The 72,089-nt window shown below is 28.7% G+C and overlaps 3 protein-coding genes across 6 annotated transcripts; all 3 read left to right on the plus strand.

Annotated features, from left to right (window-relative positions):
- The first annotated feature begins 22,429 nt into the window (after positions 1–22,429).
- Positions 22,430–23,503, plus strand: LOC119690093. The gene is made up of 3 exons (XM_038105085.1): positions 22,430–22,758; positions 22,848–22,914; positions 23,003–23,503. Exons 1-3 carry the CDS (start codon positions 22,540–22,542, stop codon positions 23,035–23,037), a joined length of 321 nt encoding a protein of 106 aa, XP_037961013.1. The 5' UTR covers positions 22,430–22,539; the 3' UTR covers positions 23,038–23,503.
- A 6,139-nt stretch (positions 23,504–29,642) lies between these two features.
- LOC119690024 lies at positions 29,643–59,074 on the plus strand. Of its 4 annotated transcripts, none has more exons than XM_038105002.1 (4): positions 29,643–29,847; positions 29,907–30,050; positions 30,105–30,167; positions 58,915–59,074. In XM_038105002.1, the coding sequence occupies exons 1-4, from the start codon at positions 29,734–29,736 to the stop codon at positions 58,927–58,929; spliced, it is 336 nt and encodes a 111-aa protein (XP_037960930.1). In that variant the 5' UTR covers positions 29,643–29,733; the 3' UTR covers positions 58,930–59,074. The 4 variants fall into 4 exon arrangements, with proteins under 4 accessions (XP_037960930.1, XP_037960929.1, XP_037960931.1 ...); XM_038105001.1 differs by lacking the exon at positions 58,915–59,074 and adding an exon at positions 30,968–31,175; XM_038105003.1 differs by lacking the exon at positions 58,915–59,074 and adding an exon at positions 30,244–30,620.
- A 6,426-nt stretch (positions 59,075–65,500) lies between these two features.
- On the plus strand, positions 65,501–66,030 carry LOC119687520. Its single transcript, XM_038101863.1, has 3 exons — positions 65,501–65,597; positions 65,658–65,811; positions 65,866–66,030. Exons 1-3 carry the CDS (start codon positions 65,527–65,529, stop codon positions 66,028–66,030), a joined length of 390 nt encoding a protein of 129 aa, XP_037957791.1. The 5' UTR covers positions 65,501–65,526.
- The last annotated feature ends 6,059 nt before the right edge of the window (positions 66,031–72,089 follow it).

Below are 72,089 nucleotides of genomic sequence, written 5' to 3' on the forward strand. Positions count from 1 at the left end.
CTTATATGCTGATAAAATAGAATAATATAATATATGTATATATATACTATTTATCTTTAATAATAAGAATTAATAAGAATAAATTGCCGTAAATTCTTTTGTTGCTGTTGTTTACGGCGGTGACTAAATAGATCAAATCCTTGACAGTTTTAAAAGAGAAGTCACCAGCAATAAGTTTTGCGTTTGCGTGATGTAGTTATATGCCAATAGCCGATATATATGATAATTAAATTATAAAAACGAATGATTGACAATACATTGATTTAGCTTAGAACAGTATTTTGTCCAAACGATGTGTCATTCTGTATTCATTAGTAAATAACAAAGATGTATTTATCATTCCCTTATATTGGATGTTTTATATGAATATATATTTATTTATAACATATATTCATACATTTATGTATGTATATAATACTGATAAAAAATATTGAATATAATAATATCAAATCCGCTTTCAAAATTTCAATTCATAGAATTCTTATTTCATTGCTTTATGTAATAAGCGAAGTGCGAGAACGAATAAAAATAATCTCCTCTTATTATTTATATTTTTATTATTTAAGTTAAGAATAACGAGTGAATTTTCTCAAAGTAAAAGTAATAATTTAACTTAGCAAATCCAATTCAACCTTGCTCAAGGACTTAAGCGTGATTTTCCGCCATCACACGTTTTATTGTTATTATTCCCACGCTTACGTGAAAGCTGAAGCAGCTGCTGTATCGCTACTGAAGCTGAATAATTTCACGCTAAATTCATTTCAAGACTGCTCATCCCCTATTAAAATCTCCCCCAATGCATCCAACGCCTTGCCGCCGCGATAGGTCTTTGCCGTTTGCCAGTTTGTCAAAATGTATTTTCCAAAATTTAACGTCGAATTGAAAAATCAAATTAAGAATCGAAAACATAATCCAATGTGATTTTATTTTTTGCATAATAATAAGATCAAAAATTTCACTTCTACTGCTCTGCCAGTTGCCAGTTGCTAGTTGCCAGTTGCCAGTCAGCAGTTAGCAGTTGCCATTTGCTATTTCACCCATTTGGGGGCTTCATTTGCCAGTTGTACTCGTACATACGTAAGTAAAAGTACAGAAAGCGAGTTCGGGGTTAATTTAGCCCAAGATTTTTGGCAGTTTTCCATACTCTGTATGACTTTTAACTGTTTCGATGCTGTAAGCAGACGAAAAGTCTACTTAAAATTTGCATTGTCTATGCGAATTAAAAAAATGTGTTTATATGTACGTGTGGTTAAGTTTCCTAGCGAGACTGTCATGAAAAAGCTACAACAATGTAAGGAACCATTGCAGTCTTAAGCTACTTTTCAATTGTTTAATTTTACACAAAATTGTTTTCCATATTCAATTTCTTAAAATTTCCTTCGTGGGATACTTTGAACTCTTGGTTGCTGTGGCAGTGACGCGGCACAACTAACCCCCCTCCTTTTGAGAATTTTAATATAAATGCAAATCATTTTGCACCACAGGTCATTTTCATTTGCTCATATCAACTTAGATATGCCCGCATCCTTTTGAATTGGATTTTATTTGCATCCCGTTAGCTGTGAGAGAACACTCATTAGACTTACCTTACACAAGCATAAAAATGAATTCTGAAAAATACACAAAATGAAATTGCTGAACTTATTAGAGTCAATTTGTGTAATAAAAACCAAAAATAATAGATGGGACGAGCATAATCATAAAAATAGAATTTTTGACAATGATCACTTATTTTCTCACTCTGCCTAACATCATTAAATGACATCTATTTGTCAATAGAGGAACTTCCGCTTCAACGCAATTTAAATGTTGGGGAGTACTACAATATTGACAATAGAATTAAGAGGAAGACGTAGATATACATAGTTTTGAACGTCATCAAATGACATCTGAGGTTGAGGTGCACTACATTATAGACAATAGAATAAGGTGGAAGATGTAGGTATACATAGTTTTATTAATATTAATTTCTCTTAAGGAGAGGACTCTTAAGGAGAGTCATCATACTTTGTAAAACCGTATACGAACAATACTTTTATCGATACAACAAATCGGTATACCAAATAATATATTTCTAGCTCATTTGCTCCATGAACATCTGAGAATTGACCTATTCATTACTGACAGTGCAACCTATACATGAAAAAATGATTCAACTGAATGAATGAAATACAGATTGTTTAGTTTCCAAACAATATTATGTTACCTCGAGATATATGTGCTAAATATAATTTAAATGCAGTTCAAAGTGGTTTAAAACATTTCACTCTAATTTTACTCTAATTACCTACAACTCAAAGTACGAGTAAGATTCATTTAAGTTTAGAACCTTAAACCTGAATGTGCACAAATCTCTCCTGATTATATAACAGAGACAGCTGTCGGATGACTAGGTTCTAAAAGTCGCTTCCTTCCTATTTTTTTTTCAAATTTACATATCATAAATTAACTATAGAATAAAATAAATAATAAAATATTATTTTCAAAAAAATATATTTTTAACTTTAATAATTTATGTGTCAGAAATTTAATTAAGTTTTAGAATTGGATCTAAGAGCATAAAAAAATTAAAAAGTTGAACTGAATAATATTTAATACTATTTTTGTAAACTATTTAGATAACAGTATTAATAGTTTTTAGACAGCATGGGTAATATTTGGTTCAAAGCTTCGGATCCTTCACAAAATATAACTGGATCCACGACAAAAACAGGAAAGAATCAGACTAAACCCGGCTCCAAATCTGTAAGTAAGAATATTGATAGTTCATAAAGTTTGCTGCAGTTCAGTATTTTTAAGACCATGTTGAAGGAAAAGTCTCCATTTGTTCAAGAGAAACCTGGAAAGGTAGAACCTGATGTAAGTATACCGTTTTTATATGGAATTAACATAATGTAATCATTTTCCATTTAGGCAAAAGCTAAGGAGAATCTACAGGTTGTTAAAGAGAGGGAGACTTTTGATGATGATGTCTACAGAGTAAGTTATGCGAAAAATGTGTGATATTTATTTCTTGTTATGTTATCATGAACTCCAATGAAATCATGTGCTTGTGATATATATATATACGTATTATAATTAGTCACATACAATATTATTTAATAACAATAGTTTTATATTGCTCAGTTTTATTAAAAAGTACCTACAATTAGATAATTACCATAGGGAAGGTATAGCATTAATTATAGTAACTGAAGTAGAAAACAAGTGAAGAATAATAAGGTCTGTAGATAATATGTAGTTAATTCTATTTGAGATTTTTTATATTAATGTTGAAAATGATATGAAAGGTACACAGAGAAAGAAGATAAAGTAGAGTGAAATGAAGTAATAAGTAGAAAAGCGATACATTTAATACTGGCTATACATTAAATAATATGGACAAACAGTATGAAGTTCTATGCCACATTGCACTTGTAAAAATTTACAAGACTGCAAAAAATTAAGACGAACATTAGCTATAAGATTTCATGATCACCAATCCGATTACTATGTTAGTCTTATTTCGACTTTTATTTTAATTTCAACCCTAGTATAAGCTAGTGGTTCCTTCTTCAATATATAACTTCTTCAATACATAAAAGTTGAGATACATCACCTTTGGTCTTTCTCCATTATCTAATACCTAAACATTATCTAATACCTTTATAGAAAATTCTCTGGGACTAGTTTTTACGGAGCTAATGGAACTAAAATTTGTAATTCCCGTATTTACATCCAAGAAATCGTTGTTTCTAATCTGCAACAGTTTGGTTTTGAAACTTTTGCTGTCTCAATAATATTAATTTAGTATAGAAATATTAATTTAAAGATTTTTAGATTTTTGTATGTATATTTTGTTTGCTGACTATATTATATCACTAACCTTTCGCCAGAATCTTATTTTTAATTACAATTAATCTTTTTTTCCTAGCACCTACAAATGCTTAGTGTCTCCTTTTGAAGCATCTCATCAAAACGGACACCTCAGCACTCTCACATAGTCCAAAATTTCAACATCTCGCACATCGGACCGTGGACGGTGGACAATGGTACGATGGCGGACAGATAGAAGAGAAGTGCTTTCAAATAAATTATACCAACCTTATTTTCAGTGACGATCAGGCGACCCTTTTTCAAAAGAAAAACATTCATCTTTAAAATTGAAAACAAAAAATTAATAAAAATGTATTAGTTGTAATAATAACTAATTATTATTTTGTTGTAAATATTAATTGTCGCATTTGTAACAAAAATTATAACAAAGAAATGTGAATATCGAGCGTTCTTAATGTATTGCAATAATAGCTATAGAAGCACTGCTGTAGAAGTACACTCGTAAATATTTTATAAATTCGATCATTGAAGAATTGAATAATATATCAAAAAATTCTGTATTAATTATTAACAAGGTTTTTGTGTAATAGAGACTTGAGACAGGAAAGTCATAGTTAGGATGTCTTTAGATGAATTTAGATTTGCCCAAAATAACAGTTGTTAAGATATATGTATTACTAATAAAAAGTTTGACAAAATTCTAGATTTTATAAAGAGGGGTTTTGAAAATACTTCGAGTTAGTAAAGAGTAAAAGTGCTCAAGTGCACTGGCTCAAATAGCTTCAACATAATAAATATTCCATGTTTAGTTGTCTATGTTGTTATTTTGTTTAAATGAATTTGGAATCGATAATTATTCAAAGTAAATTTATTTTGTTTTAAGTCAATACCTTAATTTGTGAAAGAGTTTTTATATTTCATGCACTATTTTGCTCTTATACGGCAAATATATACTTAAATATATACTTATACCCGTATATAGGGTAAATAGGGTGTTTTACGCATTTTTCACTTTTACATTAAATTCGTTGACTTTTAATTTTTATTTATTTATTAATTTATATATTAATTTGCTGATTTTTTCAATTAACATGCGCAAATTATTCACTTTTACAAGCCAATTAGTGCACAAACTTATTTAAGCTAATCTAATATGACAGTATAAAGCCGACTAAATAGATAATATGGCAGAGAGGTTAAAGTAAATGAGTGCATAAATAAATAAATGTACATTTTAATCGAAATTATTTTTAAGCCTAATTATTGATGCAAATTGTTTAACAAACCGTTAATTAACGCTCCACAAATTTTATATAAAATTTCCTTTTATTTATTTATTTATTTAATTTTTTTTTGGTTTTTATAACAATATTTATTTAGCTTTCAAAAAAACTTGAACAGAAAAATGTGTATAAAATAATGTTTTTAGCGCAGACACAATTTATGGTAATTTATGCTCAAACACGAATGATTTTTAAACAGCACATGCATAATTTTTGGTTTAAATGCTTTACAAATTAATTAAATTAAGTATTAAAATATTTAGGATGATTTGTATACTTCACGTTAATAACCTTTTTTTCTACTGGTAAAATTAAACAGGAATAAATGGAATGTTGTAATCTTTCAACATCACTTGTAATATGGCAACCACACTTGCCGACCTCTTACCTAGCACTAAATAACAATTAGTAATTAAAATTGATTTTTTGGTTTAATTATTTATATAATTCCAGTACTAAAAAATATAAGGAATTAATAATTAATTTCATTGCAATTTCCCGATCATAAACGCATAATCAACAACACCGCACATACAATTTAATTTTATAAAAAAGCTGAAAAATATAAAAGGAATTTCTAACCCTCCACCTCGGATTAATGAAATTTACAATAAGAACTGTAAATATTGCCACACTAGTGACCAGCATCCGGGTCAGCACTGTGACTTAGCGCTCTTCACAAAATATACCATATATTATATATTAATTCGTTTTTAATCCACTACCTTCTTTATGCATGTCTGTCAGTTGTGGTTAGAGCTTCCCAAACGGAATTGCCTTAAATATATTGGTGAAGCCGTTTTTTCTAGATGACGGTATGGATGATGGATCGAAATAATTGTTTTTTATTATCAATACCAGTTCAAGAATAACCAGTCATCAGACCGAACCAAAGAAGATAATTACAGTGGATGATTGATAACAATGATGTCTTTTTTTTTACAAAAACTTTACCAAAATTAAGTACCTGGTATTCTATATACCAGTCGCGCAACAGAAACTACTGCCTGATATTTGATATTTTAATCGAAGTCAATAAATTGTAGTTTTCGGATTAAAGAAAATGATCAGAATTGTCTTCAAAAAGTATAATGCTTTGTTTTTTGAGTCTCCTGCTGACAATGTTGTTTGTGGCGAAACTCATACTAGGAAGACTACGTTTCAACAGCAATTATATTTGACGTATTTCACAGATTCGTTGGAAACGTTTTTAACATGTCTTTGCAATCTTGAACTCCACAGTTTTCTTGATCGTCCGTTACAGTATATGACACGCAACTTTCATATATCACCTATATACTCAAATCATTTTAAATTCTCCGATAAATCTCGACGACACTGAAGAGTCGTTTCGTAGAATTTTTTATGTTTCTCAATTTTTCATTGATTGCGAGTGGTTTATGGCGGCGTGACTCGGTCATTGTCTTCAAGATTCTCACAATCGTTATGAAATTGGTTAAATAAATTTAATACTTTTTCTGTTCGTTTCTGCACACCCTTTTTGAATTTCCTACGTTTGTAAACCAAGTTTTCTTAATTTCAAACAGAATTTTATATCTTCGGTTTTTTTATTGAGGGACAAACTGAAGTGACAGTAGATATTGCGTTCAGAAACAACGAAATATCAACGGAATTTGTTTAAATTTTAATAGCGCTGTAGAAACTACTCACTTAACATTATTTTCTTGTTAAGGAAGCGTCGTCAAGATTTTTAATGAACCCATCCGTGGATCTGAGACTCTATATATATTCAAATATTTATACTAACATAAAAGTTACATTTGAAAACATTACTTCAAATGCCTAAGAATAGCTAAGATTGACAAAATGTTAAATATATTGGCTTTTGCTAATGTTAGGTTACTATATTGTATCTTATTCAGTCCCAATGCTCTGAGAAATATGAAAATATAAGCTGAAACTCTTATTGCTAATTTATTGTATTATTTTATGTGTTATACTAAGCACTATGTATAAGTGAACTGTGATCTGAGTTAGTTTGTCAAAAAATCAGCAGTTGAGATTTTATACTATATCTATACTGCTCCATTTGTCCCTTAAGTCTTTAGCGGTTCGTCAATAATCTGGTTTGCATTTTCAATATATTTTTGAATAACTTAAGACAGATTTTAAGTCTTAAACTCCGAGTGCAAAGCTTTCTATTTAAATTAATTAATTTGTCAAAAATTAAAATGTGCATTTTTTTTGTTTTTCTTATAATAAAGTTTAGTTTCTTTCAACAAATAATATTATTATTCTTTTTAATCGTAGTCAATTTTCATTTCTGACTTTCACAGTTTATTTAATGAATTTTCGAAGTGCATGTCTTAGTTTCCTTTGTCGATTTACTCTAAATACTGATATTAATTGATGGGAAATTTATAGTTGCACATCTAAGGATATTGCACTTCATTCATTTCATACAAAATTATTGAGTTTTTCCACTATTCACATACTGTAATGTAGATTTTAATTTAACATTTAGAAAAGCTGCTTTTAAATAGTAGCGATTTTTCAAGCTGATAAAACAAATTACACCGATTTACATTTTCATATTAAGTTTTTTTTTTTGCACAATTTTACAAGTCCTTCCACACACATTTTCCCTCATTTATCTACTTACGTTTTGAGATGTACAGATATATATGTATGCATATATATCTACTAGTACACGTATATATAAATGATAAAGTCTAGTTTGTATATATACATATTTCAACAGCTATTCATTGAAATATATATGCATGTATATGCTTGTATGCAAATATATGTATGTATGTACATAAGAAAGAACAGGAAGTCGAAGTAAAAGAAGAAAAAAACAACATGGAGAACAGGAAAATGCAATTTTTCTTTTGCACCCACATTTCCATTTTGAAATGTGCAATTTAGCAGTGCATTTGGGGTAACTGGACTTTAAATAACTTGGTCAATTTAAGTTAATTGACAGAATAATCAGTGAAGTTGATTCGTATCAAATTGTAGATAATTAAGATATATTAATTGACCAAGATTACTTTATGTCAACATTTGACATACCAAATGACGCTGGAGATATTTAAAGGTTATTCTTTTTCGTAAGTTGAAAAAAAAATTAAGTAGAGCAGATATTTCCATACCTTCAGTTAGCCTCACGCAATAAATTTCGCCACAAATCAATTATTTAATATGCAGTGAATATATAATGTAAAGTATTTGGAACTATTAAAAAAAACTGATGAAATCTTCAATCAATTAAACTTTTTGTCACAGACTTTTTTTCAACAATTTTTAATTTCATTTAATATTATGAATTCCGGATATTTTTTACATGAAATTTATTCTTATTAAAGTTTTCATTAATGTATATAAATTCATTCTTTTGACACTAAGTACAGTATAAATCGACAAAATGTCGACTCTACGTAGAAGCAGATAATCTTGCACTTAATCACTTTCAATTTGATTGTTTCAGTTTGATTGTAATCTGTGTTAAGAGAAAAATGCTAGCCTCGGACATTTAATTCCTATTTGATATTCAGAACCGACCATAATTGACCAGTAGACTCTCAGCTCTTTGAATGAAAGCCCAAAAAGTTTCCCATTACGGATGTAGATGAAATTATGGACTTTATTTAAAGACCTGAAGGTCTTCTGTTCAATTGTGGTTAATTAACAGCACAATAAATTTTCTCAAGTGTTTAATATTAAACCTACCGATTACCGAGTCTTATTTCTTCATCCGATTTGAGATGACCACCTAAGCTCTTTTTTCAGTTATGCATCAGTTCTGTGCTCTTCATGATTTCTTTATGAATTCAGTGTGATTTTTGCAATATTTTTGCAAATGCAATATTGAACCTATATTACCGAGTCTTATTTTTTTATCTGATATTTAGTACCCAACTAGGTACAAATTTCTAGCACGTATTTTAGTGTCTCGTTCGCTTTTTTATAGAGCCACAAGTTCTATTAGAATAAGTTCTCAGGTGGTACTATAACCTAGAATACTCTGTCAAAATATCTGCCTGAGTAGCAGTGACATGCTGTATAGTCTGTTGTACTAATAGCCAATAGCTTGTGTGCTTTTATGCGATATATAAAAACGTAACCATTTTTATTTATATACCAACTTTACTTGAACGAATTTAAAAAATCTCTGCATAGTTTCATTCTATTAGCTATATTAGTTAGTGAATAAATGAATGACCTACAGAAACAGATAGAGAAACATAAAAGATAGTTTATGTTGTCATATATAAAATATGTTATATGAGCTTCATATGGTTTATTTTAATGTGCTACAAACTTTATATCTCTCACTGAATTGACATTCAAGATATTCGTCTTTGAAGTTGTAAACTATTTTAATTATACTATTCTTTATAGCTGTTGTAAAAAAAGAGCTGAAGAAAAAAGATATATTGTTAATGGATATAAAAAAAATACATATTTTTTAATTCACATGTTTATTAAACTATAACTTGAGAGCAAATCTTCAATTGCACGAAAATCGTATCTTTTCGTGCATTTCATTTTTCACCCAAAAGATATTATAGAAATGCTTTACTATCTTTTGACATTAATATTTTACAGTAACAAATTTAAGCATTTTAAAATATTAAGCAGTTAAGCTTAGCAAAAAGAACTTTAACCAAATCATATAAAAATATTAAACAAGATTCAAAAATTGAAAACTTTTACCTTTCTGCTAGTAAATTTGAATTGCATTTTTATCACAAACTCAACTAAAGCACAAAAGTACACAGGAGGAAAAGTTACAAAATATATTTCATTGAGAATGCAGCTTAATCGCATATCCTGGAGCAGTGACACTATTACAGTAGATTTTCGACTTACTTAAGATTTTTGTTAGTATCTGTATTCACAAAGAGATAAATGAGCAGTGACTTCATGTTATTTAACTTCAGTACTGGGTCACTGTTCTGTGCCAGGACACCAATGAAACATATTTAAATCTTGTGTATTTGTATTCGTGCATTACCGTCATCAACATCAGCATCAGCATCAGCATCAACATCAGCATCCACATCAGCTTCAGCATCAGCAGCGCAATCAACAATATCATAATCCTCATCATTGTCGCCATCGCCATCGCCATAGCCATCACCAACATCATTGTGCCAGTTATCTTTTTATTACATTTCAAAGAATAAGCTTAATTTTTCTTACTTTTTTTTTTATTCTATAAAAGATATATATTATATCCTTGTTTTCTTTTTCATTTAATTCACTTTGTCTTTTTACTGGCTGTGGCGTATGTAGGTGTGCTTTTATGTTGGAATATCCTAACTCTGTCTAAATAGTATAAAAATGGTTTTAAAGCTATTTACTTAGGAGGTTGATAACAATACATTTATTTAGTTAAATGGAATTGAAATTAATATTGTATTTAAAGAAATGTAGTTTTAAACACATATATATACATATACTCTTGTATTCTGTGAACTTGACAAATTTATCAAGTATTGACAATTAATCACCATTCACATTATTATTGCGGTGAGCTTTAAAATTTATCAAGATTTACCCAGAATACGAGAGTAAAAAGCTCCAGGCTTGATAAAAATTTTGATTAATTGTCAATACTAGACAAATTTGTCAAGTTCACAGAATAGGGGGCATAGTATACCATACATAATTTGATAAAATCTACACTAATAAATAAATAACTATTATAAGATTTTTAAAACGTACTAAGTAAAAATAGTTTCAAAGTTAATTTGAAGTTTATGGGACATTCCTAAAACCGTTTTGGAAAGAAGTCTTTTGGAGAGAGGTTCTTAAGAGAACTATTCGAGTTAAAAACAAGCAGTCAAAAAGAAACCGTAATTTCTTAAAAACGATTAATCCAAATACTCGTAGCTTTGATTTGTTTCCTTAACATATTTTTTCATTTCAGTGACACAGAAAGAGTCTCTGAACTTTACTAAAAGTCCTATAGATTTTTCGTTTAAGTTCTCTAAAAAACTAAATCTTCACTACCTTTAAAAAAAAGGTTTCAATATCTTAATTCGTAAGTGAATTCGAGGCACTTTCATGTTGCAGTGATGAGACCTGCAGCCAGGAGTTTACCTTCAGCGGTATTACTTTCAGAAGATTTATTTAATAAAAAATGTTTGTTCTATCAAATAATCATGCTGTATTAATACACTTATATATAGCCTTTTAATTCATTTTGTGGAAGTGGCTGTTGGTTTATACCTCTCTCTCTCTCTTTGCTATGTGTTTGGTAGGAAAACTTTCATGAAAGCTGACATGATTATATTGAAAAACACTGTTACGAATGTCACACATTAATACAAATAATTAAGCGTGTCAAAATGTTTATTTTACACAAAAGTCTTCCCTGAAAAAAAAACTTCCTGGGAAAACCATTTTTTTGTGTCATTATCGAAATAATTAAATTACATAAAAAGAAAAAAATAAATTAAATAAAATAGAAAAAAAAATTGAACGCATTAAAATAATATATTTGGTTTGTAAAAATAAGTGAAGTGGGTTTAACATTGTTAAATCCGGTAACGAACCGCAATTGAAAATCTCTGGAGGATTGACCCTTTGGCACGGCAATACCTACTACCTTTTCCCACACAGACATCTTCATTGTTTCGTATCACTTTTTGTTGTTGTTGTTTTTAAAAATTTATATTTTTTACGCCAATTGCTGTCAATGCAAATGCTTCGTTCGCAATGCGTTTTCCTACAGAGATTTGAAATGAAAATCCTTTTTCCTACACGAAAATGAATTTAATTTGCGCTATAATATTTCCCTTTCGGCTTTTATTTTGCCTTACCGAAGTGTTCTGATTTCTTCTGACCATGTTTCCGAAATATATATGTGAACAGTGTTTCAGTGTTTCGGAGTGTCAGTGTTCACAACTCCATAAAATGTTTGCAGCTACGCAAGGACCTATACCATATTAGTATGATTTGCTATTGTAGTATCCTTTTGTGATTTTTTCTGTATTTCTGTATATTTTCCGTGTTTTTTTTTTGTGGATTTCTTTTAAATTTTTTAAAAAATGTTTTTTTTTTTTTTATTTTTTTTCATGTTATTGTTATTTTTGTATTATTGCGTATTTTTGATTTTACAACTGCTATTCCGATGTTGTTTTTATTTTCCTACTGATTTTGAGGTTTATGTTCCAAAGATGCACACTCAATTGCTCGGCTTCAATTATTTAAAATAGGAACGAACACAGCAAAAACAAAGCGGAAAGGGATAAAATAAATAAATATTTTTTATGGTTTTCATTTGCATATCCTTAGGGTCAAAATGTAACATTGATTAAAAATATAAAGAACTGAATTGTAAAAAAAGGAAGAAAATTACTTTAGCTGATACTCATACTATCAAAATTGTATAATTAATGATTCTACTGTTGTTGCTGTTGTTGTTGCGGGGATTGTAGCAGTTAACATTTTCGATTTAATTAAATTTAATTAATTAAAAGGTCATAAAGTCAATATTGTTTTAAGATAAGGTATGGGATTAAATTTGGCTTTAAAGTGACTTTAACTCGTTGCCATTAAACGGAAGTCAGTTTGAAGGTGGTTGATTCGGTTTACAAACAAAAAAAAAAAATATTACAAGGTTTATCCCGTGTACAGAGGAGAGTCTATTAATGTAGATTTGTTTATTTCGCTATACTATTAACTCAGGCTCAGGCAGCATGTAAAGGGAGTTTGTTATGTATGTCGTTTTGTTAGTTAATATAACTAATTAATAAAATAACAAAATTTTATTGTAGTAATTTAATACAGTTCGAAATGCCCCCTATTCAAAACTGTGACGACTTCAATAAACAACGACGTTGTCGCAATGAAAAAAACACCGTTTTCAATATCATTTTTTTGTGTATAAATTTTTAGCAATAACACTAACCATTTTCTGTTGGGTAAAGTTATTCAATTTTTTGCAAAATGCAAACCATTTCACTATAATAGAATGGTGTAATACTACAGGATCGCCATATAATACGGCACGATTACCATGTAACACTTTTAATGTAGTTTAAATATTTTAATAGAAGGATTATTATCTAAGCTCTCCAGCCGCTTATGCTATCCTTTCAGCAGTTATGCCGTATAGGATAGTGTTCTCTTCAGCTATTATGCCGCACAGAACATAAGACAAGAAAACAAGTGTGTTCTTTAAATCAAGAGATGAATGTCTGTTTTATTCAGTAAAATATTCCGGTATTTATAATGTTTAAAACTTATGTACTAACAATATTTCATATATCATATATACTAGAAATAACCAATTATTACGTGGGTTACTTCCTTATCAATAATATTATAATATATAAAATAATTCTTTACTATTCTAACAAATTCATAGTAAGAAATGTTTATCTAATTTAATAATTATGTTTCATACTTAAATGCTTATAATATTTGCATTACCTCTCTCTAAAGAATTTGGGTCGCGTTACTGATTTAAAATAAATTGAAGATTTATTTAATTAAGATTGAATTTAAAATAAATTAACCTTTACACGCAGAAAAACAAAATCTAATTATAAAAATAAAATTTGATTATAAATGATTAGAAATCGTAGGCAAAACGGCTGACTAGAGCTTGGTTATTAGGTCCTCAATGGAAGCAAAGTTAAACGCTGGAACGGCAGTAAAAGATATTGCAGATGAGTTTAAGGTATTGTGTCAAACTGTTCACTATCAAATTAATAAGTTTAAAAATCATAATGACATAATAAACTTAACGATATCAGGTGCTAAGCGGAAAATAACGGCCACTGAAGACCGAGTCCATCTAACAGAAATCAAAAATACATTTAATCACGTTCAATAGTTCAAAATAGTTTTAAATAATACTGGCTGTCATGTTTGTAATTTTAGCAGTCAATTAATGTTGGCTTCAATGCAAAATGAAAATTTTTGACAGCTAAAATTACGAACAAAGCTATCGTGTGAATCCAGTATAAGAGATGAAGCTTTATAATGACACAGAAAATTGCTTTAAATCAATCGAAAATTTATTCAGTTTGTGTATGTACTTACATATTACAATAATCAAAAATTAACTTCAGCATTACTTGGTGGATTGATAATCACCTGACATTAAAACAGATGGCAACGCCAGTTGTAAAAGTTTCGACTTCATCAAAAGTTTCGTTAGTTTTGCAAATAACTGCAATAGTGCACTTTGGTGATTTTTTATAAAGTGGAAAAATGGTATTATATTTTAGATTGTAATATATTTAAAAAAATGTTTCAAATTCTTTTTAATATTAATATTTTTAATAATTTTTTAAAAAATGCTTAACTCAGATTAAGTAAGGAATTTGTAAAATGAACGTATTAGCTAATTTATTAGTATTTTCATCAATATTATTTCTATAATTTATGTTTCTATAAAGTTTTTGTTTTATTTTCAAAGATACATATTCCGGAGCTTCAGCGAAAATGAGCCACTTGAAACTCACTTAATACTGGCAACTAGTTCATTGATATATATATTTCGTGCATGTACGTATATGTCCATGTGGTGCCTTATATGTATTTAAATACTCACGGATATAACTATTGCATGCAGTTGATCCTATTTCCGTTTCCATATTTGGATTTAATTGCACTTAGAATTGCAATACTACAAACATAATCGCTGAGTTCATTCAAGTTTATTAAAAGTTAATAGCAATTTGAATTGATCTTTATATGAATGGAAAGTGCAATATTAGGTACCAATCGGGCAATAATTAGAAAGTCAAGTACGAATATACTAGATATGTGAAGTGCAAGTGCTTCAAACTGTAGAACATTGTACAGATACTCCGCAATAAGTTACTGGAAACTTATACTTGGATAATTATGCAAGTTTTTGCGAGGAACTTGCTTCTTATTAACATATTTTAATGTATACTTAAAATAATGATTTTCCGTTGAAAAAATTCTTTAAAAAATTACAAACGTAATTTTACACAACGTGAGTTCTAGTTCAAAATTGTACTTGAAATACTTTTCTAAAACTACGAGTACTATTGCAGAATAATGATATGAATTCTCATAAACTCTTTATTTTTGTTTAGAGTTTTTTAATTCTATATATATATATTGATATCTATATATATATTATCTAGTGCTGGGCTGTCCAAAGCACGGCCCGCAGTCCTTATGCGGCCTGTGGCTAATGTTTGCGCGGCCCGCGTCATGTTTTTAATCTACCACAATTACTCAAATTTTCTTTCAAATAAATGAAGTTAAATTAATAAATTAATAAAATTAAATTTAAGATTATAACCAAATTTTTATTTTTGTCAAAAACAATTATGAACATGTGTATTTTGTGGCCCTCCAATCTGTACCGTGATTTGTATTAACCCGCGATCGTATCTGGCCTGGACAGCTCTGATCTAGTGTATACAGTATATATATAAATAATTGCATGTAAATATACAAATGTAAAATAAATTAATAACACACCAAGAAAAATTATGTGAAATCCTTGAAATTATTTTAAAAATGTAACATTTTCGATTTGGTATAAATTAGCAATTATAACAAATTAAGTGTCCTTTTTCTTATCCTGTGATTTTGTGTTTTGCGAGCAAAAATCGGCACAATTTGCATGCGTAATAAATTTGCTAAGGAATGTGTAAGGAAGCTGAAAAGGCAATTAAATTTTATGTACTTTCCTTATTGTTTCAGTCCGACATCACTTTTATTTACACTGGTTTCATCCTTTCGTTTTTATATTTTGGAAGTGTTTTTTAAATATTTCATTCGCGTTTCAAAACCCTTTTTTTGCTTATTTGATAATCTATGGCTTTCTGGACTCATTGAGCAAAAGACAATTAAACCAAGCATTTGTGGGAATTGAATATGAATCATTTGTTCACTTATAGCTATTTTAACAAAAGTTATTGCTTCAAAATGGTTCTCGTAATTAATGAGAATGTAAAACGTAACGAACGATTTGCGTCTATTCAAAAAGATAAATCCAAAAGATCCAAACAACAAGCATTTTTGATAAAGAAACTTGTTAATATATAGATAATATTTTCACCCCAAGAAATTTGCTTATAGGGTTTGATATCCGTCCATGATTTTTTAAGTACTTTGTATTGAAAATTTCAGAGCTTTTAAGCATTACCTACTATAATTAATGGGGTCTCTACAAAATGGTACTAATCAGACTAAAATCGATTTTACTTAAATTTTCAAAATCTATATATAGATACAATTTTAGTGTCTGATGTAAGTTTTTCAATAACCTTATTATGATTTATATTAAAAAACCTCTTGTTATACTATGTTCAGTCAGCCAAATTTTCATAATTTCGTAAAAATTAAATTAAATTAATTTCGAAAGTGTCCATTCTGTCCCAAATTAAGCAAATCATTTGTTAAAAACTACATAAACCAAACACCAGTTGTATCTGGAAAATTTTAAAAGTTGATTATGATAACTATAAAGGATGCCATTCAGTAGTCTTATAAACTTAAGTGAATTTCAGCTATGTGAATTATTATTTTTCACTCTATTTTAAATTGAAATCAGTAACAGTTTTTTCTCTATATTAAAATTTAAAAATTTGCACTAATTTCAAAATATTTTCCGGTTTTATTAGTGTCATTATATTATATCATTGAAATTTATTTTAAAAAAAATGTCCCTTTCTCGTTATCTCAAAAAATTTATCTTACGCATTATCTTATACATTTGAAATGTCCCTTAATTTCAGCCTTCGTTTCAACGAAATTAAGGCCATTTTCTTTAATTTAGTTCTAACGTTGAAACTAAATTTAGTATGGAAAAAACAACTTCATTTCACTGAAACGAAGATGAAATTAAAATTTATGTGAAATTGAGGTGTGTGTGAATATAATAACATATTAGTCAATACTTTAAATAAAAAGTATTGTACTTTGTTTAAATAAAAAAAAAATTACGATTTATGCATAAGATCATACTAAAATACTCCATCAAACACCTGAACGACATCTAAAAGTATGGTTAAAGAGAAAAATTCTGGACTTAGTGCAGAATCACATATTTTTCACCATCAATAACTAAAATAACACTCGTCTGGATATCTGACTATGATCAACGATACAGGTAGCAAACACACAAAGAAGAGCTATAAATATTTTTGCAGGATATCTATTAAAATAGTTGAATTCGAGTAAATAACAAAAACATTTTCAGATACCTTAATCAAAATAGAGTTAAACTTTAATTAATTTCTTAATTTTTGAATTGGACATCGCCATGCTAATTATCACTATTTCCTACTAAAAAAGATACGACTAATGGATGCTAACATCTACAGGTTTTAAGATATCCAGAGTGAAACTTCCTTCCATACATGGAAGATTGTGCTCTGGTGGTCTGCAATTTTTAGGAACGTGTCCAATACCTCGGGTTTCATTGTACCAAATGAGTTTTAGGTTCTTAAACCAAAATCTATTATCAGGTTTCGAAATACCCTTCAATATTTAGGGTTACCTTAAGAGAATCTCTGTGTAGAAAATATAATAAATCACATAGGTTGCAGCGTACCATTGTCTCTTCTAATAATAATAATATTTTTGAACATTTTACATTCTGTTACATTGTTTGTTAGTAGATAAAATTTTTCCTTTTTAATGGCTTAAAATTAAAAGAAATTAAATAATACAAATATTTAAATTCCTAATGAATTTAAAGCATATACAATTTGAATATAATTACAAAAGCCCCCCAGCACATTAGATTGGCTGTGTGACCATAAAGGATACGCATGCCACATGAGTAAGCATAATTATAAAGCATAAATTTCTTTTTTTGTTGATTTGCAGATACAAAACTTCACAAAGACATTTAAAGCTATAATCCAGATGATCTAAATATGCACCTAAAAATAAATTTAATACAAATTGAATACAAATTTGGCACATTTCTAAATGAAATAAATTTATTTTATATTTGCTGAAAGCGTAGCAAACTCAACGGATTACCATTGACCGCTGGCATATACAGCATTTAACTTGGCATCAATTAATCAATTCAAGCCTGGCGAGTATTGTTAATTTATCTGCTGTTGGAGTTGGGAAATTCGTACTGGCAACTCTGGGTGTGAGCTGAGGTGAGGTGAGGTGGGTGAGTGCATTTGCGTTTGACTGTTGTAACTTAAATTTTGTATTTAATTAGTGGTCAATGGTATATATACGATGGCTTCTTTACACCAATTTTCTCTGTTTTTTGCCAATTTTGTTCATTTAGGTTTTCTCCTCCAATAGACATGTTCAGCGAGAAGTATCCTTTTTCACAGTTGCATATTGTGAGATCCTTTAAAACTGTTTTTAAATCAATTTCAATTACAATTTTATCACACACATTCCAATACGTCTGAGTTCTGGGTTTGTATTTGCTTCAGTATGGACAGTATGGGGCATCTCGTAGTTTCGTCCTCTTTCTCATGTCGTCCTGAGTCAAAAAGTCGTGGTGCGAACACAATACTTTATTTGATTTACAAATGGAACCAATTTTAGAGTTAATGCTTCTTTCATTGAAAAACGCATTTAATTCTCTTATATATAAAATTTTAAATTGCGTAAATTAAGTTAAAAATTTGAAGCATTTTGCGGTTTGAATAACTCCCGCCAAAGTTATTTTTCGTGTATATATTTAAGTTTAGTTAGGTATATTTTTTAAATTGCACAACAATTTGTTAAACGTTTAAGAATTTTAAACCAAACTTTACAGCAAAAACAGTAGTTCTGAAAGGCCATATTTTAAACCCCGATAATACCGTTCAAGTCCACAAAATTTTAATAGCTACATAAAACGCGACATCATCCTAAAAAATCATCTAGAAAGCACATATGAGTAAAAAAATATTTGAGTGTCTGCAAATATTCAAATTCCTCTGCTAATATTTTAACTGTAATATGGTCAAGATTAGAAAAAATTTGCAATTTAAAAACAGTTCATCAAATTCGAGTATTGTACATTGCATGGTTTATGGCCGAACACCCAAATCCAGTAATAATTAACTGCTTACAAACTTTGAAGACTTCAAGAGCTACATGATATATCAGAACTGTAGATATACCACACACAGAGATTTGCAAATTAATAACATGATATGTCAGAACAATAGATACCATATACATATACTACTGCTATAGTTACACTATAGTTTTTATATATTTTAGTCGAATTAATACATTCGATAAAATTTTAAAACTTTCCAATAAAATATGCGAGGTATCGAAATGCTTTTCATATTCAAGAGGCAATGTAAGGAAAAAGATTTATATTCATTTTCATAATAAACATTTTCAAGTGAGGCCATAATTCACTCTAAAAAGTAAATATATTCTTAGCTGCTAATTTTTTGAAACGGATTAAAACTGTATATATATAGTATATATACGATATAGTATATATACGATAGCTATTTAGCAATTAAGCAACTAAGCAGCGGCTCAACAATATATCAAAGTATATTAGTTACATTATTCCAAGCGCGACTACCTTCCCTGAAGAACCTATTTCGTACATTCCGTAGCGTGTTAGAAACATGGTGAGAATTATAAGGTTTCCATGAGTTAGTTGATACTTCTCTTAGCTTCTTGTTTGTGTTTACAGTTCACACAGCAATTTTAGAGCTGGAATTTATCTTTGTCGAAATACAAAAAGAGTCAAAGAGCACAAAGAATATCGACTTTCTCTCTTGGCTGAATTAGAAGAATTGATGGTTTTCTATTGTCTTTGCGTCATTTATGGCTAGGAACTCATAGCTCAAGAAGAACCCTTAATATATGTCCAGCATGAATGAATAATTTTTTAAAGGAACTTAATTCCGGAAACATTTCTTGTTGACTGCCACTTTATTAGAGTTTCTCCTCAGATGTTAGTAGACACATGTGTTGGTGGCAATTATTAGAAAGAATATCGGGATATGCCTTTTAAAGTGTCATTATCCTCAATTTCAGATCTATTTGTATACCAAACCATTCTGTTTTCTCTTGGCTGGATTAGAAGAATTGATGGTTTCCTATTGTCTTTGCGTCTTTTATGGCTAGGAATTCATCGCAAAATACTATGGTTGTTTTTTCCTAGCTCAAGAAGGGCCCCTAATATATTTCTAGCATGAATGAAAAATTTTTTAAAGGAATTTTAATTCGGAGACATCGCTTGTTGATTACCACTTTATTAGATTTTCTCCGCAGATGTTAGAAGGCACAGGTTTTGGTAGGCACAGCAATTATTAGAAGGAATAACGTGATATGCCTTTTACCGTGTTATGATCTTCAATTTCGGATCTATTTGTATACCAGACCATTCTGTTTAAATGATAAAAAATTTGCATTTAGGTTGAGCCTGAATAGTAGTAAAATGTTATTGTTCCATTTAATAATTTGAAAATATTTTGATTTAATCTAAAAATATTTGGAATTAATTAGCTTGCTTAATAAGGTTGAAGGTTTTTGTCTAAAAATATATTATTTCGATCAAATTTAATTACGCAAACATGTTTATATTCGCAAAGAAAATATAAACATGAAAAAAGTGTGTGCACTTTTTCAACGAGCGTCCCAAAAAACCTTGTAGAGTTTTGCATAACATTACAATATTATTTTTAAAATATTTAAATATTTAGTAAAAAAACGTTTAAATGCAATTACACAGTGCAATTACATTGTGTATGGTTCGGCATAACAGCAACAACACACGTTCGCAATGTGAACTTACTTCGGCAGCACTAATTGAACTTATGTGGCATTAAAAGTGACTTTACAATCAATAATCCAACGCGGACACGAAACTCATGAAATCATTAATGTAGTGGCGTGCAGCCTGTAGCCTACCCGCACACAAACGCACTTAATTACAGTGCTTCACTACAGCATTTTTTTGCAAATTTTATTTAATTTTTATTTTCTTTGGCGTTAAACATGTAATATTTACAAGTACAAAATTACATTAAAAAAGGTATAAAAGTTTTGTTTATTTTATCCATGTATTTTTTTAAAATACGCGTCATTTTAATTATAAAGTTCCTAATAAAATATTATATTCAATGGACAAGTTTTTTTAAATACTAAAGCTTATTAAATAATTAGTTTAATATGTATAATTGATAATAGCACAACATAAAAAGTTAATTTACAATATCGCATCGTAAATTTATTTATACACAGAAAGTTTTAATTAATTCTTTTTTAATTAAAATTTTGGTTTATTAAAAAAATTAATAAGGACATAAACAAGTCAGCATTACTAATGATGTCGTATGTAGTTTTTATATTCGAAATGACAATATAGATGGGTTTAAGAAATATTAAGTACGTGTGACATAATGCCATTCCTGTTGAATATTGAGCAGAATTTTTTCTGATAAATAAAACCATTAAATAAAAAAATTATTTGTTAATTATTATTAAATATTACTGATTTAAATGTAATGGGTTTTGTAAAATCGCGTGTGTGAGATTTTATTTTCAAAATGTATTAAATACTGTGGAGAAACTTCAATTTCCCGAGTGCCCCGATTTGTCAACGAATTTAAGAAAATTTCAATATTTAACTCCTTAAAAATACAAATGGAATTTAAGCGATCATCAATAGAATATGCAACACAAATATTATGATTACTAATTTTCTGTGTTATGAGTTCGATCATTTTGTCTGAGGGCAATGTTATATAGAGCATAGGCATAGGCACGGCAAAATTGGCTCTTTCGGGCTATACCGAAAATGCTTGTTATGTAGACTGTCACATAAGTATCACCAATTTCGTATTTTTTACAATATTTTGGTGATTTTTGGTTGTGTCTAAATTTAAAATAAAGTGTAGATATGCTCACTTTCAATTTAAAAAAACTATCAAGAAAAAATCACATTAAGGCCGTAAAAATGTTAATTTATTATTATATTTTCTTATAATAAAATTTGCATTGAAAACAACAACAATTGTACTCATGCCGTGCCCCAGACACTCTGCATAACATGGCCCTACATAACATGGCCCTTAGAGAATATCTCGTCTCAACATGTACCTTATAACTTGAATCAATAATAATGTGCAGTGTTTACTTACTCAACTTGGTTCAATTTTAGAGTGCTTAGCCAGTTTTGATTTGGTACTATGACAGATTAAAGTGAGAATAGCGATTCCATTGTCGGCGAAGTTTGCAATTTATCAATTGCATATATTCTGTTCTATATCTGAAAGAAATCGGTCACCATCTTGACAATAATTTTTAATTAATTTTATTTAAAAAGGGTTCAGTTTCGACATCAAGTTGGCTATGATATTGATAAAAAAATTCATGTTGGTAAAGAAAAATTTTTAATATTTATTTAGATTTTTATTTTTGTATATTTAGTAGCTTTTTTTTCTACTAATTATACTGATTTTGATCAAGAATTGGGCGTTTAAATCGCAAATTTTTATTTACAGAAGAAAAATTTGTTGTTACAATGTCCAATCTATGGAAATCACTAACCAGCGTTTGGAAGTTAGGCACTTCTTTGGTCAACAAATCAGGAAGTGTCTTCTTTGGTGGGTTACAAAGTACTAATACACGTATGGCTTCCACCTCTAGACTCCGAGAAATATTCTCTGAATTGAACGTTCCAAATGACACTGTGCGCTGGAAAGAACGGATTTCGCAGCAATATATGATTACAAAGCAGACTGTGAGTTTAAATATTTTTAAATAATATGTTTTTATGTTTATTAAAATGGATAATAATTAAACGACTTATTATATTGTATTGTATTTTAGAAAACATTAACGAAGTTCGAAAGGAAAATTCAAATTGCTGAAAATTCCCGTGTAGTTCAAAATTTGGGTAAGTTACACACATAGCTGACATATAAAATGCATAAGATAAATAATATTTATATGTTTAAAATTAATTTCTTCTAAAACTGTGTTAGCTTCTGATGACGACTCCCTAAAGTTTAACCAGTGAAGACGCTAAGGTGTATAAGGTGTATACTAAAACTATGTCAGTAAGAAATCGTATTCACTCAAGAAATAATCAAAAAGCCTTAATACGAATATAAATATACTAAAATTTACAAAAATGCAGCAGAAGAGAAAGTAGGAGTAGTTGTAGAAGTTGTACTAGGAATTAAAACGAAAATATTTTAAATTGTGTGAAGAAATATCTTAAAACGAAAAAGAAGATGAATCCTTATAACATAAACTAAATGCAATGGAAATGCACTAGTAGCCAAAAACCTATTAAAATCTATTATTTGAATTATTTTAAATTAAAATTTTAAGAAACAAAAAATTGAACTCAGTAATGAGTAAAAGTCCCAATTATATATAAAACTTGTGAACATCAAAAGATTTAAAACGCAAAACACGCCCCAAGCTTAAAATTAGTAACATTAAAAAAAAGCAACAATGAAATAAATTATATATTATTATATATATTAAACTTTTTTCTATTTCATAAAATTAATTATTAATATTTGATTACCCAGATATTAACCTCAAATACAATTTGTTCACCGTTAAATGATTTCGACATAACTCCATTAAAAAACTTTTCATTACAAGTGAAGTAAACCTTTTATTTCTAATTATTTTTAATTAATTAAAAAATTATATTGTCGATACGTTGCCCAACCCCACCCTAACAACCCTTTAGTCCACCTCAGGACACACAGGAAGATGTGCTGATCTACGGTGCGTCATCAGTTAAAAGATAAATAAATGATAATAATTCTAGTATAGTTAATGCTTAGTATGGGACAGAGATAAGCCCCCCAGTCACAAAAGTGTACAAGTGAGCAATAGCACTAACTCAAACCACAACAACAACTATATTGTTTATTGTACTATCAAAATAGCAGACTATCGCTTTTACCTTTAGTTTTTTTGAAATAATACAAATCCATTGCACAAATCTTAATGTTACTCGTTCCTTCATCTTCCGTTATCTTTCTATAACAGTTAAGTTAATAGCTTTTATCAGCTTACTTGTCAATTCTCCGTCGTTATCGCCAAAATACAACCCAAAATACAACAATACAACGTTAACATAGGCTCAAAGATGTTGAAGTCACATTTATACATTACACTAGTATACAAATATTATACAGGAAAATTTTCTGTTGAATTTGAAAATAACAATAACCACTATTTTGACTTTTCTCAAAACATCACCCTGCATATATCCCCATAACTTGTTTTTTTGAATTTACCTCATACAGCTCAAATTTTTCATTAAAGATGAGAAGACTCAATGACATGCAGGCATCTGTATGCAATCTGGCCATGTACCGATAAAGGAAATCCATAATTCGGATTAAGATACCTCGTAAAGATATCAGTCTTTTGGTAGGTTTACTTACAGGTCATTGTAAACTAGGAAACCATGCTACAAGATTCGGTCTCCCTTTCAATCAAGTCTGTCGCAGCTGTGGGGAAGATGATCAGAGTGCCTCTCATCTATAATTTTTTAGCCCAGCTCATGCACGGCGGCGACTCAAAACTTTAAGAGTCTCCTTTCTTGAGCATCTCGATCCACGAATTGGGATACGAACTCCTACCCGATCCAACATATTCTCCAGATTAACTCTTAAAGTTTGTAAGAACAAATTACAAATAATTTTAATGTAAAATGAATAATTTCAATAATTTATTTCTATTGCCAATGAATAAATTAGAGTATCTTATAAATAAACTTGGTATTGTTATTGCATATTTTAAATACGTATTTTTTGTTAGAGGAAAAACATATTATATATTAAAAGTAATTTTAATGTAAATATGGAATATATTCATTTAATTTAAAAGCTGGAAGATTGCATTATAGTAAACCACAAACAGATGAGTGAATGCTTCAATGGATCTTTCTCTATCCCAATATTATCAAGCAATATGCAAGCACCTCGACCTTTGGTATAAAGGGATTTATACTCGTATCTCAGTCATTTCATATTTTAATATAATATTTTGTTTTACATATGTGATAAGAATAAATGTGTAATAGTGTCAAAAAAATAGAGATGAAAACATTTTATACAGCAAAAATAGAGGAATATTTTTAAGGATGGATGGGACGAAAATGATTTTAAAAAAACTGAACAATTAAAGAAGGTCTACAGGTCAAACTAACTAATTTAAAAGTATAGCTAAGTATTGTAATGTTAGAACAAACTCGTTTTTCTAAAGTAGAAAAAGTTTTTAATACCCATGCAAGACTTGGAGTACAATTAAAGTGTATTATTTCAATGTAAAGGATAGCATCTTTCACGCTAATAATTGATCTATAAATACCCGAAGACTACGGTATATTGAACAAAAAAAAAAAACAAAGTATAGCAAAGAAGTGAAGAGTATGTAATTTTAATATAACACATCATATCTCTTTATTGTAATACCAAACCAATATAAATAAACTATTGTGATAATTTGGACTTTATGCTCCATTGTAGCTTTTTATATCGAGAAAAGAGTTTACACGGTTTCGAATGTCGTAAAATTTGCTTCTTTGTTGCTTGATCACAGCTACATTAAGCCATAAACAAAACGTACACACGTTCAAACCACCAAGCGTCAGCGTCATTGATTCACTCCAGCAGACAGGCGTGAGGTATGGCCGAGCAAACTGGAAACTGGAATTTCGCCCTATCGCCTTATCACCCTTGCGAAATTTTTATGATGTATCGATACGTACAAATAAATAGAGGGTATCGGAGCATAGTACGCGTATTTACACCATTGTGTTTAAATAGTTTTATGGTTACGACAACCCTTCTTAAAAATTACAACGAAAATTCATTTCGCCATTATTCGGCTGATGTCATGAAGTAATAATATTTCTGCCATAAAGTGCATTTTGCTCCGCTTCCCGCAGGATTAAATGGTAAATTGCTGCCTGCGAGCATTTGGGCACTTCACACACGCGCTGATATCATAAGTACTTTGGGCTGTGACTATCACTGATAGTTAAAGTGTAAGCAAACATTTAAAATTAAATAGTGGCAGGATGAAGCTTGGAATAGTTATGGCAGCACAACCTTAAGTATGCCAAATAACGAGCCTGGTTATATGTCGCTGTTATGTGAGGCTTGGGGTTTTTATGCCGTAATGAAAATCCTTTCTTGTGCAAAATATCAAGGCTTGAGGCCATTGCAGTGTACAAAACAAAGTTAAAACTTAAAAATTTTGTACTTCAGTTGCTTTGTGCCAGCCATTGCTATGCCTGTAACTGATTCAAAAGGCATTTTAAGAGTTTCAGCAAACTCGTATCTTTTATATTTTGCTTTCATTATGCGTCCAGATATTTTCTATATGTTATTTACAAACTTTAAGGTGATAGAGACTTCCACGTCTTATAACTAGCATATTAAGGAGTTCTATATAAACTCCATAAAATTTGAGGAATAAATTGAATACTGTAATCAAGCTTGTTAATTATGTACGTCTACGGATGTTATGAAAATCATTCTGTATTTTACCCGATTGATGAAACAAATTCTGTGTATATCTCCAACATATTGTCTTTAGGTGTTTAAGTGCATTACTAATGGAAATTAATTATTTTTTATTAAATTAATTATCATCACTAAGTAATCGTAGTTTCTAATTAAAGGCGAAAGATCCCGTTGCTTTGTAAGGAAACGTATTGGATTCGGTTCTCTATGAAACTATCACATGTAATATGCCAACTATATAAGAAATTATCAAATATACCTACATTGATGTTATAGCTGTCTTTAGTGCACATAAATTATTATCTGAAACATTTGAAGTTACTCAAAATAAATATCAAAAAATTGATGTGTGACTCAAGTGATAAGACATCAAATCAAATACTCAGAAATCTATGTGCATTATATTTAGTAATTAATATTTAATAAAAAGGTTTTCTCGAAAAGTGATGAACTGTTTTATTTTATTATAATTAATTGAGTTTTTGGCTGACAATACCGCTGTTTCGAGTACTGTCAAATACCCATCATCAGTGATCTTGGAAATAATTCTTGTATTTAATTATTCTTAAATAATTTTTTGCGACTGCAAGTGCCACAAATCGAACTCGTGCCCTGCCAAATTTGAAGCTCAGAGTCTACAAGTCTATAGTTCCTATAAGCTTATGAGGAAAAATATACAAAAAAATAGTTGAAATTAATAATGAATATTAGTATTTATATAGTCCTTAGATATATTTTGTTTCAGCCTTTCGAATCTCCCTCTGACTACGTGTCTGCAGTACAGGCCTAACATACTTGTTCGAAGATAATCGCTTTACTCTGTGTCTAAAGCGTTGAGTTGAGTTTTTAATCGCTTGCAATACTATATTTATACTCTTAATATAATTATTTTGACAAATATGATAACATTAATAAAATAATTTAAAACATTTTAATGAATGTCTGATATTCGTATAAGCTTCTGGTACCATCATCCTTCCACTAACAGTATTCATCTGAAATCCTACTCCCGTACATCTGGTGGAATCGTATGTGATTATGTCTAGTAAAACGTTTGAGTGCTTCCAAAATACTGCAGTTTATAATTGCAATTGAAAGCCTGATAATGTGGAGGATATTCATGCATTGCATTTAATTTAAATAATTATGGTAAATAATATTAGCTAATAGCTTTAAAATTACAAATATTTATGTAGCACATTTAATTTCGCATATCAAATGATTTTCGTATGCGATGGACTCGAGTCCGTTTGCACTGTGTTTTCCAAATTTTATTGAATATATAGAGTTTTAACTAAGTTTGTAAATGGTGGCCAACCATAAAAAATTAAATTTAAAACTTCAATTTATTTAAATACTTAGTACATACTACTAGAGTTGCCAAAATTGTGCAAACAAATTGTGACTATAGAAATATACCGAAATTATTAAATAGAATAAATAGGTCAATATTATTAAAGATCGTTGAATAATATAAAATGGCGTTGGATGAAGATATTGAGATACTTTAGTTGCTTTAAATACAAATTTTAGAAAATAAGAAAATAAAATAAGAGTATCAAAAATCAAGTTCGTGTAAAATTCTTGGACAGGTATATCCAGAAGTAATAAGTTATTAATTCGTTCAAACTTCATCCTTAAAGGAATAAGATCTCCGGAACGTCGCTTAAAAATTTCGTGCTTAAAAACATTGAACATTGTAGCATATTATCTTATTATCCATAGCAAAAAAAGGATATAAGATAAAAATGAGAGGAGGTTGTATCTTTGAAGGTATTGTTTTTAAAAATCAGAAACCCAAAAAATATGTAAATGTCATTAGAAGAAGATTGGCTGGTGTTCTGGATAATAGCCTAAGAGGGTTTATAAAGAAGAGACATACTATGTTAAACATACGCTGAACATAAAGCCCGTACTAATGAATTCAGTGGTACAACTCCATTTTCATATGTCTTAATATATCCTAAGTTAAGATGGGCTTTTTTGTAATAAAAAAAACAGAGAATATTTAACAAAAAGAAATGAGATAATAAAATACGGGGAAAAAAATAATAAAACAGAAACAAACTTCTTTCGAAATGTGAAGGAAATATTTATATCCGTACCCGTTTGAATATAAAGACATATCTTAAAATAGTTTATTTAATGGATTAAAAATGTGAGTTCAATCTTAGGTTTTTGAAAAAAACAATATTAGGATATAGTATTTTATACAATTTCTTGTTTTTCCAGCTGAAGTATCCATTAACAGTCTGTACGATTTTCGTTATATCTAAGACCTAGAAACTATTTTTCGAAATTCAAGTATTTTAAAACAAAACGTTCTATATATATACTAAGGTTATATAGTATATTAGAGATAATAATATTATTTTGACTTGACATATACATAAATAATCTGGAAGTTTTATCATATGATTAGTTTATTTGATGAAGTTGACTAGTAGTTTTAAATTTAATTAATTTAATAAAAATACTTATTAATTGAATGCTTCTATTTATTAAAGCCAGTCAGAAATAGGAATTTTTGAAATGTTTAAATTCAGCCATTTGTAAAGCTGTATTTTCATAATATATCTACTGCTCCTCGGTTATCTGAAAAACTTGATTGAAATTTTGTAAAGCTACCAGTTCTGAACGGTTAACTTTGTCTCTGATATTGAAGTAAGCTATATCTTAAAATTTGTCAATGACATTTACACTTAAGGACATAAGTTGCCTTGTTAGAGAAGTATAATAAGGTTTCGTTAGGGATCTATAAGTTTAATGCGTGATCTTGGCCACGTAAGGCTATCTATCTAGTAACACAATAATATAATATGTGTCTATATTTGATTCGCTAAATATGTCTTATTATTATACCGGTTACTTCAACTACTGAATACAATAAATGCAGAGAATTTAAATAATATTAATAAGGTTCCCTTTCAATAGGTAAATATCATATTGACTTGTTGGACAGGTTTCGAATCTTAATAAACATCTGCTCACAGTAAAAATATTTGTCATAAAGAGTACATCCTGGCGGGACAAAAACATTAACAGAGTTGTTTACTTTTCTCATCAATCAAAAATATCAAAATCTGTTGTGTCAAATATATTATTTTTCAATTTATATTTGGAACAAATATGAAAAAAATCAAATCACATGAATTTGGCACCAAAATTTAATTCCATGTCACCAAAATTTCGACTTCATACATTCAAAGGTTATGGGAAATAGTATCCGGAAGGCTACCGACATAAACGATGGGTTTAATAGTACAACAGGTGTAATTTCCGCAAAATTACAGCATTTCATGGATGATACAGGCCAGTTTAATGATGTAAGTGACAGTGGATGTAAGTGACAGATTTTTTTTTTTGAGAAAATATATATTTTTAGGCTCTATTAAGTCACAATGCTTCTTTACTTAACCCAACTTTGCTTATGGAAGATGATGTTTGCAGTATAACCATTGAGTCGGTATATGTTTTAAAAAATTCTCTGTACAATCCAGTTATCAATCAGAATCCCATGAATATAGAGGTTAGTTGGATTCATTTAAAAATATTATGCAAATTAGATTTAAATTTTGTTCAGAATACGACTAGAAAAATTCAAGTAATTAAGAAAATGTTCACTGACGAAGAAGAGTTTGCTCGTGTAAGTTTGTAAATACCTAACTATTTATGAATATTTTATAATATATTATAATATATAACCTATTTATTATTTTGAGTCACTTTAGACTTAGTTCATAAGTAAAGATCTGGATTTTACTAATCATAGACATTCTGTGGTGTACACAAGAGTTTGATCTCATTTGATCAAATTTATTCTGTCCATTCGGTCAGAAAGGACCGAAAGCAACGATGAACGGAAATTAAAGATTTTTCACAGAAAATATGTGGTTTATTTCTGGGATTCTCTTAATAGCATTTTGCTGATCAGTATTTGACCAACATTCTCTGAAGTTGATTACTATCTGTAATACTATCTGTGATGAGTGTAATATCTAAGACCTTTTAAAACATCAAGGACAAGCGCGCACTTATGGAACAATTAATAGTCGCTAGGGTAATTCTGTTGTAGTGCATATTTTTGCGTAATGGTAAAATTAATCATCAGCCGATCTTGATGAGGAAGAAGAGCAATAGCAGTGCAGAACATAGACTATACTTTACTGAAGCATAAATTCTTTGATGCTTGCCTAATACTTGAGATGCAAACTTCAAATAAATATAATAATATAAAAACATTTACATTTAAATATATATTTTAGCTTATAATCTGTCAATTCTTTGTATGACCTTTATATATATGAATATTTATATATAAATATATATACAATTGTATATATATATGTAATATAATTTTTATTTAATATAGCTAATCGTATTTCATAAAAATAGCTTTTTTGTTCTCTGACTTGTTTTCACTTAAAAATATTTTATTCATCTTAGAATCTGCAAATGTTCAGCATAGGAATATAAGTTATAACGAAATCTTTCAAATAACGGATTGGATGATCCGTTATGACCTTTAATGCTAGATGACTTGAAAAATGCAGGAAAACAGGAATGCAATAAAGACCTGATAACAGAAAACATAGTTCAAATATTTACCATCAAAAATGCAAGGTTCTTTTAAAAAATTGCATCCAGTACTTAAGGATGAAAAATTTTAACAAGAGTTGATAATTAAATAAAAATGCATTTTGTTGTTCTAAATTAAAGGAAATATTTATTTATTTAAGTTATTGTGAAAAAAGAAATCTTGGAATTTCACTTTTTAAGAAAAGTGTCTGATACTTTTATTCCGAATGCATTTAATTTTGTAGTGACGTGAAAATTAATACACAGCTTCATTATTTTATGCTTTTTCCAAATATCCCAGTAGGTTTTACTTTATTTGATTATAAATCAGCCAAATTATATTGGAATGCTTTTGTCTCATAACCCAGTGTAACCTTAAAAAAAAAAGTCAAAGTAATATAATAGTTTATATTGCCCTTAAATATTAGCATCCATTTTAAATCCAAAGGTGCGCCGTACTCAAATCAAGTCGTAGTGTTATGCTTAGCTGTAATCTCAAATCCCTATTATAATCTACAGTCTACCAGTTATTCAAGTATTTTTTAATACCGAACTTTTTTAATAAAACATTAATGAGTCCTTGAATGTAACTAAGTAGCCGGCATACAGTACTTCTAAATAGATCATTAAACATTATTGATCTACTCAAAACATTGCCAAAATCAAGCATAGCTGTCAGGTGCAGTCCGATGTCATGTGCAGTGACGTGAATAATAAATGATTTTCTCTCTATTAAATGGCTATATATAATGTACGGCTTGAAACAATTTAATAATTTTGTGAGATAATTTCGTACATTTAAATTAAAATTTGAGAACAGTAGTTCCGTCACCCAAAATCTTTTTTTCTTCTTAATCAAATAATTTATATACATACTAATAAAAAAAATAGGTATCCAATTTTACAGAATTGGGTATTCTTTTGCTCTTGCAAATAGTGTGTAAGTAAATTTGTTGACCGAATGCATTTTTTCCAGTCGTGATATAACATATATAAACGCAGAGAGTAAGCTTTTATAAGGTACCGATTTTTGATAATTACGAAATATCAGAAAAAATCAGTTAAAAAGTTGAATTAGAGTTTTAATTTATTTAGCTTTAAATTTGGCGTTTAAAAATTAATTTAAGGTACAATTTTCCTCCGATGAATTTAAATTGGTATTCATTAAGATAATTTCTATTGTTTTTGAGTTCTCTATTTTGCATTCTTATTCCCACTTCCAAGTCAATCAGAATTTCTTGTTTCTAGAAAATAAAAGAATATCTAATTTGAATATTGGGTTTGGTTTTTTCATGAATATTACCAAATCACACTAAAATATCATCAATTAAAAAATAAATTTGAAAAAGAAAAAGTAAATCATTAAAAAAATATTTAAAAAATATCGCGGCTATGTAGTCCGGCATTTGTGCCATTTGTGAAATTATCTTTTCCACTTCTATTGTCCGCAATGATTAATGACGCTTCGGTAAAAAACCATAAAAGCAGAGCGGCACCCGGAACTGAAGCTGGAACGAAGGTTATCCTTGTAACTGAAGCGCTAGCAAACATAGCTGATACTGTGGCTCAAATAGAAACATTCCTTCAACACAGAATCCTCATCATTTGCCAATAATAAAACCTAATCTATTTTCAATATGTTTTCATGATAAATTAAGATCGTACGCACAAATATTTAATGGGAACAACGACCCAAACAACAAAATTCACATAAAATACACTCCAGAGACCAAACTAAAAGGGCTTCGTGTTGCTTTCAGTGTTGTGCTTCGGCAAAATAATATCAAAATATTTTATACCAAATATACCAAATCAAATAAAACAAAATTAAATAAACCAAAATAATATAAAATAAAAGAAAAAAATAGAATGAAATGAAAAAAGTGAAAAAGCGCAATGGATGTGTACAACTTTTCCATTAACACTTGGCGTATCGAAGCTTTTATTGAAAGGTTACGGTAGGGTACCGCTCTGGATACATGTTGGGTTCTATTTTGGTGTTATTTTGACCCTTTTTGGCATGGTTTTTGCACTAGGTGGCTTTTTTGCTTAGTGGAATAAAAAAGCTTGTATTGAAAAAAGAAAACTCGTATATATATATATATATATAGGTATATATATATATATTTATATACTCTCGTATTTATGCACGTACATACAATATACGATATTTTAAAATCAATTACTCCAACCATACCTTTTCCGAAATCCATATCGAAATGGAGATTTAATTGCTTTTATTGTGGTTGAGCGTTTGGACGGATTTGAACTTATACAAATACAAGTGCGCCCTCAATCCGCAATCCCCAATCCGCAACTCGTAACCAGCGTCCCGTTTATGTTGGTGCTTGTATCGTTTTGCGGGTTTTTCGTTACGCTGCATAATGGGAATCAATATTGAAAAATATGTGAAAATGAATTAAGTCAATTTACAGTCAAACCCCTCCACAAACTTGTGTACACAAGCAGTTACAGTTGCTTGATTTTATTGTTGTTACTGTTGTTACTGTTGTTAATGTTGTTACTGTTGTTATTGTAGTTAGTGTTGTTGTACTCGTATGTGTGTATGTTTATGAAACATTTTTATTAGTCACCACAATACAAAAGATTCAATCTTATGGAATTGCAAAACGGAAACCAATGCACGCTTCGGATGTTTTGGATGCTAAAACGCGCTCCTACAATTCCGGTAATATGGACACAACTCGACTAACAACTCCGCTGCGAAACATGCATGAGTTTAGTCAGCTGTACTCAGCATTTCGGTTACATTTGATTTGATTGTTTTACACTTTTGTCTGGTGTTTCCGCACTCACCAGATAAATATTGTATCTGATAGCTTTAGCCCAGTTACTCCAATGAATTTTTTAATAAAATTTATATTGTAACAATCAACGTGGTTAACAATATAAATATTGAGTTGTCCAAATGTTTCGATTTGTGCGAAATAAATAAGATTTTCAATTTTTAAAATAATATATCAAAATTTTAGAATATTCAATAGTAATTGGAGTTTCAAGCACAGGATGTTGTTATAAGTTTCATATATAAACACATAAATTTATATTTTACGCTTTTTTATATCGAAAAATGGCACTTTACATGATACATTTGAAATAAAATATTGGTTTTTAATTGCGAAACAGACTTAATGATCAGGCAATTAGTAGATTAAAAATATTTTAATAAAATATAAATAATATAATATATTAATATAATAAAAAAATAGAAAGAAAATTCAATAATTAAAGATACAAATTTGCATTATTCTGTGCTTCTATTTGTCTATAATGCCGGTATTCCTGTATACATGACCATAAATGTCTTACAGTTAAGTCTATTTTTATTTTAAATGTTTAAAAATACGAGCATTTCCAGAAATATCTCTCATTTTAGTGACTTACTTGATGCGCTATCATAATATTGTCCAGATCTAGTCATATTTAGAGTAAACATAATACCACTTACATTTTAAGTAAACCTTTTGGAAAGGTAACATTTGTTTTCCTCATCTCTTAAAATCTCCTAAATTCTTTTTCTACATTGTTTTTAATTTTTTTCTGCATATGAGTCATTCTTTTATGATCTCTTATTTAGCTAAAATTTTTTTTATAAGCCCCTTTCGTAAAATAAGAAGACCCGCATCTCGGGAAAAAATTTGATATAAGAAAAAGGTTCATACAATGATTTAATAATGTTAAAATTAGTAATTTAAAAATAGAGATGATGAGTAACTAATTTAAAGTGTTGATATTTTATGCAGATTTTAATATACATTTAATTTAGAAATAAAAAGTAAAAATTTTTGTATCGTTTTTCCTACAAAATTAATTTAATGGTATTACGGTGCGTATGAGTAACGTGAATGACGCCTGATGAATTAATTTTTCTTAATTACTTGTAAAAGCAATATCACATTGGAAATATTTATTTTTTAAGTAGAATTTATTGATTAATCTGAATAAAATATGAAAAAGAAAAATTTGTGTGACATATTCTTTGTTTTTTTTTTTGTTACTGAAAAATCGTGTGTATATATTTGGTGTGATGTGAAGGATAAATTAATTTTTTAAAAGTACTTCTAATGACAATATCGCCCTGAAATTTTTTAGAATTGTGTAGAATTTTATTATAAATCGAAATCAAAAATAATATACAAGAATATTTGTAGTATATAAAACCTCAATAAACTGATTATTGCCAGAGACCTAGACTGCTACTAGAAAAATTGATTGTTGATTTAAACTCCGCATGGAGTTTAAGCGTAAAATCATGGGAAAATTTAAAAAGAGAATTAAGTGTAGCACTGTCTAATTACTGCTTAAAAGAAACCGTTTTAAGTCCTTTACGGCTTATTAAGGAGTTGTAGGATATAGTAAAGTCCGTATATGAAGTATGCATGTAGGGTTGTGTTCAACGTTGGTATAGTTGAATTGCATTTCAAGTGGCCTACTTGAACGATGAGAAAATAACTTTTGATTGAAAGATCATTCTTATAAATTTTATTTAAAAATTCCATATATTTTTAAAGCTAAGTTTGTTTAAATACTACGATTTGATTTGACTATATTTTACATATATATCCTACAGCATATATATTATTTATATATATATTTTTCTATATATTCTATTAATTTCTATAGAATTACATAGTGAATTTAATAGTGAATTGTGAATTGTTTGAATTGAATTGAATGTCTGCTATTGGAACAAACCATTTAATTCCAAGAATCTATTCAATTTTAATTTGCAAGACAGTTTTTCAAAGAATAATAGATGAAAACAATTGTATATTGTAGTAGTAGAGACTTTTATTTAATTATTTATTAAATGAATTTATTATCTTATAACTCTGTTATTACAAATGTTAAATTAAAAAAATATTCTTCCTAATTTTACACTTTTTCCTTAATACAGTAGGATTGATGAAAAAATGTAAGCGTCTTGATTGTAACAATGTTGTCCATTTATGTTTACCTATGACGAGCGAATGATTTCGTGTTATTCCATGGAAGCTATGTCAGCTGAGTGGTCCACAGTTGTTTAAACTTATTTATTTGCTGGTTGTTACGATTTTCGTATTTAACTGGAATTGCATTGCATTTGCACAAATGTGACTTTCCCACTATTGACTATCCCACTATGGATACAAACAAGCGCTCTTACGGAGCTGCTCCAAGCGCTTGGCATATGCAGCATATGCGTTCCAGTCACTCGCTCATTATTAGATAATGAAATTGTGAGTCTGTGTAATACAAACAATTTTTCAATTTTACATCAGAGGAAACAAAGCAACAAATTAGATTTTTTCCTTTCCCATATTGCGAACCATAAAAAAATCCAAGAGATTTCCGCCATTCTACAAAGTAATAGTTTGAATTATAGTAATACCAGGTGTTCAAGCTTGTAGCAAATAAAATAAATTATTTGCTAATGTGTTTTCACCTCATAAGTGTTATAAGTACACAACGGAAAATTTAGTGGTATTCAGCGTTGGAGTCAGTAAATGTGTATTCTGTACCGCCATCACTGCTTAAATGCTGTGAAAGTTATCTTAAGAGATGATCAAATTTACATAGTATAATTAATGCTAAACAAACTGATGCTTAAAAGCAGGTTAATAAATTTAAATTAACTCTGGATCTCTCACCACATTTTGGAGACCACACAATAAAAAAGTCATTATATTGAGAAAGATGAAAGACCTCTAAGGAAAATGGAAATTATGTTGTCAAACCAAAACTCTTATCTGTCATTTTTTGGATTCGCATTGTTTTTGTCTATTAATTAAATTGAAACGAAAATACAATAACTAAAGCATATTAACCAACAGTACCTGGATGAAATGAAAGTCGTAATTATCTGGGAACTTCTACACAAAATAAACTTATTTCATATAGAATTTTTGTCACCATAACAGATTAAGAGCTTTCGTCGTTTAAAGGAAAACGTTTTGTTTCATCAAGATAACGCTATCGGAGTAACCATTGATTGGAATTGATTGGTCCTGGGTCTTATATACCTTTTTTACTTTATACTTCCTATATATCCAATCTAATCAAATCCAATGCACTATTCAATACTTTTTGTTTGCAAAGTCAAGTTAATATTTTTGAAAGATGGCAATACTCAAAACAGCTACATGGGCGGTCAGTCGAAAATGCAATTTATTAGAAATAAATGAAAATTTTTGTTGTTATAATTCACTACTGCTCGAAACCTCTCTATTATTTACAATAGTTTTTATTATGTAATATAGTCACTGCCAGCATTACTGAAGTTAAAATCAAATTCAATAAAAAAATTCTTACGATGCAGCTAATCATTTCAATATAACGACGCTTTAAAGTGCCGAATACTTTATGTCCAACTCTTAAATATGGTAATATATTTTTGAGTTTAATATTTGAGTCATTTTTTATTGTTAGATTAGTTTAGGTTTAAAAAGAGAGTAGTGGTGCTAACATTAGTACACTCCGCGACAACTATAGCTTATTATGTTAACCCTAAAGTTGTCAAAAAGCAGTGAGCAACATTGCCCATTCTTTCGAAGATAGCTCCATATATAGTATTATCCTAGTTGCTTGATTGGTTGCAGTGGCAGGTCAATAGATAACTTCCATGTAACTTAATTTGCACTTTTCTGGCTGTTTCTTCGCAAGAACCTCAAGTACAGAAGAGTAGAGGCTAAATCCATCATAGAGTAAAATTTAGATAATTTAAAAGATCTCGCATCTTCACTGATGAGCAGTCTGAAACTGTCAAAAAAGTATTTTCATAAAAACCTATTTCTTTTGGATGTCAAAGTATTATCCTAATCTATTTATTTTTCAGATGAAGTTAAAAATTTATAATAAGTTTAGTTCGGCTAATTCTGGCAGGTTGACGAAGAAACGTTGTCGTGAATATAGAACCCGATTCTTCTGTAGTTTTGGGTTAAAATATAGAATTAGTATTCCTGTGCTATTAGTATTCCAAAAAAAAACTAAGAATATCCTTTGTTCTCTTTATCTATAATTTAGGCTATAGAATGCTGGCGATTTTATAGTCTCTGTGATTTGTTCATAATTATTTTTTCACTTTAGTAACGTCATCAACTTCTATCATTTTACAATAAAATATATTTTTTGTAAAGAAGCAATTTCGCATTGTTTAATTAGAAGTAAAGTCCTGTGTAGAGATATCCTTAGATATTCGATCTTTAATTATTTAAATTCAGATTCATTTTTTAAGAAGATTCTCAACTACACAATTTTTTTTTTTTATACCAAGAGCTTAATGTGACAATTTTTTTGATGACTTTGCTCCGGTTTGTTTAGAATAAACTATTTTTTGTGTGTGTTGAGCACTTATAAATCAGATTACCAAGATTTAATTGCTTTAAATTAATGCTTTAAATTATGAAACATATTTCTCCCAAAACTTTACTCTCAATAGCAGCCAGGTTTTTAGTTCCATAATTATTTTGCACAAATTAATATATATAACTTTTTTTTGTTTTTTTCTGATGTTGTTAGTTTTAATATTTTACCAGTTTTAAGCCGAAGGCTCTATTGTTAATTTCCTTTTCATGAATAATGTAATATAATGGTATCACGATTTTCATTTCTTGGCTTAAAGTTTTTTATTTTTAATTCATAACTGAAATATCTAAGACATAAAATCATTTTCATCGCACATTATATTAAAAAATGGAGCAGTCAAAATATTCTGACTATCAAGAGTTATACAGAGGCCAACCACGTAATCCATTTGAGCCATAAAAATTTAAAAAGTTCAACTTAAATCGTTTTATTGATGTGCAAAATGCATGAAATTAAAATGATTTCAAATAAGAAAAATGGAAAATTACTGCATGCGTGCTTAGAACTTGCGGAGAAACCAAAGGAATTTTATTAATAAAGTTATTAAAATTGAAAAATATTTTCAAAAGGTAAGTAGATTCTGTGCTTTTCACTTAAAATTAATATTTTTATCAAACCGAAGTTAGTTGGGTTGCATTGCCATTGTTAGTTGCGATAGTCTACAATGGCGAGTCTTAGGTTCTTCTCCTTACTGAAAAGGAGTAGAATGGTGCACAACATTTTAATTAATTTTTTTTTAATTAAAACTGTATCAAATGGATATCCTTTTAACCGTACTGCTGTCATAGCCATTCTCGTGGTTGGGTTTTTGTTTTTTTTGACACTTCTGTGTGGAATGTGGAATACTGTTTAAATAATTGCATTTAATATTGAATTCGGTATATTTTCTGAAATCATTCACTTGTCTGCCTTCACTACTGCAATTTACAGTTCTATTAATATTCAGATTCGTGCATTCATCTATGAAATTTTAATTTCAAACACCGTTTTTTTCTTCTCGCTCTTGTGAGCTCAATCGAAAAATGTTCAAATAAGTAAATATCAATTTTTTTATACCTATATAAAGCTTCAGACATACAGAACAAAACAAAAAAATAATAAAGTCTTATTTAAGAATATAAAAAAGACTATTAAAAATTTTTAATTAAATTAATTTTTGCTTTTGAACTGACAACGAATTTTACAATGTTTGCACATAAAATTAAATTTAAAAGCTTTTTTTATGATTTGTTTGCTTTCAGTTTTTACTCATTTACTGGAAATGTTCAAATGTTGATTAAAATTTTAGACACCATAAAATTACTTGCGAAAATCGTTTTCATTTTTATTATGAAAACGGAAAAAAATCGCTATTTAATTGCTAATTAAATCATGTTCCTTCATTTGGCTGAGTAAAAAGTTTTCTGATTGCTTAAGCATCGGAGACGTACGTATGATGGGTCCTTTTCAAAGAGTTGCTTTCAATTAATTCTGTGCATGGTTTTCACACATGACATTTGAGAAGAAGTTACTAAGTCAGAGATTGCTTTCAAAAGTCACTGTATTGACAATACATTACTTAAACAACTTCAATCATTTATGTTATGGTGGGTTATGTACTTTATTGCAGGCGAATTTTTAATTTTGTTAAAAGTCATGTAAGCTTATACCATTTTTTAAAGTAAAAGCAACACAGATTATTCACCTATAACTGATTAAACACAACTGAATTTACTGAGAGACTATAAATACACTTTGGATCCATTGACAGCTGCAGATTATGTAGAAAGTAGAATGAGACTTCCCACTTATCATAACTCTTCTCTGTTCTACGCTTACCAAGACAGTGCTTTCATTAAATCGGATAAGAATCTTGTATTAATAGACACAGATTTTGTTTATTTTAGAAATAATCTTATTAAAAATGCAAAACATTTGATATTTTGATTTTTGATTGTTGTTTATTCAGGAGACTCTCCTTCACGATCGTAAAAATCATCAAATGCGTTTGCTTTTAACATATTAGTTAAATTTAACGTTTGGTCTGAATGTTATTAAGTTTATACTGAAATTCAGTCATCAATTTCAATCGAAATTGGATAGCCCGCGTTCGTTAGTAAACTGACTCCACCAACTGCACAAATCTTTCAGATAACATTGTACTATAATAATAAATAATACATACTATAATAAATAATAAAATAGTATACGTGACGTTAGTTTAAGATAAAGCTACAAGTGAAAGTATATTATATAATTAACACTCTGTAAATAAAATTAGTATATACTTTCATCATAGACAACTTATACGTAGAATCGTATCGCTTAACGCTTTCATTTTGCAATGTGTTCTTTGATTTTTAGTATACGCGTGAATACCGATATATTTTTGTTGTTTGAATAGTGATGGAACCACCAAATTTCGAGTTTGTATGTCCTCAACTAGCACGAACAAAGATGATTTTTTATGTTTTGAGGATTATAGTTATTATGAGGGGCATATAAATATATCTATTGTAGCACCTTTATGGATGTTAGGTATTTGCCAATGCGTTCTTCTGTTCACATATTGTACATGACATCCACGCAGCTCATGCTTCAATGTAGATGCCATTCTATATGGTTTCTCAGTGCACTTGTAATAATTAGTGGTGCGGCTTCGATTAAGACAAGTAGGAGAAGTGGCCAATGCTTTTCCAGTACATTATCTTTAGATTAGATTGTCAAGTGGAAATCAATTCCATAATATACCCCTGAGTTACTGACAATTACTTAGAATTTTTAAGTGTTAGCTCAATTCGAATCTTATAAATCATATATACTTAATTTTACACACTCTTTTGTTATACAGATCAGCCATTACTATTTTAAGCTAAATTATCTTATTAGTCTATAGCAAAATTGTATTTTTTACGCAAACGAGCAAACAACACTATTCACACTACTCACATTATTTAAATATTTAAATATTTAAAATCAAAAAAAATGCAATCCGTTGCATATCTTTCTTCTACGTAAAAATACATTTTGAAATTTGATATTTTGCTTGAAACATTTCTGGCAGTTCATTTACAATATGGACCCACCCTGACGTATGAGTAACTTTTTGTTATTTCACCAATTTGAAATATGAGCAACATTGAAGCAGATTGATAAGTGAATTTATATGAAAATTAACCCTGACTTCACACTATATTTAATGCACACATATGAACAGATCACTGTAAGTCAAAAGCGCTGGCAAGCACAGCTGCAAGGATAATGGAGTAAAAGAAGCCACCAACAAAATTATCTAAATTTATGCATTACAGTTTTTCCATTATCATTTCGCTTGTTACTTTAGCTACATTTCTCTCCATATCTGTCTGCATTTTCATCCGAAGTGTGTTGGTGTGTTCGTGAGCAGAAGTGTCATCGAAATGAACTTCAAGTCAACTGCTGCTGTGACTGTATTTTCCACGCAGAGCTTTGCAAATCAACGATTCTCATTGAAGTTTATCATAGACGCAGTCAAAGGTGGAGAATATTGTCAAAGTTGTACTTCAACTATATTTTGCTATTGTTTTTATTGTTTTAAGAGCCTTTGGTTTTGTTGTAGTTTGTGTGTGTGTTGGTAACTGGTAGCTGGTAGCAGGCTGGTGGTATCTGGTAAATGGAAAATGGTATGGCTGGATATACATATTTCCTGTAGTGGTGTGACTGCAGTGCCATAATGATAAATGATGTCGCCTTTAGCTGGTAAAGCGCGCAATACACCACTAAGCATGAGCTTCAACATGGGCACAAGTATGAGTCTGAGTATTCTTGGCGTACTTCACAGTGCCAAGTACAATGACAAATGAGTTTGTGAAAAATCGCTACGAACGTTATGCTTCGCGTAAAAACAAAAAATATTCCAAGAAATTTCGTCTTGATAAGATAAGACAAAGCATGACCCAGCACAATAGATCGGAACAGCCAATGAAGTATGTAAGAGTAATACACTTTAATGTGCCAACTAATTTATTTTATTAAAATTTTGATTCCATTTAGGCCACAACTTTATAATTTTTATTAAGTTAGATGGATATAAAATAAAATTTTTGTGGCATTATTCTAATTAATTTTATTATTAATATTTCACACAATAAATTTTAAATAAAAGAAAAAAAAATATCTTTTATTATTTTATTAAATACAAATGACAGTCAATTAATGTTTACAATATGTGAGTAGGAAGAATTTAAGATAGTATTTTTAAACTAGTATAAACATATAGGTATTGTACTGGTATAATTCAAAATACCCTTCATATGAGAAGACGCTATATACCTTGGTATGCCTTGGTTTAGATACCATAGAACGTGTGAATTGAGAGTAAAAAACCCACTGACTAGCACGAGTAATGAAGGAATGAAGTCACAGTGTATAAATACTTTCAAAGATCAAATATAGAATACTCAATTAAGCTGTATATTTTCAGAGTTATTTAATTTTTATTTGAAATTGTATTTTAAATATATATAAATATATATATATTCAAAAATGAGCAATTTCAGCAATTTCTGATTGAAGTGAACTCTGTATGATACTATAGAATATAGTTAAAAAAAAATATACTTTCTCGCAAACCATTTCAAGTAGACAGTCACCTTAATCTTGACACTATAATCAAAAAGTATTATGAGCGATTATCGACCATCTTAATTTATCACAAACGATTCTGTTCCCAAAACTTCAAGCGTTAATACTTCCACAGGTGTCGTAAAGCGAGTTTTGCGCACGGATTTGTTTCATATTGACTGTTTCATATTGGTTACAGTTCAGTTGGGTCAATCTGTAAGTAAGGACTTTTAACTGGTTAACATCTTGACAACATGCATTAAAACTTGAATCTTTAACACTACTAGTTATAGAATACAGGAAGTTAATACAGGAAGTTATCCCATATATCGTTTGTTAATCAGTGATCGTATTAGTAGCTCTGTAGTTAGACATAATTTTCTTAATAGAATGCATATAACTGCTAAAGTTTTTAAAAGAAGTTTGGCGCAACAACATATATATCGAATGATGCAAGTCTTCCTTTTCCATATTAGTTTAATGCAGTTGAAAAAAAATTTTCCATCATGTTAATGTACTTAGACATAGTAATCATTTTCTGAGGAGCTTTACTGTAGTTATGCTTAGATTATTTTAATCTTTGTTTCGTATTGCACTCTTCGTATAAGGAGGTTTTTCGAACAGTAGTAAACTACAACAACAAAAATTAATTTTATGTTATTTTTATTAATTGAATTTTTGGCTGACTATACAGCTGTTTCGAGTATTGCTAAATACCCATCATCATTGATCTTAGAAATAATTCTTGTATTTAATTATTCGTAAATAATTTTTTGAGACTACAAGCACCAAGAATCCAACTTGTGCCCTGCGAAATTTGAAGCTCAGAGTCAGCGCTCCTTAACCAACTGACCCAAAGCCGTACTTGTCTTGTATTATATGTTCGCACATTGTTCTGGAGTTTGTTAAATTCACTTACACAATTACAAAACAAATTCACTTACTTTGTTTATATTTGAACGAAATATTAAATTAGCTGTAGAATAATTAAATTAATTAATGATATATTCTTTTTGTAATTGTTAAATTTCAATACTATTTAGTTGCACGATATATATGTGCATGAATACTTGAAAATAATGTTAAAGTTCATGGCTTGTTTTTTTATATCGTTATTCGAAAGGTATTCTAAAGCTTTAAAAACGCAGATACTTTATATCAGAAAAGTTAAAAACATAAAATTTTCCTAGAAATCATTTTTTCAATTACTTACATTTTTAAAATTATTTATTTTTCTTCAGCATTTTTTTTAAGTGGGTATTAGCTTTTCACTTATGAAAGTATAAATAAATAGATGTGCCTTTTGATGAGCAGAGTATCTAACGCAATTTGAAGTTGCCACATATTTACAAAATTTTGTCATTTTTCTTGGATAAGCAAAAGCATAAAACATCACTGAGTTATTGGCTGCGTTAAAATTTCTGATAAGGACTTAATATCGTTTTTATCCTTGCATATTTGGTTTTTTGCTTTCGGTTCACATTTAATTTTTCTTGTAAGGTTGATGGCACTTTTGTATGCCCTTGCCAACTTTTTGATTTTATAAACTCTTTGATAAAAGATACAACGAAGATGGGGGAATATTTTTAAATTTTCCTAATGTTTTTAAAGGAACACATGCGTAAACTATGCTCTACGAGTTCAAAGAAAATTATCGACTGCTTTTTTGACGTTATAATGTATATCGTCAAAGTAATGCCTAGATAATATTTTATGTCCATAGTTAAATTTTATATTAAAAAACTTTAAAAGTGAAAATGGATTAGAAACAATTTATATTGATTACAACATGAACTTATAAAAATATTGAATTTTTATTGTTAATTTTTTTTTCTTGCCAATAGTGGCGTGTCTTTATGACGAAATTAATATTTACCAGGCCCGAGTGCAAAGCCTGGCACTTGCAGCCCAAACAAATTATATATGGTCTATAAACTAATTAAAAAATTCGATTATACTCGAAACAGCGTTGTATGGTAAGCCAAATTTCAATAAATTAATTAAATTTTTGTTTTTGTCCTTTCTTTGCTATTCGAATCCGTCTATATTGAATTTTGTTTATATATTTAGTATGTGCCATTTCGGTCAATAGAGTTCCTTTTTCTTTAAGTATTAAATTCTTTGAAAATATATTATTTACTTAAACATCAAATATACCTGCAGTAAGGCGAACTTATTTCTAGTACTTTTTACTTTTTAATTTTTACGGGTACTTTTTAATACAAAATTGTTGAAAATTTCAGTAATTATTTTATTTTTAAAAGCTGAAATGCTTATTTCAATTGCGAATTCCAAACTTGCTTCAACTTCATAAATCACATAATGTCTCTGATCGTGCGTTAAATTGAGATATCGTGCTTTGTTGCTGCCTTTAAATACTTTCCGCTGCAAGGAGAAGTTGTGTAGAAAGCCATTATTCTTAAATAAATTATGACAATTTCAGTGTTAGCCTTTTGTCCTGCTCCTTTTATTGCTCTACGTAGTTCTCAACAAAAACGCCCGCGTCCGTATATGTGGATTCGTGTGTTTATGCATGTGAAAGCGTATCCGTTTCCTTTCCCTTATCATATTTAATATTTCTACATAATTTTACTTTAAAGTAATTTAAAAAGTTTTAAAATTGCCACAACGTGCAGCGAGTACTGTATCCTTTACACACACATATGAAGGACTAAACTGCGTAAGTGTAATAATATGTGTATATATGTTTAAATTCATACACATATATATTATCATATGCTTTCAAATAGTAATATGTGTGATTAGAACTTCAGCAAAATGAGTGAAAGAATCAAATTATTTTTAACAAAGTTAATAAAGAAACAAAAACTATTTTGTGTGACTTCGAATAATTGAAATTGTTAAAAACTTTACTTCATTAATTTATCATAACATTATTAATTTAATTTTTAAAATTTAGAGTCCAAAAATTTTATACGTATTATAGACATAATCAACTAGTACTAGTTCCTCTTCAAGCAGCAAAACCATATATTTGTATAATTGTCAAGGAATTGCCTTGGTTCAGTTACCATCCATTTGTGAACATATGTCACAAATTTTTATTTTCCTTTTTTTCATCGTTCTTTCATTTTATTTAATTTAATTTTATTTTATTTTATTTTATTTTATTTTATTTTATTTTATTTTATTTTATTTTATTTTATTTTATTTTATTTTATTTTATTTTATTTTATTTTATTTTATTTTATTTTTATTTTATTTTATTTTATTTTATATTATTTTATTTTATTTATTTTATTTTATTTTATTTTATTTTATTTTATTTTATTTTATTTTATTTTATTTTATTTTATTTTATTTTATTTTATTTTATTTTATTTTATTTTATTATATTTTGTTTTATATGATTTTTTCATATTCTATTTAATTTATCTAAAAATTAATTTTTGTTTTTGTCGTTCACCACTTTTCGAAAATCTCTTTATATAATTTTATCTTATTTTATTTTACTTTCTCTAGCTTAATTTTTTTTTATAAGATATTATTTTATCATTATTATATATCATTATATATAATATAATATTTTATCAAGTTAAATAATGTTAAATATTTTGAGTTCATTGCAAAATGAAAACACTTCAGTTGGCACATGGAATACCGGATTTCTTTATCTTGTTTTCGATATATTTCTAGTGGAAGTCACTAGGCATTCAAGGTTGCCACTATCATATTCAATTCATTATTTTCTGGATATTTACAAACCCATTAGTACCTATTAACCTATAATATACAATTTTTCCCTCAAAAAAGCACAAGCTTATCATTTATAACAAGATAAGATAAGTTGTTTAAATGCATTTTATCTATATGTTTATATTAATACTAAATATAATTTTAAAATATAAACATATATTTTTTAAAAAAAAAGCCTTTTGGTAATTAATGTTTAAAATTTTCTTCAAAACTTTATTATTAAAATCACAAGTGAAAAACAAAAAATCGGGTAAAATGAAGTTTTTAATTATAAAAAAATTTATAAGAATTTTTATCTTCTTTTATATTATTTTTATTAAATAAAAATTTAAAGAAAAATAAAAACATTAACCTTTTCTTAATTTAGCACTACATATTAACATGACATAACTTAGAATACTATAATTCTCATAATAAATAATAATTCGTGCTTGTTTATGTATTATAATATATTTAATAAAAAAAAGTAATGATCTTGAAGTATGTTATCCATATGTTGTCCATAGATACTTCTTAGAAAGTATAAAATTTTTTTTTTTTCGAACTAACACATTACCTAAAATGAATGAATTAAATATATTGTTTATAATGAATTCAAAATAATTGAAAACAGGATGTCAAGCTTTTAATAAATATTATTAATTTATAGATCTAAATAAAATATGCTGCAAAATTATAAATAAAAATTATTTGAAGCCATTGTTTAGTAGATGTCAGATATCTGCTTTAAATGTGAAATAAATTACAGGATATAGTTTTGAAGAAACTGTGAGTGTACTTTGTTATATTTATTATTTAAGAAATTATAAAGATAGTTGGTTTAAGCTAGATTTTATTTCTTAGCAGAGCAAAGTACTTTGAACTAAATAGTTCTTTTAATAAACAACTAATCTTAACCAAAAAGAAGCTATGTCGTTTGCTTGTGTGTCCAATTGGCTAAGTAATAAGTCGCTGCCTTTGGGTGATAATACATTTTTACTAGTTTATTTATTAAACTCACTTTAATAGTAAAAAGCATATTGTTTTAAATGTTCTTTAAAAAATAAAAAAACGTATATAAAATAAAATTAAGTTTTTCACCTTAAATAATCGCAAAATGGCATATTCTTACTTTGGTAAATAAAAAACTATTAAATAAGTGTATAGCATTTCTTTAAGTATTTTTTTTTTTCAAATTTAAATATTAAAATATATATGTACGCTTGTTATATATATTTTTTTATTATTAATGGGAATACTGAAAAATTATATCAATATAAATTACTTATCCTTTGATGGAAATAAATTTTAAAGCTTTAAATCGTCTTTGTATGTTATCTTCTAAGATATTTTAATTATTCTGATTTTTCTTCAGCAAGCATTGTTCATACACAGGATACTTAATTTATGCTCGAATTAAATTGTTTTCTTGGAATCGTGTGTTCTATGCACAGAGCAAGCAAACAATAGATTCCCCATTCATTTCCATTAAATAATTTGATAATTATGTGAATAAATTTTACTGCTGTTTGTATTGTTAAACATATACGAGTATGCCTTATTTAAAGGATATGTGCGCACATACAGGATAACACAAACAATAATAAACAACAATAAAGATACTCGTATAAAGATAAGCTAAGATTACAGGATTATTAACTGAATTGTTAATTTTATGCAACAAATCGTACAAATTGTAAGTATAATTGAATCGAATTTAATTTTGCTGCGGAAACATTATAAATACATAAAGTACTTAGATAGTTTTAAGTAACTTGAGATATTATATTTTAACTCAATATGAATTTGAATTTCAACAATTAAATCACATAAAATATAATAAGTGAAATACATTAATGAAAAGTGTTGTGTACAAATATAATTAGGCAAAAATAATATACTATAATAGAAGCTGCGCAAACTTCATTATGAGACACTTAATTAATGATTATGGAAATAAATGAAATGTCAAATCGGTAAATATAGAAAGTGATTTACTATTAGAGAAATTCCAAATTTTAATAAAATTAAAAGATCAGAAGAAATATTAACATATTAACATATTATTGGCATTATTAAGTAAATATTAATCACAGTCACAATGATAACAATGTATATGTTTGAGCTTTATTTATAAGTCATAGGGCAATAGAACAGAATATATAATTACAAAAATTTCTTAATTAATTGACATCCTTGTTTCAAATATTACTAAATATTAATTATTGGAAGTTGTTGAAAATATTCGTTGGTTATTGTTTATCGTTTATTATATTTTCTTTAACTACATATAACATAATGTTTATAAATAAAGTTGAATACTTGTTTAAAGCAAACTTCAAATATGTCATTGTATACATATATATGTTTTACATATAGCACATAATAGACATAATATACAAATTATTTTATTGAATTTATTAAACTATTGATATAAAGGATCAGGGATTCACTGCAAGAAATATTAGTGGATATTATTTTTACATTACTTTATGTTGCTATGATACTCGTACATAGTAGTTTTTTTTGTTCCAGCGCTTGAGCTTTACTTGTAAGTTCCAGCGCTTGAGCATATCTGTCAGATATTTAAGATCATAATGTTTTTTGTTGAAAATTCTTGAATTTCTTATATATATAAGCATGATTTTAAATGAGTCCAAAGACCAACTTTTGTTCTAGTGTTCTATTGTCATAGAACTTGTGTTTGCATACTTAAAATGTGCAAATCAAATAGCATTTCATGTTATTTATGACTTGGTTTCAACTAGAATACAGAAATAATTATTGTGACCAAATGCTTTTTTAGATATAACTTGAAGATTATTTTTAAAACTTCATCAAAGTGATTTAAATCAGGATGGAAACTGAATCCTAAGTTCAATTATAAAATAATACCTTCAAAGTTAATTTATACTGATATCAACGACCCATCGTCTCAGCAACTAATACATTCAATTTTGGAATCATTTATGCGATTTGCTGTCTTATAATGATACCGTTTATAATAGGACGTTCTTCTTCCTTCCTATTTTGAAAACCATATTGCTGTACCCTATATTGCTGGGACGCCAATGACTCAGATAGAATATTGCTAAGCTATTTTATTAGCTCTGTTCGACTATTTGTATCATTTACGTTTCTAAAGTTCAAATGTGATTGCATTATAACATCTAATTCATTTATTATTATGAATAATAACCACATTAGTTCTGGCTAGTACAAGAATTTTATTTGACAGGGAGAAATGATACTGACAATCAGTTGATTATTGATTGTAGTTCTATTCTAACCTCTTGAGAGTCATATACTTTGATATCAACTATACCCCATTTTTATAATGTATTATAATGTATTTTATAATGTTTGATTGTTTGTAGCTTGTTTGAATAATTTTTGGTGGATATTCACATCTACCGATATTATAATTCAATATTGCTCTGAGACTTTTTTGGCTAATTTATTGATTCTGAAGTCACCATTAAAGTTTTTATGATTCAGTATAATTTACCCATTTATGTGGTGATATCTCGTTCAATGATCTATGACATGTGCCTAAAAAATATAAAAGTTATATATGTGGTTTAATAGGAGTCTGCATCATATCTACTGTATTTCATCTTTAGAGAACATTATATACTTTTTGGTGGTTTGAATGTTGTTAAAATGATGCTCAAATATAAGGCTATCATAGTTAAATATAACCATGAGCCTTTTTAACAAATTTATCGATTGTGAAGTCTCCTTTGATTTAATGCCTTTCTCTAATCTCTCGCTTCAAGATGTACTATATTGCAAGATATGCTTTGAAGTTATAAAAATATCAGTTAGAAGCTTACTGAATAGCTAGGTATTATTCTTGCCAAGCATTTCAGTGGAATGATGGTAATCACTTGAGAAATAGATAACAGCATCCTTCGTCTGACAGAAGTAATCCGAGTATAATGCGCTAATCGAGTTTTTTTTACATATCATTTTCTTTAAATTAAACACAATGAATCGATTTATAAAATAATTATTACAAGCTGCTGCATTTAATTACTTAAGAATCTATAGCATCTGAAGAATATTAGAAATTAAATGTAGTATTTATAAAAATGCAGTTTAACTTAATGATTTCCTTCTCAATAACCATTTCTGCTGTAATATTCAACTTTTTCTCTTGCAATTGAAATGAGTTGATATTTTTTGAGAATCATGCAAATTTTCGTAATAAAATTATTCTAATAGTTTTTATGCTGAAAACCGAGCGCTGTATGCACATAGCAATCTCTGTTTTACGTTTTTTAAAACTCGCAAGCACACTCGAAATCCTTGTCACAGTGCTACCAACATTTCTACCACAACCACAAAATATTCGCCATTGACGCCTGCAGCGTTATTTAGTTAGAATGGCAGATGTTTTTGTGCATCAGTTCATAATTACCCCTAATGCATATGTTGCATATCTGAATTCTTCTTCGATTGCACACTCGCACACGCACACACTCAAATTCAAGTAAGCATTACAATATGCACGGAGTGCCACTATACACATGTTGATGTGTGTGTCTCTGTGTGTGTGTGTATGTGCATTTCAGTGCTCGTTGCTTGTGCTGCAATGGAAATGCTCTAACAAATTCCCAAGCAGGCGAGCAAAAAGTTACTCATACGCACTGGCCACATTTTTGCAGAAATGTTGCATTTGAATTTGCGTTTGCTTGCATATTGTATTTGCATAAAAATATCATTTCATATTCGTTTTTTTTTTGTTTTTGTTTTTGTTTTTGTTTTTTGGTCTTCTTTGGACTTCTACAGTGAATTGTAAATTTTTATTTTATTTTTATTGCCTTATAAATATTTCGTAGAGATTTCTGAAATATGTGTATAGGAATTTGAAGCTAAAGGAACTTCCTACGAAAAATGTAAACATTTTGTAAATTGTGGCTAGAAGTACAGCAGGAAAAACTTGCAAATACTTTGCATACTATATGTCCTTTTGGATGCACTGAATGTGTTTGTAATGTGCATTTCGTTACTTACACTCAAATGTGAATATAAAAATGAAACCAATAATTAGTACATTCTTACCTTACTACAAATGCTACTGAAGGTCTGTAATGAACTGTAAAGAAGCAAGCAAAAAATTGCATGCTTTCACTTCATTGAGTTGAGATTCATTTCAGTGGAAAGTAATAATTTCTGAAATATTTTTCAAATATAACAAATATTTGCTTTTTATTAGAACCAAAGCTTAATATTCCCCATTAACTTGTTTTAGAATGTAAAGAGTAAAATCTTCAAAAAAGGAAAAAATTTAGAACTTCTTTCTATTATGTTATATTTTTCTACCTATAGTAATTTATATATTCAAAATATTTGTAGATATTATTTAACTTCAAGGGTGTCTTTATATTTTTGATTTCAAATAGGGTTCTGTGAACAAAATATTAAATTACAAATTAAAATCTTTAAAATTAATTATGGAAAAAGTTACTTAATTACATTTACATTACATTTTGCTTATATGGTAATTTACATTTTATTTAGATACTGCGATACAATATTACATATACCTTAAATTTATTTCCTAGAAATAAAGCCCCAAAAATTATCCATAATTAGTAAATTGTACTATGACTGTGTATATGTATATACAAATTTGCGGTTTCCTGCATGATCATCGGGGATCATATATTATAATAAAACATTTCTGTAAAATAATTATGCATTAAGGTGCATAACTAACTGCTTTTTTTATAACTAATTTTAAAGGTTTTAACTTGAAAATTAATTGAAAAATAATTTAATATTTAGTAAATTAATATTAAATAAATATGAAATATAACACGAAATTCAATACCCACTTGAAAGATCTAGTGGGAAGCTAATGCAAGCTAAATTGAATATTAATTTGTATATGGAAATTGTATATGGAAAAATGTTTTGGGAAATCCAAGAGTGTTACTGCCCGTAAAATACAAAGTTCTTGAAGCCGCAGTTAAATTAGTTCTAAATTATGCAGCGCAGATCTGGGGTGTGGAGAAATATGATGCAGTAGAAAAATTGTAGACATTTTATATAAATAGAACCTCTCGTCTGCCAAAATATTTCCCAAATTAAGTGGTGTATACAGAGACTGGACTTCCGACGTTATATACCTAAATATGAAATTGCATTTTGATTACATCAAAATTTGTTAGGAATTTGCCATATAATACAGAAAGTAAGAGCGCAGTACCTAATAAATGAAAAAATATTATTCTTAGAAAAATGGTCTGAACTGGCATTCGAGTCTTATGAGATTATTGACTTGGGTATTGATGATAACTGGAAACTTTGCAAAACCGCAGAAATTGTGTGGAAACGGAAAGAAAATGTAACTCGACGGATGCATATCGTAACCTAATTTATAATCTAGATGTCAATAATTATTCAAAATAAGGACAATAAATTTTATTTAATTTTTAAGATAACTTGTTAAATGGTTAATTTAAACTTTCGGCAGACGGTCAAAATGCCTTAGATGTAAATTGTAATATAATTGTTATAAATTTCTATGTAATACAACATATTTCAAATGAAGTAAAATAATATTTTATTTTGAATTAATTTTTTCCACAAAAGCCATACATATTCTAGATAGTTCAAAAGTTTTCTTTAAAATGTAAATGATCCATTTTACTTACTTAATGCATGTATGCCTTTATCTATATCTTTAATATAGACTGTCAACTCAAAGTTTTTGCCTTACATAAATATAAATTGTAATATAAAATTTTTAATAGGCAAATATAATTTGAGTTTGAAGAATTAGTAAGTAACTACTAACTAGCTATTTATGTGTTATTGTTTAGCAAAATCTTTTTTTATTTTTTGATAAGTGCAAACAGTTTGTTTAAGTTCTCATATGTACAAGGCTTTCCTATTATTCTTCAATTTACGTCCCATAGCCCATAACTTGCACTTGCAAATCCTTAATTTGCTTTTTATTTGACTGCATTTGTTTTAATTACACAAATTAAGGCATTTACTCTTAATGCCTAAAACTCAAAATCCTTTACTGTCCTACTAATCTTCTATGTTTTTGTATGTTAATGCCATTGTAAAAAAAAAAATTTAAATTTTTGGGTCATTTTTCTGACCAAATATGATTGGAAATCTATTGTTTTCAAAAAACATTTTACTACGGTTATCCTTTTTACTAACTACCGTATAATCTGTCACTATTACCAATTCAATTAAGTCATAACTATGAAAATTTTTTCAAAAACATAAAAAATCGCACTTTAAAGTCTTTGTGAATTTGCATTATGGAGCTACTCAATCTTAAGTGCAACATAAACTATCTTTGTAGTTCTCACTACTAAGATCTAAGCCACTGTTAAAAATTTCCGCCTTCTCATCGGTTCTGCTCGCATTTATGTGTGCATATTTTAGTACCAAAGGATGCATTGTGGCGCACGACATTGGGTCTCTGGTTTCATTCCGCTGAGATAAATTCGAGCCATAAAGAAGACATTAACTTAATGTTGCCTTACGTTATCCTCTTTAATTCACACATTCGTTCGTTGTCTTATTTTTCATTTTGTTTTTAATGACTTTATATTTCTCTTTTGTTCTACTTTCTTTACATGTCCTGCATAAGTTTTACACTCCACTTTTATGTACACATTTAGGATTTTTACGCTGATTGTAAGTCAAATGATTAAACTATTAAAATCGTCATTCACAAAGTAGAGCACAAATAAAAATGGAAAATTGGAAAATTGGAAAATGTACTGTGAAAAGAGGATTTGTAGATTTGTTTCTTTTATAGCTAATTTTTTTTTTTTAATTAAAAAAATTAAACATATTGTTTGTATATGTATATACTCATTTTTAATTGACATTAATAATACATTTGCATAACAGATTTTATAAATTAAATAACTATTAATTAAAATTCATAAATGCTATGGACGGACTTATATTTTAATTAGACAAGTTAACGGCTTTGATGAGAAAAATTTTTAAATCTGAGCATTAAATTTTTAAACGGGTAGTCACTTGGGCCGACCGTACAGCTTTTATCTATTATCAGTAGTCTTTGTAATATTTGCACACAACATTACTAATACTCAAATACTATACAATCTAATGCATTGTCTTTATTTACTACTAAAAAAATTGACGAAATAAATTGCATTACGTCAGTGTGTAAAATGAATAAATTCCATGAGTCTCTCTAAGCTCTTTTCCACAGGCATTCCCAATTCATTGCTCTCTTCTTTGACGAAATGGTTCGTTCAGTTCTGCTGTACAATCGCGGATATCACAACCCACTTCAGAGAGCATATTCCTAAGTAGTCCCAGTCTTTAGGTAACGTCCATCATTTCTCTTAATTAACGTTTACTATGTTGTCACCCCTAGTTTAGATAAATTTGTAATCACAAATATTACGCTCCTTTTACGTTTTTCCTCTGATTACTGGAATGTATTTGCAACCGCCTTCAGTGTCGATAAATTCACAACGATTGTGGACTGATCGTTCACAATCATTCCTAAGAGGTGGTATTAGTGAGTTCAAGTCTCACATTGTGGCTTACGATGCTTTCCAACTACTGCAAAATAAAAAAACATGATAAAAAAGTTGAATGCGTTCAGTCTAATTGGTACAAAATTATTGGAACGATTATTAATATCAAATTAAAAAAAAAAGGAATTAGAAGTAAAAATATATATATATGTAATATATATATAAGAAGATATATATAAGAATATATATATAAGAATATATATATAAGAATATATATATATATATTTTAAATTATTTAAAGCCACCATATCTGTTTTGTGTGAAATAATTTTTTATTAACTTGAATTACAAAAATTTGTGAAAATAATTAAACTTTCAGGATCCATTCATTCTAGCTCGTTGTGGCTATCTTTTACCTTATCTTTGGCTTTCAAACGGTTAAGAAATGAGTTGCATGCTTCACGAATGTGATCTTTCGGTATTTTGGCCCATTCCTGAAGAATGGCTTTCTTCAGCGCACCTATACTGGCATATATTTTAGTCCTCATCTTGCTTTCCATAGTCCATTCATTTGCGTTTGAAGAATTCGAAAGCCATTGTATGGACGTAATGAAGTGTGGAACCTGATTTATTATCCATGCTTGGTTCATAAGAGCTTTATGAGACGGTGACGAGTTGGTATCTTGTTGGAATCACAAGATGTTTAAACCTTTGAATTTTAATAGAATGCTTTTATTCAACAAATCACAATAAAAATTATTAAATATTCTGTTTAAAATATCAGTAAAAAAATTGAAGAAAAGCGCATCAAAAATGTAATATTGTATACTGCTTGTATTTCAAAGACTAGTATTTTTAAATAATTTGAAATTACCTGATTACGTTCTTAATCATTACATATAATTTTTAAAACTTAAAATAGTTCGTGTAAATTTCCGAAAAATATTAACATAAAGCCATTCTTAAATTGTTGCACAAATCTTAAATCAGTTCTTATAGTACTTTTATTCTCTCAACTTTTATTTTAACTTTCACATGCCTATTATTATCGTTCAAATATAAACATTGGTTGAGTACTTCGAGCTTAAAAATATGACTTAATTACTTGCGCATACACGAGTACGAAAAAATGAGATACTCCAACACTAGTAAGTGTGACGTAAATTAAGAGGAATACACAATACTTAAGTTCTTATTAAAAGGCGGAGAATGTGAAAAAATGGTTATGAAGAAATACAGATCCCTGGAGTATTATGTTCGTACCTACAATAACTATGATGACGAAACTTCAACAAGCGACTTAACTTGACAGTGAATTATGCTGTGCATAACATTCTATAAGAACATCCTGACAAACACAGTTACTTGTGGACACATAAATAAAGTCAGTATTAAGACTACACCACAGAGACCTATGTGCTCCTCTTGGTACTGTACTTGGTACTGTACCCCGCGTGTGTGTTGGGTAAGTGTAATGCGCTTTAATCTGCATAATTAAAAGTGTTGATTAAAATTTTCAGGGTTGCCATTTTAAATGTTTTAATTGAGCAAAAAAAAAAGAAGAAAATCTCTAATGAAAAACAATTTTGTTTTATATTTTTCTTTAAAAGACATTTTCTTTACAAAAATATTTGTAGCATATATAAGATAAAAAAGATAAAAAATGAAATACTCGTATTACGTCGGTAAAGATTTGCTCAATAAATAGAAATTCAAAAAATGTTAAAAGTTGTACTTCTTATACTATAATATAATATAAAAGAGTGACTTGCTAAAATCATATTTTAATTTCTGAGGTTTATATTTAATACAGTGCTTCAGCTTGTAACTGAATTCAAGTTATTTAACTTGAACTTCCTTCCTTAACTTAACTTCCTTTTATCAAGAATTAATCGTCTTCAAATAATTATGATCTTAATAACTTATAACTTTTAAAGTTAATAAGTCTAGGTACTTCAGGGAGCAGGGATTTACATTCTTAGTTCCCTTATAATTATATATTTTATCTGGAATATATATCTTAAATATCGTAATATTGAAAAATATTTCATATAAAGATGAATATTAGAATAAAACTCAAACTAACTATAAAAATTTCATGATATATATCAAAATTCGTTGTCATTTTTAAAACTAGCTAACATCACTGACATTATCATCATTTTAAGCATTTACAATATGGTGTGCGCTTGGATTTACCTTATATTGTTTCAAACAAATAAAGCGAATTTTGGTATAGACATATGTAATATATTGATTTTTTAATCAATGAAGCTATCGCACGCTACCAGCAAATCGCTTTGCGGTATTTTGGTCCATTTTCGGCTTATCGCCTGCTTCAGAGGATCGACATTTTGGAATTTTTTAGTGCCAACATTACTTTTAAAAATACCCCAGACAGAGAAATCTAAAGGGTTTATATCAGGTGAACACGGTGACCACTGTGTTGAGGAAATAAAGCACGGAACGTTGCTTTTTAGCCATTCTTACACCATCACTATCGGTGGTGTCTATTTGCTGGTGACTATTCGTATTTTTAAATTTTCAGTTGTATTAATTAATAATTAATAATTAGTATTAATTTAGCATATATTTAGGCGCATGTTATGCAACATATTTCTTTTTCTCATTGTAATCAGTATTGATTTAGTGGTCATTTAAGTACATTTATTTAGAAGTATCTGCCATAAGAGATGTTTTATCATCCTATTGTAATTAGTATTTATTTAGTGTTTACTTAGACGCATGATCTGAAACAGATATTTCATTATCTTATTGTAATTGGTATTTATTTAGTGTTTATTTAGGCGCATGTTCTGAAACAGATATTTCATTATTTCATTGTAATAAGTATTTGTTCAGGTACATGTGCCTCACAACAGTTACATCATTATCTCATTATAGTTAGTATTTTTTTAAGCACATAAGCTGCAATAAAACACTTTGTCAAATGGTATATGAAGCACAGCAGAGAATTTTATAGAGACTGCTTATCGCTATCCATAAAATACCTTTATTTTTGAAAAGTCATTATTAGCAAATAATTATGAAGTAATTATATTACAAGAAAATAACTACAAATAGAGTAAAAGGATGTGATCTGTAGTCAGCTCACTTGTGACTTGTTACAAGTCCATAACAACGATGATCAATTGACATAAATCTCACTTCGAATGATAAAACGTGCTGTAGAAAAGCTTTAAAAATATTATAAAAGTTTTAAAATTATTATATTATAAAATATTATAAAAGTTTTGAAGTGATTATATTAGGCTCTTCAAGAAATACTCAATATACTGATGAATTCTGATTAAATATGATTTTAAATACCAGCTCAAGTGATCAAGTGAAGTGACTACAGATTTTATTCAAAATGTACTTTATTTCTATATTGTAAATATATGTTATTTGCGATTTGTGTTATAATTCCACATTTAAATTTATTTAAAAATTTTTATAAAATTTTAAAAAATGATTTAATGTTTTTTTAATTAATTAATAAAAAACTGTTAAATATTTTCAAAAGCTTTGCATAAATAAAATGCATATATAGCATATAGCATGTACAGGTATGGAAAAAAATATGCTTTAATAAAATAAATTAAACTAAAGTAAAATAAATTGAAATAAAATAAATAAATAAATAAATTAAACGAAATAAATTTTACTGTTTTTCAGCTCGGGCACTCGTGATTTTATCGCAAATGTGAACATGAAATATTTTGATGCTGAAATCAAGCGCGTTGACTAACTGGAATCGCAAATATTTCAGTCAATTGCTTTCGGTTTTGCTGCTGATTGGAACCACAAAAAAGGACATAAAAGGAAATGAAATAACAGGCAAAAATATGAAATGAAATAAAATCAAAAAAAAAAAAAAGAAAACATAAATAAATAAATAAATAATATGAAATGTAATAAAACTATAAAAAAAATTGCGTTCATTTAACTGGCAGCGCATAATTCCACAGGTAAGCAACCACTCACTCACTTACTCACTTACTCACTTACTCACTTACTTACACACACCCATACGAACGCACAAACCATGGTGCACTGAGAGAGTCACACTCAACACTCGAACACACACAAACGAACTCACACTGCAATCATTTCTGTACATTTTACTGTTTGTAAATTATTATAAACAATTTTTGTTAACGATTGCTGTGCTAAACGTAAATTGCATTGCTACAATGTGCGCTTGTGTGTTGGTGACTTCATTCGGTTGATTGCATACGTTTCATACGTTTCACGCGTGTGTGTGTTTGTGTGTTTGTGTGTGTGTGAGGCTGTGCGTTTGTCGCACACATTGTAGTATTTCCATAAATAAGTCGGTGCGTATGTGTTGAAATTTATGCTTATTTCTTCTGCTTTTTATGGTTGTGTATTTTTTATTCTCATTTATAAAATTGTTAGTTTGTTTATGGTTCTATGCTAGTTGCACTTGACGTCCCCCGTAATTGGTTGTTTGCGGCTGTGCAATCAGAGAACTTTTGCTTTAAGCTTCACTAATTTATTTACATAAACATTGAGAGCTCATAAAAAATACTCTATTGGCTTCAACAATTTTTTATATAAAAATAATTTATTAAATTTAAAAATTGCTAAGTTAAATAAATACTAAACGTGACTTAATGATGGCAAAAGCTTTATTAAATCAATATTGTTGCAAAGTGGTTCAATTGCACTGCAACCGACAATACATCAACACCGCCACCCCTTTTTGTGACGTTCTGGCCATGAATGGTAAGACTTTATCTAATTAATGCCTAATGATGATCCACATTACATCGTATTTTTGCCTAATAATAGCTCATTAGATCTCTTGGAAAAAACTTTTCCTCGATGAAATTCAAAGCTAGAAGCGTAATGCACTACATTCGAGATGAGAGTTACAAATGGCCTCGAACATCTTTTATATAAATGAGTTTTTCGAAAACCATAACTGCGAGGGCTATAGGTTGCAGTAGATTAAGGAGGTCGTCGCACAGTATGACAGAATTAAAATTAGACGTTCAAAATTTAACATTTTCCGACCCACTAAAGATAATAAAATGAAATTTTCCTTAAATACAGTTTCAGATCAATTTTTTTTAAACACAATCTTCCATCTTCCATCTTACTGGAACCTCCTCTTCTTCTTCTTTATCTACCAACGTTTACAATACCCGCAGACAAAATAGGGAAAATGATTTGCGCATCCCTTTATTAAGAATGCGACTCTATCCAACTGATGGAAGACATCATTTATTATAATAATGACAACATCATCAAACTCCATTCAGGCAATGTAAGAGCTGAAGGGGTTGTTTAAAATTAACAAACTGGAATATGTGATATGTCTACCATACATACAGGCATGAATTTGGATGAGATTTTGTGCTTAACAAAAGACTCTCGAATTCATTTAAAAAATCTTTTGAATCTCATTTTGATTTGCATACACATATCGACGGAAGAGATGAACAATATCAACATTTATACGAGTCTTGTAGATCTCTACGACTGCTGCCCTGCGTACAATGCCAAACGTATTTTCGGAGACGTTGTCGCAGAAGTCATTAAAAAAGGAATTTTTAGGTAAACGATTAAAGAGCTAAACCTTAAAAAATTTACGTCCAATAGCGAACTGAGGTTAATTGACTTTGATGCTGCGCGAAACAGTCACCAAAGTTGACCACGGTTTTTTTCAAAGAAAGCAAATACAATTGCTGGGGTTGCTTTCCGAATGACAACCTACCCAGTTTTTGATTTCTTTTGGTGTCAAGAATATATCAAGAATTCTAGATATATGAAATCGTAGCCCTAAACTTCCTAAAGGGATAACTTGATGAGAATTGTAAGTTATTCAATCAATGCTTTTCTTCATATTTTATTATTTTATTTATAAGAATTGCTTTTGTTCAATTCTTATTAAGTTTAATTTAAGACAACGAGCGCAAATTGAAAACTTTTTGAAAACTACTTTCTTGTTCTACCAAATGTACGGTTTTTAATAGTTTAAGTTTGAATATATTTTTCAGTTTTCATTTTCATTACAATTTTCATTTCCACATCTACAAAAAATAATTTTCTTTGTTGTATTTTCAGCTAAAACCACAGAATGACTAAAGTTTGTATGATTTAACTAACCCAGTAAGAAGATTTGTTGATATTTAAGGATATATGATTTTTAAGTAAAAGATATTTGTAATATTCGTTCAATATTCAACATATGTGTATATAGCAAAAGGATAATGCATTTACTGATGTATAAATGGATTTAAAGGGACAGCTTTATAGTTGAAAGTTAGTAAAGATATGAGTGTCAGATACAGACACTCATATATGGCTATATATAGCGCAATGCATTAACATAGGTGGAGCAAACAATATTACCTTAAAGTTGTTTTTTGGTCTTGTTTGCTAACATATGGAGTTCCTTATATAAATCTATGTACTATAGAACCTGCCTCAATTCTTTTTTCAGTACTGGGTAATCAAGTTTATAAGTTCAGTTCAAGAAAATGTAGAACCAAGTTCATATGTGAGTGCGTACGCATGTAAAAATTTCAGAACAAGTTTAAGTTTTTATAATATTATAGGTATTTAAAATATAAATTTTCTTGAAGCACTTCATAGTTTACGAGAAATTATTTAAATGGAAAAGTAAAAGTTTTCTACGATATTTTACATACAAAAATATTCAATTTTGCTGACAAAAATTAATAAAAATTTAAAATAATTTTGACTTTCATTATAAACATTTTGAAACATGGCAAATAATGAAAAGCAATTTTTAATATCGAATTTTTATTACTTAATTTAATTAATTAACAGAACTAATTATTAATTAACAGGTCATCATGCCGAGGTCACCAAATGCTGAAAATGCTTTTTAAGGATAGTGACCTGCGGTTAACCGCAGGTGAACCCATTAAAACTTGCTTAAAGCAATGAATTGTGCGAAAACATTCCACCTTGTGTGATAGATCAATAGTTGAAATCAATGATTTCAATGGAGAAGTTAAAAGGCTTAACGTACAATTAAGTAGATATTCATTACACATGAAAAGTATTTTAGTATTTTCAAATAGCAGTAAAAAGGTTCAGATTATGCCGCACATTAGACTTTTCGAATAGAAGGGCAAAGTGCTATTACAGTTCACATAACTAGCGAAGGCGTTTCTAGTAACAGTAGCATAACTACAACGGGCTTAAAAATGCAATCTAAATAATGACATAAAATACATCTTTGAGGCTTTTGGGCGACGTCTTGACGAAATGCAAAATCGATGATCCCATGAAGACTAACCGTTGGACATTGCTGTGCTTTTAGTGGGTTGAAGCCTCACACTCACATCGACTATGCCATCCGCAAGCACTTGTTACTTGTTGGAGCGTATAATTGTGTTTTATTATCATTGTGATTATATTACAATTATTGTGATATATATAACATATTATATCACGTTGATATTTTGTTGAAAGTAAATAGATAGAAAGCTTGTTTTTCGTTCGATTTGTGTAATCGAATACTTGTAATGAACTAAATAAATGACATATATACTATATATAATATATAGTAATAAAAATAAACAGCAAAAACGAAAACTTAACAAATAACTTATATTATACATGATACTTAACAACTTACTAACTACTAACGAAATCAACATGACGCGTATTAAACTACGTCCTTCATGTATCATTGCAGCGTACCACTATTCCTAACAAATCAATTTTTTTGTAGCACTAAACTAGGATCCGGCTAGCTAAACTTCGGTGAGAAAGGTACATTACAGTACTTAATATCAATTATATAAAATGTTGTGTGGCTAAAAATACTTTGTATTTATCGAATTCAATAAAAGTAATAGCGCACTTTACATATCTTAATTAAGTTAATTAATATTAACTGCTACAGCAAAACATTGATCTTGAGCGTGTTTGACAGCAGCGTGAATAGACAACTAAACCCACCTAAGACAGTGTTTATTTGAATTTGTTTAAAGGTATTACCAATATGAAAAATTTCTAAACAATATTTTTTTGTGTACTTGCTTAGTTTCGATCAAAGAAGATAAAGAAAAGAAACTGAGAGTTACTCGAAAAATTGTGTATAAATTTTTCTGGATTATTCAAAAAATATTCAAAAATTTTGTGTAATGAGGTGAAAATATTACGCAGTACAATAACAAAAAGCCTAATGCTACATAATGGCGCGTGAATATTTTCCCCACCCGGACCCTGATACTTTGCCCACCCGGTCCCTACTCACCACGATATTTGCTAAAGTAAGAGAGGTTTCTGAGAAATTTCGTTGTTTGTTTTGGTTTTTTGACATTAAAAATCCGTTACGAGGAAATGCGCCAAAGTTGCAATTAAGTGCACAAATACCACATTACTAAAAGAAAAATAAGGCGGAATTTGTTTTCAATTATAAAAGCATTAAAAAAAGGTAATTATTCCACAAAAATATATGAATTATTAGTTAATTAAAATTTATTTACAATTGAAACGGAAGTGCGTACTTGGATGTTTAAATTTCAAACATCTCTATATTTTTCCAAACGATTATCGAAGGTATATTATTAATTAAAAATAACGCAATTTATTGTTGTAGAATAAAGTAAATATATAAATGTATTAACACATTAGAAACTTAGATGTGTGCCTAATTAGTGTATATAATAAACTACGAATTAAGTTGTGCTTTTATTTTTTATTTTTTCCATGATATACTAATAATTATAAAAAAGGAAAAATCCTGAAGAGAAATTAATATTATTAATTATACTTTGATTGAGTGTTGTTATTATATATACATATATTGAAAAATTAGAATCACAATTTTCGGATCAGTTCGATAGCAATTGCTATAAATTAGGTTTAGCGCAACATTTATTTAATAAATTAGAAAACGTTCATCCCTATATATGTTGCTCTAATTGCAAAATTGAAACTCTTCTATCTTTTTTCATTAAAGTAAGAATTTACTTCATTTTAAAATATTTCAATCGAGATAATAAAGTGTCGAATTTTAAATATAAAGAATTATGCTTTCAACACTTATAAACAGCACAAAAATGTTCATACTCTTTAAGTGATTTTTTGCTTAAACAAAAAATATTTCAGTTTTAATTTTATAATTTATTAAATTTATTTATAATTTATCTTTAATTTAATAGTTCCTTATTATTTTTGGTTTAATATTAAATATTTTTAAAATAGTAATATTATTTTGTATATATTAAGTTATTCTAAATTGTATTTACATAAAATTGTATATTTGTTAAATAAAATATTTTGATGGATAGGCCTATTGGGGAACCGAACACCTAAAACTCGGGAACACGCCAGCAAGCATACCTCTTAGGTGGCGCGGAAAATGCTTATATATTTAATATTTCTTCTAACACTTTGCGATGAAATTGATCCTTATTGTTTACAATGTTGTTATTAACTAGTTAAGAATTTCTTGAATTTCATATACAAAAAACATTTCACCTTACTGAAAGGATTGCTTAAAACTACAAAAAATATGTAGTAGTAAACAGTATATACATTTTTCTGATTTTCTATATTGAAAAAATTTGATGCACAAGCAAAAATTGTATTACAATACACCAAACTTATTTGAATTTTAAAAAATTATATTAATATTAATCTTTTTGAAACAAACTATTAAAACAATGCAACCTAATATTCGAAATGTATGAACACATACTAACTTTTCTATTAGATGCTCAGCATATATATAAATATAGTACGTATATGTGCAACATGATTAAAAGAACTTTTATTTTAATAAATACGATACAATTTTTTTAACTTTATTAAAACAATTTCATGACTAATTATATATACATATTTACATATATCAATAATAGCTACTTTATATTTACTATTGATTTTAGTTTACCAATTCTTCATTTATATTTGATTTATATAGCGCATTTAAAACTTTTATGTAAATTGAAGTAAAACTGATATAAAAAATCATGCCTATATTTACTCATTATAATCGTATTAATATATACAATGGATTTTCCAAGAACAATAATTTATACTATTTCTTCTAATTAGAAGAAATGGCTACATGCTAATATGCAACCACAAATGTAGTAAATATTTAAGTTATAAGCCACACCGTTTTTAATATTTGACAATTCTGGTATGGTAAATAAGTAAAAGAGATTTTCTTTGCGATATTACACAAAGAGGCACCATTATTCAAAATTTCCTCTCAGTTTCTTTTCTTTATCTTCTTTGGTTTCGATAACACAAATCTTAATCATTTGCAAGATGGCGACGATATCGGGAGCAGATGCAATACGTTGCCGGAACTTCATGAAAGAGATATTTCAAAATGCTCGGTAAGTAGTGATTCTGAGGCAATTATAACAAATATTGTTACGAAATTTAATTATTCTCAGCTCGATCATTGAACTATACGGGCCAAGCAATGCAATAAATGCATTACCAATACAGTCCGGCTTATTTGAAGAGGCAATTTGTAATTTAAGAAACTTCAAAGAATTCATTACAGAGTTGCGTCAGAAATTGTTTGACAAACAAGATTTTGCAAAAGTAAGACTTACTTAAGTGTAATATTTTACAAATAAAATTTTGCATTATTTACAGATGATCGACCTTGATATTATTATCGGAATTATCGAGAATTGCGAGGTGAAGGCATTGGCATATCTTGAAAGAAAGGAGGTAACAACTGCATCTAGATTTGCACTAAAGCTCACAAAAACCTTGTCTATGATTTCCGGCGTATTAATAAATTTTTATGAAAATTAATTAAAAAACAAAAATGACTATTACCAAACATTGATCATGTAGAATGTTAAATATATAAATATAAACAAATACATATATATATATAACATATGTATATAGTTTTGAGATTTTATTGCATGAGCCAGGAAATGAACCAAAGAAGGTTGTTGAAGTTAATAACATAATGTATTGTCTATTAGTGTTGATGTTGAACTGATAACATACAACGGACATATATTATATAGTAGCCAAGAAAATACAGATAAGATTATTTGGTACTAAACACGACAAAAAGGAAACATCAAATATTAAAAATTATAAATCAAGAATAATGGAATGTTTTCTCTTGACGAACCTTTGTGGAAAATTTTTGTATAAAGAAATATGTTTATATTAACAAATCAAGTACTTTAAAAAAAATTTTTTTGTACTTGATTTTCTTAAATAGATTGGTGTAAGATTCTTACTTATTTTAATTAGAAAAAGAGTAAAAATATTTACTCTAAAGTTTCAATTAAAATATTTGAGAATAAAATCTGCAATATTGTCATGTGAAATATATAAGAATATTCCTTCTTATACTCTCAGATGTTTTGAATATTTTTCTACAGAAGATAGTTATGAAATAAACTAATAAAAATTAAAGATTACATTGTGATCCTACTTCCAACTGGTACGAGTATCTGTCGTTTCTTGATATTTCACTTATACAAATAAAACCCACATTTTTATATTATATATAAAATCATAAGATTTCATATAACTCAAGTTATTTTGTCGCCATCAATTTTTTGATGAGATATTTTTAATAAAATTACAATAAATCTGAATCTACCCAGATAACAATAAATATCCATTTGGATTCATTTTTCTTGTAAAATTGGATGTCTACTAAAAAACAAAATTAAACTTACACATTCTTCTCAAATTAAACGTTCTCCGACTTCAGACAGCTTTTGCAATATTATCTACGTAAAATGCGTTACCGGCCCACCTATGTTTTTAGCTTTATATAGCGTATAACTGAAGTCTTTACTACTGTGATAAATATCACGAATGGAAAGGCAACCTTAAATTGCGAATATTTTTATTGTGTATTCTATTTCCCACTGGGTAATCAAAAATAAACTGCTATCGGGAAGTACGTCGTTGCTTTAAAAAGTATATTACGGCAGACATTCCTGAAGTACATTCAACTTAAGATTCTATGGTTTAGTTATTAAAATCGGAACAGTTAGTACCACCGCATCACTCGATACTTACCAAACACAAAATAAAATATTTCAAATATATATTATGTTATTTTTATTATTCTTGTAATCTTACATTAATATTTTTGATACAGAACTTATTCGATTGTTTTTGTTAACTTATTGTCTATCAGAAGTTACTAGTTTCATTAAATTATTTAATTTGTACAAATATAAAAAGATCTGTTCTTGCTCTCTGTTTTGTTTATCGAATAATAGTTCTTCAACCAGTGTTTTTATTATTACTGAACTGATTCTCTACATTGAGGTTCCAAACCGATAAGATAGTAAAAATTTGACTTTTTGCTTTGCGTGAAATTGGAAAGTGGCTTTATTGTTCTGCGTTAATATTTTGACTCTCTATAAGTAATAATTAAATCTTCTATGTGTTATCTGAAAAACATACACAAAGTCCATATCATTTTCATGGTCATCTTCTAAAGCAGATCCATGACTACCGGGTGCCTGTTCTGGAGCCTCATTTTCACGTACATCGTTTAAGTTCACAGAAGGAAGTACGTTAACAAAATCCGTTGGCACACTTGGACGCACTGTTGGAAAAGAGCTTGGACCAGGAACTGCTGTAGTATGCCCTGCCGGAAAATAATTTAAAACGGGGAATACAGGCCGATACAATGATGGAAAAGGATTCTGTGCAAAAGCCGGAGGTTGAATATGACGAAGTAGTGGTGACCAAAATTGATTTGGAATGTCTTCTAGATGGGAAGTTCCAGGAAGTTGTATAGAGTTCATGCGAATTGGAACCAATCCTTCTGGTACATTGTTTTCAATATCACGTTGCTCATTTGCATCATTTTCATCGTTGATATTTTGCGACATCTTGAAAAATCAAACCTTTTCGCTCGAACGATTGCTTTGTACTACATAAATGCTTCTGCTTTTATGACATAATACTCTTACTATTTCAGGGTTGTATTTCGAAAGTAAAGTGTCATGCTTTTCCATTTTCATAGTTTCTTATAATAAGGTCAACAATATTATTTGTTGCATATTCCTTTGCTAATTATTTAGACGTTGAGTTAAATAAAAAACAGAAGTAATTAAAAAAATTTGAACAAATAACGAGAAGTAACAATAGTATCTTGTAGGTTAAAAAACATATATTGAGAAACAAATTTCATAGAAATTCAACAGTTTGTTTTTTGATATCAATTAAAGGACAATATTTATTTATATTTTTTATTGATCATCAGATTTATTGAATCCAGATTAATAATTCTTAAAAGTCAAAATCTTTATCTTAGTTTTTTAGAGTGTTTTAAGCACTATTTATATTAAATTCTTTTGTATCTTCTTAGGTATAAATATTATTATTAATTGTATATTAATTGTGTGTTATATTCGATCAATCTCATTATTTATGAATTGGATTTTAGTTTGCTATAATTTATTTTCTTACAATAAAAATAATGAAATTGAAGTTAAATGCTACTTAAATAAGTCACATATCCTATACACTGCATAACCAACAAAATATAATACCTGCGCATGAAATGCTTCAACAAGTTTCGACCACTAAGAGAAATCCTTGAAGGACTGTTGTAAATGGCCACATTTAAGTAACTTAGTTGTAACAACAATTCTCAAACCACATCGAAACTAATAATATTGCATTTACTGTAGTACGAATTGTTAATCACTAAGAAAATAGCACACTTACACATAGTAAAGTCGTGAAGCAGTTCGTGCAACCCGCATTACTCATACCTGGCCCCAAATTTCACATTTCAATGTCCAATGCAGTCGCACAAAGAGATTAGATTATGTTACTCATACGTACTGTGCCCCATAACCAGTTTAACTGTTGCAATTTCAATTCAAACCGTTTTGCTGACTGTCAACTCCAATTTAAGCCATAATAACCACGGTAACCAAAGTGATGATATGTCATCGTGCAGTGTGGTCAGTTAAATATCAAATTAATGCGGCTCTTATGCATTTTGACAGTTTTCATTAATTAATTAGCTAAACTTGTGTGAGTAGTCACATTTGTATAAAGACCAATTATCGGAAAGGCATTATTTTAATTAAATAAAATGCTTGTTAAACAAACAAGTAACCCAAATTAGTTTTGTTTTAATTTAAAATCATGTTAGTGCAAATAATTAACTCTCTAATCTGAATTGAAAACAAACCAAATGTAACGGTTTGTAAGCTGTGTGTAAGCTGTGTGTAAATGGAAATACGACACACAATTCATTTACTAACTATAAAAAGTGAGTCTTCCAAACAGTACTTCAATCTAAATAACTTATATATATACATATATATTTCATATAATGTTGTTATTTACAGATTTCACAATTAAGTGTCTTATAAAGCAAAGGATGGTTTGTTATATCATATTTGCATATCTTATGCAGTTAAATTTGACGGTCTGAACATAGCCTTACAATTTGCTCCATGTAATTCCCGTCATTATTTTAATAAAAACTATATAAACGAAATAAATACTATAAGCGAATTCTACATTATATAAAATTTTTTCATTTCATTAACGAAATTATTAAATATTTAAATGTAAATAGCAACATTTTCTTGTGTATTACCAAGAAGAAGAAGTGTTGTAAACCCTATTTATCGAAAAAAAACTTCAATTCTAATGTCAACTTCAATGTTAATTCTAATGTCATAATTATCGAAATATTTTCTTTCATTAACAAAGCAACTACTCTTCCTTTCGGAAGGCGTAATTTTTTCTCGGAAGAAAGAATTTTTAAACTGGTCTTTCAGCAATTAAATCTCAAAGTGAGTCGTGGGATAAGTAGTAAATTAGTATTCAATATATAAAAAGGAATAATCAAAAATATTTTCCTGCTTGTTTTTTATATACTTTCTTATACTTAACATAAGCTAGGTGTCAAAAATGAATGGACTCAAGAAGCGCAACTCCTACCGTTTAACTAATTGGGTTGGTTGGAGTCAGACACTAGCAGATGTAATAGCTGAGTTTGAACTAGAACGCGAGCGCGAGCGTGTAGCAGCTCAAAATCAGGCCAGTGGTAGGTGCAGTTATTCGCTTTACAGTATTTAATTCCTTGTAAATATTATATTTTTGAAGTGGACCAAACTCCAGCTCAATTGGGAGACACCCATAATAATGTAGGGCGCAACGCAGTTAGTACTAATGGCGTGACTGATGAGGCTCAAGCAACCAATAATGAAAGCGGTGAGGATCTGCAGGATCAACCACCTTCTATGGAAGAGTAAAATTTTAATGAAATTTAAAAATGTTCATTTATGAACAATTGAAATTAATAAAAGATAAAACGAAGATATTGAGTTGTTTTTTAAATTATTTTGTAAATATATATTACATGCAAGTGTTATAACAGGATGATTCCTTTGAAAGTAATATCAATTTCGGTGATGTCTTTAGCCATAAAGAGGAAAAACTTAAATATACTAGGTGATACATACAATGTTTCATAATGTGAGACAAAGTCCATAGCTCTTAATTTTTAAGAACGAAGCGATATCGATACATAATGACATATAAAAACTTGCTCACAATAGGCGATACGCGAAACATTTTAAAACCGCGGCACCACAGATATAGAAATCTTCCCGAAACGGTTCAAGTAAAACGAAAATGGGTTTGAATAAAACATTTCGTATGTATGCACATATACATATATGTGTATAAAGTATTTGTATTGGTGTGAAAAATTTTCACATTTTATGTAAAAATTGTTAGGCTCATATTGTAGAAATAATTTGTATACAATTTATATACGCTTAACTTGTCCTCAAAGTTGGTGGTCTCTAAAGTTTTGTAGTGTGTGCGTTCACGACGGATCGCTTTTCTTCAAGGTAGTACAGGAGATATTGAAAAACCAATCGTTGTCTTACTTTTTTCCAATCATATTTTGAGGATAATTTGATGCTTGCCAGCTATTAGTGTATCACCACCGACTTTCAATTATCGGGGGCTACGAAAACAATATTTTTAACTCTATATTCTCATTATGTTTAAAATACCAAGGTTTAATTAATAGCACTATTGGACGTTTGTAGGAGATTTGGATATAATTTATAACAACTTGAACAGTAAATTTGGGAGTAAGTTAGTAAGTCTACTAGTGTGTGCTCTTTTTCTAATGACAGGTTTGATTGTAATGACAGGTCAGGAGATATCTTACCGCTGGCCTCAACTAGTGATTTTTGCTATTTTACTACCACATTCTACGCAAAAACCTTTTGATATGAAAAGACTAACTGAATCTATACCGTCGAATTTAGATAGTTCAATAAATGTCTCGTGCTTATCGATGACTAGTCGCTTAAACCAATTTCTTTCTACGCTAGAGCCAGGCATTCTCAGACGAAATGTTTAATAGTTTATTTTTCCGGACAGTTTCTACACTTTCTGCAATAAGTATTAAAAGGAATGTGCAGTTTCTCTGCATAGTAAGTGACTATGGTCCCTTTTAATGAGTTCCCAACATCAAGCATTGTTATAAGAGAGCAATGTTGGCTGGAAAGTTACACATGACATAAGTGTCTTTTATTTATTCTAACGAAAATTTTAGTAGAGTGTTAGTAATTGATACTACTTTCAAAGGAATCACCTGTTATAACACTTGCATGTAATATATATTTACAAAATAATTTAAAAAACAACTCAATATCTTCGTTTTATCTTTTATTAATTTCAATTGTTCATAAATGAACATTTTTAAATTTCATTAAAATTTTACTCTTCCATAGAAGGTGGTTGATCCTGCAGATCCTCACCGCTTTCATTATTGGTTGCTTGAGCCTCATCAGTCACGCCATTAGTACTAACTGCGTTGCGCCCTACATTAT

Source organism: Teleopsis dalmanni, chromosome X (assembly GCF_002237135.1).
Source record: "Teleopsis dalmanni isolate 2A chromosome X, ASM223713v2, whole genome shotgun sequence".
Classification (NCBI taxonomy): Eukaryota; Metazoa; Arthropoda; class Insecta; order Diptera; family Diopsidae; genus Teleopsis; species Teleopsis dalmanni.

Coding starts and splice junctions, on each gene's coding strand:
- LOC119690024 (XM_038105001.1), top strand. CDS start 29,734: ATGGGAAATAGTATCCGGAAGGCTACCGACATAAACGATGGGTTTAAT. Junction 30,051..30,104: donor AGAATCCCATGAATATAGAG/GTTAGTTGGATT, acceptor AATTTTGTTCAG/AATACGACTAGAAAAATTCA. Junction 30,168..30,967: donor ACGAAGAAGAGTTTGCTCGT/GTAAGTTTGTAA, acceptor TATTCATCTTAG/AATCTGCAAATGTTCAGCAT.
- LOC119690093 (XM_038105085.1), top strand. CDS start 22,540: ATGTCCAATCTATGGAAATCACTAACCAGCGTTTGGAAGTTAGGCACT. Junction 22,759..22,847: donor ATATGATTACAAAGCAGACT/GTGAGTTTAAAT, acceptor ATTGTATTTTAG/AAAACATTAACGAAGTTCGA. Junction 22,915..23,002: donor CCGTGTAGTTCAAAATTTGG/GTAAGTTACACA, acceptor AAACTGTGTTAG/CTTCTGATGACGACTCCCTA.
- LOC119687520 (XM_038101863.1), top strand. CDS start 65,527: ATGGCGACGATATCGGGAGCAGATGCAATACGTTGCCGGAACTTCATG. Junction 65,598..65,657: donor GAGATATTTCAAAATGCTCG/GTAAGTAGTGAT, acceptor AATTATTCTCAG/CTCGATCATTGAACTATACG. Junction 65,812..65,865: donor ACAAACAAGATTTTGCAAAA/GTAAGACTTACT, acceptor CATTATTTACAG/ATGATCGACCTTGATATTAT.